Source organism: Trichoplusia ni, chromosome 1 (genome assembly GCF_003590095.1).
Source record: "Trichoplusia ni isolate ovarian cell line Hi5 chromosome 1, tn1, whole genome shotgun sequence".
NCBI lineage: Eukaryota > Metazoa > Arthropoda > Insecta > Lepidoptera > Noctuidae > Trichoplusia > Trichoplusia ni.
The window spans coordinates 759005-831093 of record NC_039478.1 but is presented as its reverse complement, the minus strand read 5'-3'; the positions used below and the strand labels follow the sequence as shown (position 1 = coordinate 831093).

At 37.0% G+C, this 72089-nt stretch overlaps 1 protein-coding gene across 2 annotated transcripts; it reads left to right on the top strand.

Annotated features, from left to right (window-relative positions):
* The first annotated feature begins 12601 nt into the window (after window positions 1–12601).
* Window positions 12602–60326, top strand: LOC113500347 (homeobox protein araucan). 2 transcript variants are annotated; one of them, XM_026881145.1, is made up of 7 exons: window positions 12602–12931; window positions 29790–30158; window positions 45457–45569; window positions 51354–51670; window positions 56230–56821; window positions 56999–57061; window positions 58820–60326. In XM_026881145.1, exons 1-6 carry the CDS (start codon window positions 12872–12874, stop codon window positions 57036–57038), a joined length of 1491 nt encoding a protein of 496 aa, XP_026736946.1. In that variant the 5' UTR covers window positions 12602–12871; the 3' UTR covers window positions 57039–57061; window positions 58820–60326. The 2 variants fall into 2 exon arrangements, with proteins under 2 accessions (XP_026736946.1, XP_026737010.1); XM_026881209.1 differs by lacking the exon at window positions 56999–57061 and having other exon boundaries at window positions 12603–12931.
* The last annotated feature ends 11763 nt before the right edge of the window (window positions 60327–72089 follow it).

The window sequence follows — 72089 nt, the reverse complement described above, 5'->3', positions numbered from 1 at the left end:
CTTTCGTTTGTCGAGTTTATTTATAGTGCCCGAATTGATGTAGGTACTTACCTAGTTACAGGCCTACTTGTACGCTAACTGTGTTGTCTTTGCAGTTGGTCTGAGGTATTAATTTAGCGAACAGCGACAGTTGCGTAACGCTAAACATACCTGGGAAGAACCTATGTAAACACGAACTAGATTGCTTCCGAAATCTGTTACCTACTTCCAAAATCTGTTTGCTTATCCACACCCCGGTACGCCGCGCCGTCGTATTAAACAAATACAAGACTAATAAACCTCAGTTTACCGGGTGTCGTATCAAACGGGACCTTTGTTTAGTGGGTTTGTAGATGCCTAATGAATCGCAAATGGCGTTTGTAAAGGATAGACGCTTTGTCATTTAGACGTTGTTTGTTACTATTTCATTATCACGTCTTGATGTATACCTGTATGGGTATTACATTAAAGCTAGCCTATTGGTTATAGGTCGTCCTGCTAAATCACATAGAACTGACCGATATCGGACACGGCTCCTACAAACTCTTGTAAGCAAAGTAAATTCAAAAATATTCATTATTTCATTAAATACAGATACTAAACTTATTTTCATCTTAAAATTCTTAATAGAAAAAGATGCTCTTACTACTAATTTTGATGTTTGCTATTATTGTTGATATAGGCATCTTATGCATGACCTAGTTATAGTTAATCTTGGTAATGTTAAAGGATTATATAACAATCGATATGACTAGGAACTGATACTTACATGACACTTAACATTCGTGTACTATATCATGTCTAAGTATGCTTGATTTGCCGCCAGACCACTGAATGTGAAATTGTACAAATCAATTAAGCAATACGGTAATGTTCTATTCAATACATAGAATATTATCGACTAAGTTACTATGTACCTTTAATTATAAAACCCTATGTCCCCTTTTATGACCAATATTAAGGACGAAACCTCAAAGTACAAACAAGAAACATATATAATTATATACCGATTTCCAGTAAAGTGATAATTGTCAAAATGAGCATTTCAACGAAAGCTCTCCTTTACGAATACACAAACAGTCGTAATTGTAGTGTAAAGCTTAGTATCGATGGGTTAATAACGCGATATCCAGAATACATGACACAGGACAGGTACAAGCAGACAATCAACGCCACGTGCAGATTTTCCCATAGGATCTCGTGACATGTAAATGCATTTCTGGGGAGTTCGTCTTGGAAAGCTCTTAGCGTTTCACAAACATATCTATACGCGACGTATATCGCTATGTGAAACTTGCATGCAGAGTTCTATTTCAGTTTAAAATTCCTTTTCAATTCGTACGATATGAACCCGTGTTTTTTTTGCTCGCTCCCGAACCGATTCAAGTTTTTGTTTGTTTAGGCCTTAGCCTATTGTATTTTTGTTGAAATGATTGATTGCTATAAGATTTGTTTTAAGTTATAGTGTGAAATGCGTTTTGATTATGGATATTATCGTTATGCGGAATTCGCGGTCGTTGAATCGAACTGAATTAGCGGAATTAGATGTTAATACAGTGATAATAACCAGGTATGTCAAAATCTATCTTGTTGATGAAAGCTTTTTCAGGGGATGGGAGGATTGATGGTTTTTTATTGAGTAACATTTACCACTTGGTAAATCTACCTTTAAACTACTTGCAACAAGAAGATATTGTTAAATCATTTGCTATCCACCTATTCGCCTACTGCCTAAACGACACATCTAAGCAATTACCAGCTCTATCTTAGTAAAATTTGGAATAGATTCTCTCCTCCAAGACGTACCGACGGTACCTTCGAGAATTGTATGTATGCAGATTCCCAAATACTCTGGGCTCAATATAGTTCCGCTAATCTGATCGTGGTTTGGTTAGTTCTATTTTAGAGGATTCGTAGTTTGATAGTAATTATAACAATCAGAACAACACTAATAGAACGAAAAGCTGGACGATTGTTCTACTATAAAGTGACAAAACTGTTAATTGAGGTAAAATACTTTTCAGCAATAGCGAAAAAATATCTATTTATCTTTATATCAATAATTTCCTCTGGTACGTAGTCCACCAATTAATCGGCTAAGTAATAGCTAAAAACTAGAAGCAAAACTACGTTAAGTTCTTGACTCGACAAACCACGCAAAATTTTCGAATGACTTTCACCGTTGGGTAAAATAAAAAAAGAGGTGTGTCAATGAAAACGTCTGTAAACACGCTGACACGTGTACAACAGATACAAACTCAAGTGGTTGATAAGATGTTTCCGCCATATCCGGACTTTTAACGCATTTTTTAGACCCTTAAGTGCCTCAAACCGCCTCAAACTGATTAGCTCTCCAGCCCTTACCCGAATCAAGTAGCTTGCAGATGTTTGTTTGTTTATTTATTCTTGCGAAAAGGACAAAAAACCCTTCAGGCCACGTTAAGTGTCTGTTTAATTAAATATAAAATTAAGGTTCTTCTTGTATACTAAATAGGCATGCCTTTCCAGGTGTCATCGCTCCGAATGTTATTTTAAATCATTTTATTTCTAGTAATTTTTCGTAATAAAATTCTGCTCATGCACTTTATTACCTGCTGGTTGGCAGCTGGCAGATATTACTCATGTATGGTGTAAAAGCTAACACGATACATCGAGTTAAAGAATTGATTGATGCGATGTTTTTCGACCAAAAACTTAATTATAGACCGCATTCCATTATTTGGCAATATATCTACTTCAGATATGAGTGTACAAACAAAGCGCTGCTGATAATTGTTTTTGTATTCCAAACAACTCATAACTCAATGCGATCACTGATGTATTTAGTAAAGATCTTCATGAATTTATCGTGCGAGACATCATAAAAAGTAATTTACGAGTATTTGACTATACATCCCTATTGCTCATCTATTTCTGATCCAGTAGCTATCTAAATTTTTATGAATAATAACCCTGAACGTTTTTCTCCAAAATTATATGTCTTGAATAAATAATAACTATAAAGAAATGTGATTATCTGATTATAAACAAATGTAGGTCGAATTCTCGCTGTAAACGTAGTGTGCGCAGTGATTAATGACGGCAAGCTTTTTAACGACGAAAAAATAGTGTTTTGTTTTAAGATAATGAGCGTTAAGTTGATAAATAATTAATGGGTTTGGGCTCAAGATGTAACGGCCAGCACACTGTTTTTGATAAATTAATAAGGAGAGTTGATTGCAATTTTGTTAGAATTTAATAAGTGACGGAGAATTTTGACACTGGTTCGCTTTACTTACATCTTTTTTGAGCATAGTTTCTGTTCTAATATAGCAAAATTTTCATATAAGTAGCCTAATCTGTCCAACAGACATAGACTTAGTTAGCCACTATTAATGAAATTAAATAATTTATTTTGCAAATAGGATAGACGTTATCACTTTAACATGTCATGTTTTTAAACTTGAGTCGGCATTTCCTAGCTGACTACCCTGCGAAGATACGTCGAAACAAACTCAGAGGTCATCTTTTAAAGTCCAGATTATTATAAGTAATTGATCAAATGTTACATAATTATCTAAAAACGCTTATTTCATTGGTTAGGTAACACAATAGGTATTGCATAAAGCAGCTTACACAAAAAATATAATATATTCAATCATGACATATTTTAATTCCAAGGTCTGTCAAGGCCTTTTTTTCTATTGCTTATATCTTTTGAAATGTCAATTTATAAAAATAGTAAAGACTGTGTTAGTATTTGTAATTGTGTCCACAAAACTGTTTTTTTTCCGTTGCCAACAATCAATATTTTGAGAAGGTTGAAATGAAAATACATTTTCCATTGCCGGAAAAAGTACAGTTAGGATAATACGAAAATAGATACAGATTTGTAGATTGATGTATTATAAATAATGGATGTTGACTAATTAGATAGTCTGTTAAACCATCCTAATGATAGCGATATAAAACGGAAAAATATATAGAACACATTTACGTTGTAAATTTTTCTTGATTTTTTCGCATTTTTTTCGTAATTTTCCGTTGTTCTAGCTAGCACAAATATTGTACCTATGTAGGTATTATAAAATAAATCTGTGCCCACTTCATTGTGAGTGTGGGGAGGTAGTTTCCCAGTTAAGACCCTGTCTGACAGCCTGCCACTGTTTGTCATTCTGTGGCGCATTCAGCGGTTGCGGTGTGAATATTGACGGGCCCACTGTAAATTGACGCAAACAATCGTTCTTTTTTAAACATCTGTGTATTTAGGAAGCGTTTTTTTTTTTGTTAAAACTGTATTATCTCAAGCCTACAAGTTACACATTTACAATTCAGTGGCATGCGAGTGTTCACAATTACTAAAAAAGTTAAACTCTGTTATCAATATTGTACAATCAAAGGCAGATTGTATTTGCAGTAAAAAAAAATAGTTGAATTTGGATATTTCCAAAAAACATCATTGTGTTTTGTATGTAAAAAGTAGAACTCTCCAAAATCTAATATCAAATACCGACAAACGACAACGGCTATTATCAACAAAAATGGCGTCGGTGTGCGTCGGACCACGCACTGGGAAGACACGATAAACGGTCGGTGGGCAATTCAGCTCGTGCCTATTCTACAGGCGAATTCAATTAACTGTACAAGGCACGGGAGTAATAAATTCTCTAAACAATCAGAATTCGAGCCCTGGTAATATGTCCGTCCGGTTGCATACGCATTGCGGCCGTGGATATGTTTAATCAACGAATAAACACGATGTACCAGCGACGGTTCCGAGCCGACACATGTATCTATGTGCGCGCACCCTTTTTTCTGACCGGCCGTAAAAAGGTTTATGTGCCCATTGTTGCTGGAAAGATTACTTTTTGGCATTTATTCAGGGAGAGTTAATTAATGCGAATTACAAATGGCTGGTTATAGCTTCTGTACTTTTTTTTGTTCAAAATGCCTATTCCCTGCTGTAGAACCGTAGTAGGCAGGGGTCGTTATTAATATTTACTGCGTTTTTTGTTCTATCTGTACGTATTTTGTTGTTTTTCGCGCAGTTTAAAACTCATAAATCCGTGGATCCAATCTATTTTTTTCACGTTTAATACTTGCAATTATTTAATAGAACAGCGATCATTATTCCGCAAAAACAAGCGTAAGTAAATGAACGCAATAAATAAACAAACCTACCATGGTATACGCAACTAGGAAGTTTATAAACGCCCGTTACAACGGGGTGTTGTGTTCATTGCGGGGGGTGGGACCTAAAGCGCATCTCCACAAAAACAAAATACATCTCTTAACAAACGTTACACGCTAGCAATACATTACCACTACACAGAACCCTTTATCCATATCTCGGCTGGTACATATACCTAATCAAAATGTAACAATAGGATTACTCACGTAAGCGGATTAATGCCGCTCTCCTAATTTATATCCGCGACTAGAACACCGACGAATTTCCTTGCTATTCTAACAAGACTTATGTGTTTTTTAGTTTAGTGTTTGTTGATGTTGTCGTGTATAGTTGTAGGCGTAGTAGACGATATTAACACGACGGCGGTGCGGCGGGCGGCGGGCAGCGGCAGAGCGCGTGGCGGGCCATTGTTCGTGCGTGGCGGGTCGCGAACCGCAGCCTCTCGTCTCCTTCGTTAACAGCGAATCGATCCGCGGAAAAACCTCTTTAGCTGTTAATTCAGGCTTAATTAACGTTTGTACGAGTCGCAGTCGAGACGCCGCCGCCGCGACAAGCGTATCGCTCCACCGATTCCGTTATCTGATCCATCGTAAAAATTAATTACGTACACATGTTCATAAATATCTAAACTGTTAGCATTTACGGCCAACGTTCGCCTCGCCGGTTCACGCGAACGCTCACGCACCTACTGTTGCGTCCGCGTAATTAGTGAGCCGGGGCAAAAACTAAACATGTCAACCACTACTTTATTTAGTGTTACTTTTTGTATTACTTCCTGCCGTGAGAGTGAGACGCCTGGGCGCTCTCCGATATTCTAAAAATGCAAAATTGGCTCAAATTGCTTGTTATTAACGATGACAGATGTCTTGGCGCCGGCCCTGCGGGTGTGTCAGTTTTAAATACGACCTTGTATCCTTGCTTTAGGGCCGTGTTTGTAACAAAGTAGAGTCCTAAATCTCGAGTCGACTGATCGGATGTGTTGATACTAGAGCTATGGATATGCAATTAGTGACACAAACTTTGTTTTTTGTTAACAGCAAGGAAAGGTGAGATGTTGAGATATCAAACGATGTAATAGCAATATGAATTGGACATTTTTCTCGATAAATATTAGGATTACCTTTTCGATTTAAGAATTAAGTGGATAAATGAATGATAGATATAAGTTGATTGAGTAAGAGTCGTTCAGACTTTAGTAAATCTTGTTCTTATTAGAATGTTTTAAACGTAAACTGTAATGAAAGTAAAGAGCAAGTCGGACTTGCGACACTGAGGGTTCCGAACAGGTAGGCTAAAGATAAAATCGGTTCACATCAGCTGGGAGCCAAATAGATTTGTACCCACTCTCAAAATTATTTGTTACCCAACAAATGTATGACCGGAACAGCCGTTGCCTTAAATCTTTATTTTTAATGTTTATCGTTACAGCTTAAACAGAAATACGTCACCAGTTAAAAGTTCAACTGCAGCTATCACGATTCTTGAGATATAGCCTGGAGGAAGACGGACGGGCAGGCAGTGGAGTAGTACCTCAGTAATATGGGTCATTTTTTAAAGGCAGAAAGCTAAAAGGACGTACGTCATACATATGATTATTCTTCTAGAGTTGCAAAACATCTTTCACCCTACTTGACTAAACGTTACAATATTATTATCTATTGAGTTATTACCTGCGCAAACAACAAGCTGGACAATAAAGGCAAGCATGGGAAACATAAATTACTCGAAAGGGAAATAAAATAGTAAACGAGGCTAATAAACAAGTCATTTAATGAATAACGCTGTATTATACTTGTCTTAACCGCTTTACTAGAATAAAAACCCACACAAAAAATGTCAGTGATATACAAATTTCCGAATTTCTCTGCCGGAGAATCAAACTTTATTCCACTATTGTGCCTGAGGCATCTCGCGTAAAAAGGTCTGCGTCATTCGGGATAAAAGGGATAAATATTCAACCCCTGTATCAAATTTCGTCTAAATCGTATGCGATCAGCAGCCGCCGAACTTCAAAATATAAAAAAAAATACAATTTCTTCAAATAATATTGAATTGGAATGCGATCAGTGAATACTTTACTGTTCACGAAATACAAGCGTTTAGTATGTCAAATAATTCGTAGTCGAATATTTTTTGAAGTAAGTAAAATGTAAAGATGTAAAAATTCGGACCAATGGCTCGACGAATCGTGACAGTCCTTTAGAAGATTGACGTGGTCATGAACACTGTTGGCACCTTGCCACTTGAACAAATATACTCTGTTAGTTATACAACCTACATATTTTACTCTATTATATAACCATGAAGTGAATTTACTTGTTAAAGTTACTTATCGAGCATATAGACACTGAATCCTCTAGTTTTTAGCAGCATTTTTTATTTTTAGTATCTCTTGATAAAAAGGTGCTTCACTCAAACAGGTACCGTTCATCGTAATTATATAAACCGACGCCATGATATCTTAGGAAAAGGTTAGATAGGTAAGAAAAAGCATTATTTATAGCATTTTTTCTAAAATTTTAGTGCAGAAATATTGCTGCTAGCAAAAACGTTTGAAAAAAAAATCCGGAATAAAACATACATAGAGTTGTACCGATTTGGTGCAAAACAACAGCAGTTTCAGTCTGCATGCAGGTTATGTTTTAGCTTTAGAAAATAGCTTTCTATTTATGTTACTGTGATTTCAGCCGCAAATGTGGTCACGTTATCTGTCAAAACATGCTTGGTCTATAGGAATGGATCCATGAATAGTTCAGCTGCCCTTCACTGTTTTCGAACTGATTTCAATGAGTTACATTTGATGCTCATTATAACTATCTCTATTATCTCTTCTCTAATGTATGAAATTCCCGTGTAACGATGTTAGTTACCGTACTCCTCCGAAACGGCTTTACCGATTTTACTAAATTTTATATGCGTATTCAGTCTGAGAATCTACATATTTTTCATACCCCTAAGTACTAAGGGCTGCTCACAGTAAAAAAAATATTTTATTTTTTGGACAAAATTTATAATGTGGCATTACGTTTGCTGGCTAGTCTTCTAGTAACTAATAAAAAAATGCATGGACGATAAAAAGCAAGTGAAAATCATAGTAATGAATGAAATTAATCTTCTTGCTAAATTATAGTTTATTAAGAAGATGCGAATTTATGTATGTTGTTAGACAGATCACATATGGACCCAGATCTCCAAATACATTTCGTCATCATTATGCTTTTTTTTAACGTTTAATTGGTATATTGATCATCACTTCAAAATTTAATGGGATTTAAAATTGAAATCTCACTATAAACATGCTCCTGACTATATCAAGCGTACAAAATTAACAGTGTCAGTGGTGTCTTAGAAAGAATAAGAAACTATATAATAGCTTTAAAAATGTCACACTGGTATGGTGCCTGAATTGGAATCGAACCTGAATCTCTCGCAAACAAAAACATAGAACCACAAGCCATAAATAAATCGCTATTATTCACTTGTTAAAAAAAAAACTGATAGTATTTTGTTGGTATCTTTACCAGACGTAGAGTCATGTGATCTGTGATGTCAATATTAGAATGTTTAGATTTTTGATAATCCTAAACACTCAAATATTCCATTAATTAAATTCTACGTATGAATGTACTCAGATTTTATACATTAATAAATATTGATTTACTCACGCCGGCTGAGTATTCCTTCCTAAGAAATTAAATCATAGAGAGTTTTTTTATTCATACTGAATTGCTGTGTTATGTGGACCCATTAGGTATAATTATGAAATAAATTTTATATTCGTATCTATTGCAAGCAACCATTTCGCACAGTAAAAATGAATAAACCTGCCAGTTCATAGTACTTAAAACATTAAATTTAGACATTTCAATTAATATTGCCCCATTAATTATACGTAATTAACAATAATTAACATAGCATTAATAATTTGAAAATTAAAAACCTGTGTGTTCTTCTTATTATGTGTTTATTACAAATTGGTAGTTAATTCAGTCAAAAGGAAATTAATTCAGGTAACTGTTATTAATGAAAATGTGGTAAACTTTTCGATTAAAGATTTTTTCTCTCAGTTTTAACATTCCGGTCATTGTTAATATTATATAGTGTGTTATATTTAGTGTTTAATAACAAAGCAGGGAGGTTTTCTTTAACTAGTTAAAGGTCCAAAATCTCTTCTTTGAATATTGTAGAGCGCCGTCGGTTCGTAACGATAAGAGTCTCTATATCAGCATTTATGTCAAAATTCAAGTCTTGTTTAAATTACGAACTGTTGACCAAATTTATACTTTATACACCTGAAAAAATACAGATTTATATTCCTTAATTAACTCCATTTTTATATATTCTGAGTTTACAAAATAACTTTAAATCATTACTAGTTTTGCATAGCGTAGGCTCTATTCATTTCCATTTGCTAAACAACTGAATACAAAATGGACTCACTCCGCCGCCGCCTTTACTTGTATTATTTCCAGCTGTCACAAGTTTTTGCGATCGCATTTTAATTTAATCGACAAACATATTTTTTAAACGTTTTTGATACATTATCTGCGACCGATAACTATGAAAGACCCCGCCGGGATAACTGTGCTAACAAGAACTTTAAAGTTGAATTTACGATAGCACAGTTCGCGAACATTGAACGAACCCATCTGCTATTCAATCAACCGTAAGCAGGGTACTTTATTAATTTGTTTATTTATTTAACCTATAAATGGATTATTTATTTTTTAATCTTCTGTTTATGTTGTAATTTCATCTTTAGAAAAGCCCTTGAAAATTAGATTATCTATTTGAATTAGAAAATATGTTCGTTTTGGTGATCTCATAACTGGGAGGCAGTGAGAAAAAGACTGTTTAAATATTTTTAATTTATAAAATGAAATGCTGCGGGTCCTATTGTTCTTCACTTAAAACTTGTTGTTGAATTGAAGGTTTCAAACTTAAAAGAGCTCTTGTTTTAAGTTTCCTGAAGCGCATTACTTAGAACACTGTCGTCTAAATGTACTTAAATAAAATAAAAGTAAATAAATTGTGTCTATGAGGATAAGAGCTGAATTGCGTTATTTATTTAACCATAACCCAATTATCGAAGAACTTTATAGGCCATTGAACGTCACTAAGTTTTTCGACCAGGTAAAGTGAAACCGGCTGGCCGGTTGCATAGCTAGTAATTTATAAATTAGAAGTAAATACGTATGGAGGACTGACACTAATAGCTAACAAGCCATACCATATTAAAGTAGTTTTTATATTTCTCGGTTACTAATTAAACATTTAATTATCCTGGCTCATGAAGTTTATGTTTAATCGTTTAGACATTACTTTATGCCCAAGTATTGGTAATTTAAATGGTCAACAGTGTAATTTGCGGCGCTACCATATAAAATGCGTATTCTATGTTTTAATTTCTGGAATAAATACTCGGTGGTTAATTTGCAGATTATGTTGAGTCGTCTGTGTATCTAGATAGACGTCTGTGCATTCTTTAACGTTATTAAAAACCAACTTCCTTATTATTTAATGATAATAGTATGAGAAACGACTTGTGTTGTTTGCTGGTATGAGGTATTTATTTGCTTATTAGATTAAGCACTTGCATATGTCTATATTTTCTTAATCATTATTACTTGATTCCGTCGCAATATTAATAAACAAAAATAAATTCCTTTTTTAATACCTTTTACTATCCAAAGAAGAAAGAAAAATTGTCGGTAAAGCTATTGATACCTAAATTTGGATTTGATATACGTATAAACACATAATTTTCATAACATTCCATTTAAATAAATGACTGTAAATGAAAATTATTATACCTATCGAATATTTACCTAAGGTTAAAGCCATATTATGGAATTGTAGGCTATATTATAAAAAATATTTAAAAACTCGAGCAACTTATTTATGTAGCTTTCGCCAGGTGTAACTATAATGCACTCGGTAATTATAACGCTGGAACCAAGTCACGAAACTAACGAATTTAAACATAAAATTAAAAAAATTCCGAACTTTAAACTTACCTTAATTTCTAGCATACCTTATCTATTCAAAATCGTACGAGTTTTTAGAAATTAAACTTTTTATTCGTTTATTATACGTTTTTTTTTACAATTAAATATAGATCCTACAATAACATAAATTTTATCATTGTTGTCATTTTTTTTTTGTATATCTGAAAACTTCAATTCTGTGGAATAATAATGTTTACTATAATGTTTTCAATACTTACTAAAAATTATATCTACAAAAATTAGATTTTCAGAATACCTACTACGTCTATATCTGCAAAAAAAACCACTATATTAACTAAAATATCAGTTTATTACTATAAATTAAGCCAAAAGACGAAAATGCAATAAAAAGTTTGTAGAAATAAGGTTTGTTAAGATGAGTTTGATATCGGTTAGCTAATACGGGTCCCGGAGTAGAATAGCGCCACCTGTGTAGCGACCTCTAAATCACTTCAGAAATGTCTCCGCTCCGCACTTACTGTATTTCAGTTAGTACCGTCACTTTCCGTAGTCGTAGTCCCCCACATAAATATATTATATCCATAGCTGCCATGTTTTGACGTTTTTGTGCTTATTTTTAATGCTCTACATTAAGTTAAAAGAGTCGTATACTATTTGTTCAATTAAATATTAGAGTAAACTAGTCAATCTAGTCGCAAGTAATTTGTTAAAAAAACCAATTCATGTACGTCACTTAGGTACAGTTATTTAATTCTATTCTTAAATCTTAATTTCTAAGAGTATTCGTCAAGACTGATGTATTTCTTTAAATACCAAATCTACATAATGAAACCTATTTGACTGTTATAGTTCATCTTAAAGGTAAACTTAAAGTTAAGGATTTTGAATAAATCAGGGCCAAGCTGAAATAAAACAAAGACTCTATAAGTTCAAGTAGTTTCAAGATGCTTATACTTATATTATTACATGTTTATCTTGTTTCCAAACTCATGCGATAATATCGTCTTCAATTATTCGTATCCATCTTATTTGCTTGGAGCAACGAGGACAACACAAAGCGACTCTACCCAATATCGTCGCAGGTGGTAGTCTATAAAGTCGATTCTTAACTCTACGTCGCGTTGTTCGTAAATCTGACGAGGTGAAACAACTTGTCCTCGGCCGAGCCATTTTTTGCCACTAAAGATTTGTTTGCCCGCGGTACAGGGCTGGCGGACTGTCTCGACGGAAACCCATAAACATGATCAAGTCGGACCGACTCTGCCGCTTTTTTCCAGCGCCCCACCCGGACGTGGGCGGCCGAGAACGCGTAGGCGGGGACTCGCGCTGGAGGGGATAGCGCACGCCAATCTCACGTCGCGTATCCGTATGGTGTTTCGAAAAGGACAGAAAATTGAGGACGCGGTTGGCGGTCGATATGCGGTGCCGCCCTCGAGGCGGAGTCTAATTGGCCGTCTCCTACGGCGGAGGGGCGTCAGGCGTCGTACGCGCGCCAGTCGGTGTTTAACCTCGAACGCGTAAGGAAGGTACAGGCCGGTCGCACACGAGCACAGGCCCGGCATGCGAAGCGCGCGCGCACCGGCCCGCTGACGCGCAGGAATGGCAGCGCGCCGCGCAGTCGCCGCGCACACAACCAACTGTGATACAATTAATTAACTTAATTTCTTACTAGCAGTAGTAGAAATATTTTTAGGAAACTAATACGTCCGTGCTATAGACTTCGAGAGACAGTGTTTAGTGTGAAGCCGCCCATATGATCGTCCCGATGGCAGCGTATGCGCAATTTGGCTATTCATACCCGCCCGCCTCGCAGGTTAGTAAACAACCTAACATACTTAATAGTTGTCGTACTTCGTGCATATCCTTATTGTAGACCCCTGTGGCTTGGTCCTTTGTCCTAGTACTTGGTACCTACACCTGTCACATACATTCTTTGTGCAATGCCTTTTCATTTTATGGATTAAATTTTATCAATTTTATAGAAATTTCAGTTTGCTTGCCGCACTGGTAAACATGTATTAAAAGTATTTTCTAAAACAGTATTGCACAACAAGAACAATGTGATAACGGGTCTTTCTGTTAGCGTAGATAAAATACATAGCCTGTTAATAATTGATCGAAAATGGTTTGTAGATACATATATACAGTTAATATTATTTATTGTTTGGAACCGCGGAAGTAAGTTTTCGGTGAAGTTTTAAACCAATTAGGTCCCTTGTCAATATGTCATCAATGTATAACATTAGATAGCTGTAAAACAACACTGATGAATGATAAAATATGTGTAGATTATACAGATTAGTTATAAATCTACAATGTCTTAAGTATAAATATGTTGATGCCTACCCTATACCGTGGAAAATGATTTAGCTGCCACAACGACATTCCTTTAAAATTAGATCTTCATTATTTAAGTAGGTACTCAAGTGTTAAACAGAGAAAATTCATCTACATAAATAAGTTCATAGTTTTTCCAATAATTACAGGTAATAAAGTTTAGGCCTACTCGTGGAACGCGATATTGATTGATAAATAAATACACTTACGAACGAATAAGTGAACTGTAAAATATTTGCCTTTCAATATGCCTATTAATAGAGATAGTGAAATAGATTATAAACCCATTTACCATTTATTGTTAGTACAGTACCTTATACTTACACCTATCCCTGTAAACTAATATGTAGGTATATTAATTTATACTTGATTTACTACTTTGTCTGTACGCAAATTTTCAGAAATTATTTATTTACACTTTTATACATTACATTAAATGTACAATGGCGGACTTAATGCCTGAGGCATTCTCTACCAGTCAACCATATTAATACGCAAAAGTTAAAAATAGTATTCTAATGACGTTGTTTCATTGTTCCAATTTTAATCAAATGCATGTCCTCACGCATTTAATCTAGTTATGAATATCTTAAACAAAACATATGTAACACATAACATATATATTTATTTTGTTAACGGCTACTGAAAACAATCAATTTATCTGGTACAATCGATACTTGAGACCACTTACTTAATACCAAGTTAAATGTGAAACTTAACACTACGCGACCTTACTTAAATGAACTAATAGCCGGTTATTTAGAGAGTCGATATTACTATTTGTTAATACGTCTTTATGTCTTAATCTCATTGATCTACTTAGTACGTTTTTGTAGAGTTTGAAATATTGCTTAGGTCTCTACATCTACACTTTTTGATGGCAAGATGATTAGGTACGGTAATAAACTACATGTATAATTGAAAATAATGATTTAGAAGACAGTAGTCACTGTAGAGTACTCCAATCTAAAGAAATCCTTTCCTCATCGTAAAATCCTTTTAAACTTAAATTGTGTAGTTAATTCACTACGCGTAATCTTTATGTATGATTAACATATATAATACAATTAATATATTTAAATTGTGATTTGTATTTATATGTTTCGTAAGTGTTAGGTATTCATGCTCTTTATTTTACTTGGCATTGAAAGTAAATACCTACTTTGTAGAAAAAAAAAACCAAATGAATTCTGCATAAATGTAGAAGAGTATTGATCATTGAATTCACAATTTTATTTAGTTGTTCCACTAGATGGGTGTTAATTAGACACTTGAGAAATTATGTAGAGTTTTGCATGCTGTAGTTGTATATAGTAGTTGTTGTCTTAAAAGTAGTAAATGTTTTGAGTGAATACAAATATCAAAGAGCAGATGATTTCGATATAATTTGTTGCAGATTTCATGGAATCCTTAGGTACTTTCGAGTGTCGGCTGTATCCTTAATCCAGTCTCTACAAAATGATTTTTTTCGACAGTAACACAACACTGTGACAAACAAAGTGACAAATAAAACAATTTACATATTTATTTATGTATGATTGAATTAACTAAAATAAAAAATTTAACATTTTATTAGCTTTTTAAATATGCATTTTGATAAATATCTCGTTTTATATTAACAACGTGTTTAATATGTATATTAGCGATAAAATTCTAATAAATAGATAATATAAAATGTATCAATATGTATACATATATTCATAGTGAACTGCATTGTATTTATTATAATATTTTAAAAGATAGATAGAGATCTAAATTGATCATCATATTCAAGGTGCCAAAAATATAGAGCTAGAATTGTGCTTAGCAGACTATTAGAATACTACCTACATAAATTTTGTGCGAATTCATATTATTTTAAAAAAACAACGCACGTATCATGTTAAAAGGAGGTAGATAATCTGCCAGTAAATTTCGAAAAATTATAGCATTAATAAAAATATGACACTAAAAATTCATTTGATGTAGATCGCCTGACATATAGGTGCCTATTTAAACGCTCAACTATCGCATGAACGAAAAATTTAAAACAGTCCCGCAACAGATAATTGGTCGTCATATTAATATAGTGCTTCATTAATATTACCAGCCAATAAATAACACACGTTCCGTTATTATCTCCTGACATTTTCATCACCTGTTGACGAGGCCGCGCCGTCGGCCCGTCGCCTGCAACTACGAGCAACGCGTAGGCGCAATTAAACGTCTACTTAAAAAGAATATTATCTCTTAAATTAAACTGAGTACGTGTTGATAGTGCACAAATTTCTAAAGCCACTGTAATGAAAAACGTTTATGTTAGGACGTGGTCGCATTACGTAGAGATACGCCTAAAGCTAACTGTTTTGATAGAGTCAAATTGCAGTAAGTGAAAAAATGGATAGAGTCGTGTTCGCAGTTGCCGGCTAAAAGGCTTACGGCGAGCCAGTGGATTTTATTAAGGGTTAGCGTCACAACTGAGCACTTCCGACTGTTGAACTTTAATGATTATTCTATTGAGCAAAACTTCTCTAATAGGTCGTTTATGTTTCTAACAAGAGGTTAATTATAGAAAGATTCGAATACATATCTTATAAGAAATATTATTTACGGTGTAAACCCGTTACAATGCGATTACGCTGACAGGCGATCAAGAGTTGGGAAGATTCTGGAGTATGATCTCTTACTAATGCCGTTCCATTGAATTAAGCTGCTCAACATGCCTTGTATTGGCATGTCCATGACTATGTCAAGTGCGATCTGCACCACACTTTAATATAAATACATATTAAACTAAAATTGCCCTTTGACTTATTTGTCAACAAAGTCAAGAAATTTTAACCTGAAACTATATCAAAAGTATTACGACTCAAATATGTTCTCTTTGATCCGATGAGCACAAATGAAATATGTAGGCATGATTAATTATTTTTAAATCTGAAAGTCACCAGCTTTGATGCAGCACATTTTCAAGGTATGCAAAGTGTTAAGTAATATTAACATTGTTCTAATAAGAATAACCAAACAAAGTTATTGGTCAAAAGTGGGATACATTTATCTAATAAGACTTCGAATACAATATTATTTTGTCTTCGTCTGTCCTGTCTTCCTTAACGTACGTTTATACTGCTTTAGTTATTACGTTTTATACTTTAGTTCCTAGCTACGCCTAAATCACGTCACAATCTGTACTCAAGATTACAAAACCTATTGTACTGATAAGGTAAAATACATAATGCGAACATATCTGTAGCGGCAACAATAAAAGAAGAAATGCTAATCTTTTATCTGAGGCTTACATTAATAATCTGTATATACGAAAATGTAAAAAATAACTTATCAATTATTAGTAATGCAGGTATTAGTGTAACAAACGATTGTTATCAATACTGAAAAATGCCTTTTAGTGCTCAAATGACTGGAATAATAATTAGCGCACCGGGCGAGGTTTTGCTTATCGATAATAACATACATGTATATTTATTATATTTCTTAAAGCACAGAGGCTTTAAAACTAAAAGATATTTTAATACGAGATATTAAAAATAGAAGGAAATAATCGTGTAGAAATATGAAAGAGTAGATTGCAAAAACAAGCGCCTTATCACTGAAGTAATCTTTTAATCCCCGGAATTGGATTGATATGTGTTCGTATATCGACAGATTTAGGACGCCGAAACACATGTTTCTTTAACTAAAAGACCTTGAGTATGCGCTGAGGTTCTTTGATGTACCGTTGGGTATGTTGTAGTTAGAGGCATTGGGTACTGGCAATGGAACCAGTGTTGTAGAGATAGCTTGCTCAGAGTTGGCATGTAGGTACGGTTTACTACCAAACATTGTCACAATGTCCAGATGTAGTGACTGTTCTAAAACGAGGAGAATAATGAAAAAAATAGTTTTTGAAAATATTCAAAATCAGTTGAATTCAAAATAAGGTTAAGAGATTTATAATTAAGATAAAATAAAATTATTATTAATATATTTTTTGTAATTGAAAACTTTTAAACATAACGCCATACCCTAGATATATTTAATTCGAAGTCGTTCCAAGGTTGTTCATAAATGTTTTAGTGATTACTTACATCGACCTATATCCACATTTTCACACGTTATAATTATGTTATCTTATATTAATGCATGTTAACAGATACTAACACATAACCTGTATTTCTTAGTGTAGATCGCTTACGAGATAGTTGATATCTATAAAACATACAATTACTCAAGAAAATTATGTATCATGAATGGTATTAATTTGCCTTTTCTCCGGTTTTAAACTTATCTCAGAGACTTTACTTACATCTATACTTAATGTTCATTAAGATTTGATTCGATAGCTTTTACACTAATTACCTACATATTATTTTAAATGAATATTGTTCTTAAAGCAAGAATAAGATTGTTATCTAATGCGACAAGACTGACGGTAATAGAAAATGGTAAATATTAAACTGATAATTAATTACAACAATCCCAAAAAGGTGGTGACTTCGATCGCCCATATAGATAGGATTAAAAGCTATGCAAGCATCTGTTCCATTGTTTACTCGACTATCGACTTTCAGTATATTGACACACCGCCTACATTAGCGTGAAGTTTAAAAGTTATTTTATCGAATATGATTGTGGAGCAAATGTTTTGTTGTGTGTACCTTCTGTGGATTTATACCGCTATATCGAGACGTTACTCTTTGACACTCGCATGAACAAACCAGGTCCGGTATGAAACCTACTTGTTTAGACGGTAGTTCCGTACGTTTTTTTATTGTAACGTATGTAACACACCACTATAATTCTTTTTTATAATTAGCTTATTTTTAGAGTTCCTTGTAACTTTGGTAGGCAGTGAAATAGCTGTTAATAAAATCTCAGACCCATAAGTCATTGTAAGGCATTGTAAGATTAATATACAGGAACCAAATTGACTTAAAGAAACAAAAAACGTCTCAACAATAAAAAAGCCCCAATTGTAAATAGATGACTCGGTGACAGATGAATGGCCGGACGGGTTGATAAACGAGTAATCCCATACGAGGTTTCGTTGTTACCTTTACGGGACTCCAAATAATATCAAGATGGCGCCTCTGTGAACAAATAAGATCTGATAATGTTTTAGGAGCAGGTAAACTTGACCCTTGCTTTAAAATTTGGGTTTATATTCCTCGCACATTTAAAAAGAATATCCCCCTAATAAAATTACAATTTTAAGTGTTACGTATTTAGCGCTATGGCAACGATTTATATGTTCTCGGAGCTAAAGACTCGATTGACGATGAATTAAAAAAGTACTTTAATCCGTTTATCGCCGTGAGCGATCGGTGCGCCGGTCAGCTGTTCCACGCGTTTCCCTATTGCGATCAAGTGATAGCCCCTCCACACGTCAAAGTAGATTTTCTTTGTTGTTTTCTAATTTGTTGACTAATCTAGTAACATGTGCGTTCATGTGTAGTTGTCTATTTTTGTACATCATAAGAATATGAGCTGCCAAGAATGCTCCGAAGCCATACGAGTTCACAAAAGAGAAACAAGGTAATGCCAATGTAACGGTGTAGGTAGTTTGTCGTCAATACAGACTTTAGATTTGTTCTTTGTTTACAATAAGTCGTATTACCTAAGCTAACGAGGATTTTTACTAAACTTTGTAAACGTAATGTTTAAATAATATTATAGCTAATGTCACGCAATTTAAGTCACAAATTATTTCACTTATTTTTACTCTAACATTTATTTTATATAGTCGACTTAAGAGACACATCTACATAGAATTACTTACCAATACAAATGAGACTTGATTTAATTTAAAAACAGTTAATTCACTATGAATTAAAAGCGGATTTGTTCGCAGGTATAAATCTCCAAAGGACCAGTTTGTGTCGCTCGTCACGAGAACAGAAAGGCACATGTGCAATCCCCACAACAATTTTCCGTCTAATTGACCGAATGCAATTGAGCATTCAAGTTGATTCGATAGCAGTTAATAGTTAATAGCCTTCTGATACGGGTCCCTTACTAGAAAATCAAACAAACTTGAAAGAAAATTGCATTGGGTAACCTGCCGTTTGTAAACACTTCGGCTTTTTAAAACACGCACGGGTTTCTACATTAGTTTTTTCCTTTTTAAGATCCCTCCTTTTTAATTAAATTTGTGCTGTTTCATTTGTTTAAATCAAAATAAACTTTGGAACTCGTGTGCTACGGGACGGTTGAACTAAATAAACCTTGTTTGATAAACTATTGGTGGATGTCACAGAGCTTTGTTATCCAAAGTTTCTGTGAACCTAAACGAAACTAGGTTTTGCGTGACCGGCCCATTCTTAGATGTTAAAATCAACATCAGTTACTTTGCCGACATTTCAGCAACAAATCATACCTTAATAAAGTTATTGAGAAAGTAAACATTGTTTTTATTGTCGTTTATTTTTAGTTTCTTGTGTTTTATTTGTTTACCTGCGTAAGGGGAACGTAGTTATTTCTTATATTCTGAATTACCTCAAAATGTGTCTTTTTTTTTACACCGTACCGATACCGCTTGCAGAAAGATGTTACTAACTGAAACAACCAAAAAAGGCAGAGATCTTATTGTGCATATTTATGATCTCTTAGTATCTATCATCGCGCAACTTAACACTTTAGTCATCGATAGTTTTTTTTTTAACTTTAAATTATTTTTAAAAGTTCTTATGATCGAAATGACAAGAACATTGTGTCCTGTTAGGCGTGCTGAGAGCGTTTTCGATACAATGATAAAAACAGAATCACGCGTTTTATCATTAGTACGTATCATGAGTCCGGCCGAGATATGGATACGCAAATACGCATATAGACCTGTTAAAATGTTTCGTTTGTTTTTGACATGGCGACTTTGACTAGAGCTCATCCAAACTTGGATCATTTTAATTACTTTACATATTTTTTTTCTTTAAAAAACCAAACGCACATCGAGCGTTTTTTATTCTCAAATACGCCTAAAGAGTTCAAGTTGTTTTATATTTCGTAGTTTTTCATTTGTTTGTATGAAATGCATTATCCAGTTAAAATAAAACCAGTAATAGATGTTCGTCCAAGACCTTCGGTGTTGTATTTATAAATGTAGAGCCAGTTTTCCGATATCCTCTCGCACTTCACACTTGGTACGAATATTAAGAAATATTCAAGTTCTGAGTCCATCTTCAACTTTTTGCTCTCCGTCCATGTCTAGTAGTTCTTGATGCATGCTCTTTTATGGACATTAATTTGACACCTTGTATTATGTATTATGCAAGCAAATCCCCATTTAGTTCGGTTAATAAGCATTATGTCCCATATAGCTAACCAAAACAGCTCTTCACTTTTTTGCAATGAATGCGGTATTGAATTATTTATGTGTAATTACTGCACAGTTCATACATGGAGTTATACAACATGAGCTACATATTTTTTACTATTCATACCTACCTACTTTAAATGCAGATGGAACAAATTGCTAATTGTTTCAGACAGTCCTTGCATATTATTCATCTTTTTCCTCAGTAATTAATCATGTTATGGGCTATTTATATATGAGTTATCGCAATTTAGGGCATGTTTCGCTCTTATAAAATTGTTTGACCAACAGTTGAATTTCTCAATATGTTTTATGGTGTAGTAAGTACACTTGCTTATTTACTGATCCCCTTTTTCTGAGGGTAAAGTCTTCCATCACGGGAGTAATGCTATATAATTTACCGGTTATAACCGGTTTATATAAAGATAGATTGTAACCGACAACGTTTTTTTATAAACTATTTTAGTGTCAACTTTGCCAATATCTGAGTCACACACGTGGTAGGTAGATCCCCTTTTGGGATGCCATCAGAAGTAACATAATAAGTATCTAGTAGGGAACATACGCGGACCGCTTGCGGTGAAATCATAATCATTAATTCGCCGTAATTTTGTGCGAACGCCAACATTGTGCGTAAAGTGGATCCATTTATTTGAAAATCCGGTGGGAGGTCACGGCAAAAGTCCACAATAAAAGCCGGGTCCGGTAGCACAGTTTAATTGAGTCCTCCGACCTCATAATCCGCGCCTCCCGCCCCGCCCCGCCCGCTAAATGTTATTTATAAGTGAAACTCCAAACAGCCGCCGGCTGCCGCACCTACACCGTGTATAAATTTTAGCCTATTGCACCCCATACTGGCGGCCAGCTACTGGCGTGTTTCAGCAACGCGTCATTACTTTTACTGTTTTTCTTCGCGCTCGCTCTAAGCTGGTAATTAATTTGCAGCGATTATTGCTATTGCCTTTACGCTTGTTATTAAACTTGTCGATAATTTAAGATGGAACACGAATCTCAAATTGCGGCGTCGCGGCCGATTGCCCTTTCGCATACGCTTAGATTGTGTTTTGTCGGGAATAATTACTCGACGCGTTTTCATTCGATTTGTTAGCGATGTACAGTGCGCACAACGAACACCCGCGACTTCATATCCGCGTGAGTACTCAACTTTGTTTATAATTAACTATACGTATATCTTCTGGTACAAATCGTACCTAATTTATCAAATTAGGCACAACATTTTAAAATTCAATTATAATTTAAAATGCATTTTTTATTTTCTTTTAACAAAAATAAAAACATTGGTATCCGCATAATAATATTTTTTTGATTAGGCTTTTAGTGGCTAAGAAGCCTTTAAGACTTTATTGTTGTCTTGTAAAGTTCAAGTCGTACATAAATTGGTATTTGTATTATTGTTTCATTAGTTTTTGTTTTTGTGCAACGTTCTCAGTGGGCGTGTTTCTTAGAATGTGAATGCTTTTGGGGTGTTATTGCAATTTTATAAGTTTGGTGGACAATTCAACGAAGTGCCTTCCTAGCAGATGACATTTTTATCCGTTACTTTAAGTTGTAAAGTAACATTAACATACTTTTACGCTCTGCCGGCTTCGAACGTTGCAGAATTAATGCCCAATGGACGGCGATCGAACATGTGGCGAGTCCAATGCTCGCATGGTAAGAGCCATAAATGAAGTACCCGGTGAGCATTAACTACTGGGAATTTGGCCATCGGAATTATCGACGCAATCCGCTTGACGATAATTGAATGGAAGCGCGTTAAATAACCATTAATTGTTGTCGCGAGCGCGATTGATATTTATCGGCGGTGAGATCTGTGGGCCCCAAGGTGCGGCCGGTGCATCTCTAATGGCGGCGCGCACACGTCCGCGCGTGTGTCACACTCGACGCGTCATTTCGTCGTGTTTCGACCGCCACGCACGACGCAAACCCGTTTTTCGTGACAACGTGCGTCACGCACACACCTTATTTCAATTTTAGTACAAGAATCAAGCTGTTTTATAGTACCCTAGCCGTATCATTGTTTTCGCGAACGCTTATATTCCGACTTAGAATACCTTGCTCGACGCCTAGTATGACACTAGACATTAATACCCACATGACATATTGTATATTACAATGTAGACATTATACGACACTATGCTTCGCACAGCGCACCGAGCTCTGGTACATAATAATATTATGTCAGTGCAGTGTAATGTACACTCGACGACACATTATCGTGATGTAGAAAGGTGTTTGTGCCTTAAAATAAAGGGGCATTTCTGAGGGACTATTACTTACAGAGTTTGCTCAACTTGTAGGTGCTTCAGGATCGTGGAGTTGCAATATGAATTTGTAGCTGCTCTATTTTGAAGGCAACGTAAACTTAGCGCTCGACTGTACTTAGGTAGACGGACGCTCAGTGTGAGACAATTTTTCCGCCGCACCGCCGCAAAGCGCCACATAATATTTCCAAGGAATGGCGCTTTAAGATTTATGTTTATGATACGCATAATAGTGGCGTCAATTGAAAGCTGGCGGCGGAGGAGGCGACCCCTTTTGTGTTCCGTCTCGATGCGTGGATGTTTTGTGATGTCTCCACCCATTACCGAGATATTTAAATAGCGTTTAAGGGCTATTATGAGTGACCATTCAGAAAAAAATATACTTCGAAACGAAATGCTACTGCGTTAACGCTTTACGAGTAACATTATATAGCTACTTATACAATAATGTTTATGTGCAAGTACATTCGATAATTATAGTTTTAGGGGCGTTTTGTATAAGAGGGCGAAAAAATTCTATGCCGGCAGTGACATGAGAAAATTTCTTATTTAATGGTCGGAGCTGGCCGTTTGTTCAGGTGGAGTATGCACGCATGAAGTGCGCTCCCGCGCATCCCGCGACTGCCCCGCACGCCTTCGCTCATATTAAAATCGGACTCCCGTTCGTCAAGCGTCTCAAAAGAAACAAGAGTGGCGTTTACAGCCCAATCATTATAATGATCGGTTATCGATTTGCTGTATGGCGAGTTTTTCTAAAGGACCAAAATTTAGTGCGTCCGATTACGCGCCGCTGCTCCGCCCGCCGGCTATTCCGTAATCTATTCCTACCGTCGTCACGATATCGTCGACTTATCTTCGTCGTTCACTCTTATAATTTTGGAAAATTCATATAATAACATCTGATAACAATCAAATTATTATAATGTCCTCTTTAACATATCCCGTTGGTCGGAGCGAAATTGGAACGAGAGACGGACCTTCGGGCCGAGATAATGCCTTTGCTAATGTAATGGAAATTATGAGATAATCTTTATGCCTTTTAACCGTGCTTTTAAAATAAACACATTACTTTAACTTTAGCGTTGGTTGGGCGAGTTTATGGCGGCGCATTCCGTGTGAACCACACTTTATATTCAAATGCACAGTCCGCACAGGTAGCTAATGATTTTCAATTAAAATAATTTGAAAATGATGTAGGTAGCTTTTATAAGCCATTATTAATGTCCATGAAACTCGAACGGTATACTGACCATGAAGGTGGTCAGATGTAATAAGATTGTACCTATTTACAGCGATTATCTCGAAGCGAACAGTAGCGCGGTACACAAGAACACGATTCGTAGGAACGTTGAAAGTGTGAAAGGGACGATTTAGATTGTCCGGTGTAATCTTGGCCTTACTTCACTCACTTTTTAAAACAGCATCTTGCACTTAGTTACCATTTTACTATAGCATCTAACATTTTTATTACGCCGTGTAATAACTAACGCATCCATAACATGTAACGGTAGAGCACTATTAGCTATGCACTATGGCCGTTTAAAGCATATTTATAGATAGTATTTAACATTTTGTTATCAAAATTTAATTTAAGAATAGGAGTATTTTTAATATGCTAATAATAAAGAGTAATCAAATACTTTATTGGCCGTTTAGTAAATGAATTCTTATAAGAGGATTAATTACAGGCAAAATTATTATTTTTTATTTATTATTATTATTTTTCCGGTAGAGTGTTTATGATGTTTGGTTTTTCTTTGGCAAAAGTAGGTCCTATTGAAACCAGAAAAGCGTCCGAAAAAAACTAAAGTGCAAAAAAAAATTGTACCGTTACTTAAAAAACAACTCTACACACCTATTACCACGCTAATGAATTCAATTTTTGACTCGCGGGAGATTATACAAACATTCAAAGGTGGATCACATAAATGAACTCTAGGCGGGGATCGAATTCGTGACATGTTACGCGGGTGCAGTCAGTTAAGTTTAAGTAAATTTTCGTGTAATTTAATAATGTAATATATTCGTTTACGTTAACAGGATTATTACGCAAAAAAACTGCTTCCTAAACAAAGGCTTGTACTAGGCAAGTAATAACTAGTAGGTACCTAATATGTTTGGTTTCGTATAACAAAACTCATGACAACACCACAACAAAATCAAAAGTCTACGGACCCAGATAGATATCCAAAATGCTGCAATTTGCTTGAAATATTGTCTGTAGCCATCATCAATATGTAAAGAGGCTGGCAACGAATCGCTATGAAGGACAAGCGGTCTGCACGGACACTGTAAATCCACCCTCGTCCGAATCTCATCAAATATTGACAGCAGACTGAAAGCTTCCCATCGGTTATATATATACACACGTATATACTCTAGTCCCACATAGGTAGATGACGAGGCGCATACATAATGAGACCACGCCTTATTTCAATTATATTCGGGTGTACGAAATCAATGAATACGATTAGAATGACCGTTTCAATTTGGGATCAAGTTGTGCTAAAATAAACAGAGTGTAGGGGTCAGACGGGCTACAAATGTATTAAGCGTGTTTAGATGTTTCTGAGTTTTCGTCTAAAGAGGTTTTGATTTAATAGTAGAACTTTCATTTGTGTTATAACGGTTGCGGTGGAGCTTATAGTTTGATGCGTAAAGAATTGTTTGTTGTTACTGAATTAGAATGAAATTTAAAAGTACTACCTTAAAACATTTTTGCGTTACGTCCTTTTTATAATTACTGATGAAATTAACTTATTCAAGATGGCAATAAGTTAACCTCTACCAATTCAACATAGCTCTGTTATTATAATTTCTAACATTTAAATACGACTGAGAAAGAAATCCCTCTAATCTCTTCATTTTGTTAGGTTAAATAAACACATTTAAATTATACACATCAACTTTGTTCAGGTAGGTACCTATATTTTAAGCTACCTTGAAAATGCCTACCTATGTAATTATGTTTTTAAAATGCTATGATTGAATAACACCAAATATGATGTAACTGTAAAAATAGTTTATTATGTTTCTAACAGATGTTTTGGTTGTCGAGAAAAAAAATGTTGACCGATCACATTATTGAGGTATAGTAGAGAATATAAAAATAGCCTTCAACTATTCAGTTGAAGGGTATTTTCACTAAAACGTGATTGATATTTGCGGGACTTCAGTCAGTAAGGTTAGTGTTAACGTAAATCCGTATATTATGGTAATTTCTAGGAGCGCCGAAATTTATAAATAAACTTGAAGACTGCTATTGCAATTTTGCGTGAACAGATCCCATAAAACTGGCAATGACGAAAATCAATATAAAATTTAAATTTACATTAATAGACGACAAGCGCAGTATTCCCTGTAGCGTTTCAAACGTCGATAAAATCGAATTTAAACAATAAACTTGAATTAATCCGGAAAATCAATAATTTTTCACAACATTACCGTGCCTACGCATGTAGCAGACTCAATAAATTATATAAGTTGTACCGTACATTAATTCTAATCACGAACTTCCAATGCTGGAATACCTAGGTACTAAAACTTTTTTTTTACTGAGATATGAGCTCTGAGAAATTGTGTGCGGAGCCTATTAAGCTTATAAAAATTCTCAGCGTTTAGTTCTCGAAGTTTCCGACAGTGCACGCGAGCCCTGACGAGCTTGCCATGGGGACTTGAAACTAGTTCGCAATTGGTATAGCCTGATGCACGCAAAAGTTGACGGGCCTTGTGTCATATCCCGTGTCATCCGCTTTTAAGAAAATATTTTATAGATAGGCAAGAAGGTCCTTAAACTTATTTTTTTCTAGATTTTCGCATGATATCTCAAGTGAAATTGGAAGCTTTATCTAAATTTTGGTGCTTAGACACTTATGACTTGATCATATACATTATACATGATGACACAATAACTGACAACTGTTTTTATGTTTCTTGCTACACATCAGTATAGGTACAGTAGAGCAAAAGCTACACACACAAGCTGAACAAGGTGTTGCAAAAAAGTTAGGATTCCCTATTGTTGTACCAGCACTTTGCCATAATGCTACGTAATTGTTTTCCAGCATGTAAGTAGTGCAAAGTGAAAAGATAACCGCTGTCAAAGCGAGCTATATTAACAACTGTCTACGCTGCTTTAACCCCCCTCTTGAAAACATCTGATATCACCCACATAAAACATTAATCCGAAACCCCTCTCTTTGCTCAACACTCTTCATTTGACAGATTGGACTAAATTACTGAAGCTTTTTTATTTAATTTAAGGGTAATAGCAATCGTAGGAGTATTCCTCTTTGAGAGTTTGTTTGTTTTGTCTCGCCGAGATCACTCTCCGTCCAAGTAGTTTTTATTGGAACTTTTGTTGACCGAAGCAGTCAAGCGTCGGCGGAGCGCTGCCCCCTTTGTACACAGTGACATAATATTGCTTATATTTGATTTGATCAGCCCTCCGGTCGACCAGGAAGCCCCGTTATTACTCTTGCCCTCGCCTTTTTATTAGCTTATAAACGCTCGTTACTATTCTTAACAAGTGTCTAATTTATGGTTGGATTTAATTAGTACACTACGTTGAATGTACGTTAATGAAAATGTCAAATGGTTTATCGTTGTCTTAACTATACATTTTATACCTTTGGCAATTGCAGCTAATACGTTATCATTATAGATAGCTACTCTAGCCTAACCTTCTATTCAATATTATATTCTATTTTTAATGGTCTGTTTAAACATGAAGTTTTTTCCAGTAAAATAATTGTAGACCTATATCAGATATTTATTATAATAATACATTCTAGCAAATACTAACATTTAATAGCGCACACATAGTCTGTTTCACACCAATAGTCGTATGACTAATAGCTATGTAGTTCATGGTAGAGCCGACAGCAGTACAATAATATACATATCTAGATGGTTTATTTAATGTTCCGCGTATGTACCTACGTATCTATAGAGTAATATTGCTCATAGACAATCACGGTACTATATGCCGCGATTATCGAGCGGCGTGCGATTGATATCGAAATCACAATTTCATACCTAAATATCGTTGTTATCCGTAATGACATAGTGTGTACGTGTGTTATCTTGGACTATTACTAATTACACGTATGCACGCAAGCAGTGATAGCGCTGTTTATACAAATATGGCGGCCCAATAAGCGGCTCGCTCTTAGTAATTGTAGCTCGGATTAATCGCGACGTGCTCGCGCGAACAACTGTTGACTCCAATTTCACTTGTTCACAGGACGAGTTTTTTTTCCTCTTTTCACACTTCGAATATTACATTATACGTCCACTTAATTATTCTCACTTTATGTTTAACAAAAGTTTCTTCAAAATGTCAACTGGTACTAAAAGATTAATTCATCTAATTGCAGACATATTTGAACACGAATATCAAAGTCAACATGGCTAAGTAACGAGCCCTTCGAAGGCATGATCATCATCGCGTTGATCAGTCGAAGCTTTCAGTTTGTATCCCTCGCTTCCCATGTAAAATTGAAGGTCAACAAAGCTACAAGACTTGTCTCTTTGAAGATCTCGCTCTGTTTAAAGAAAACAAGTTGGTGCACTCAAACGGAGCGTCATAGGTGAAGTGGGGTCCAGTGTGTGCACAGTATCTTATGCTATTATTTCTAAGTCAACCCGGACCCGATGTTTAACCAAATCTGTTTACGTCCCGGTTCCCTTTAGTCTTTCACCGCCTAAACTACACTCATATTTATTGAATAAAGAAATTCATATTTGCTATATCAAGGAGGCTGAAGTGCCTTGTTCCTACCCATTCTTTCATATCTTTTCAATAGACGCAAACTGTGTTTATGTCCTGGACATGTAACAGCACTCTTGCATATTTCCAGTTTAAAGTTCTGGATAAATAATATTGAAATATAACACTTGTCGGATATAATTAAGGCTTTTATTGTGGGACACAAATTATTAACTCTTTAATAATTGAATAAGGGTGATTAGCCCCTAGTGTAAACCAAACCCAACCAATCTGGGTAAATGAAATAGTAGTTTTAAATAACACTCATTATAAGGAGGTTGTAATTTGAGCGATCTAGGCACAGCTCCCCATCATCGCATTATAATAAAAGACGGCAAATGGAATAGAGGAAGTAAACGAGGCTCGTCTATTTATAATATCAACACAAAATTACTGTGAGTTAAACAAGACGTTACGATTAACAAATTGTGCCGATCACGTCGTTACTTTGATCAGCGGAGCGCTAACTCGGCTCTTCATAATATGTTTACTAATTATTTCCACGAAGTAATTCGAGAGTATCTCAGGCGACGGGACGATGGGCGCGTCACCGAGATGCTTAGATTAAGCGGATGCCCCAGATATTATCTTACCGCTCTGCCCTAGAAATGGAATTAATTTGCATTCGTTTAAAAATAAACGTACCTACAAGAAAGCGCTCCACTCGTTAGGTGTGCTCTCAAATGGAGCGAGTAACTATCTTTTTAACTGTTAATTAGTTTGTGGTTGTCATTGAGCTTCACAAATCAAATGGCCGTTTTAATAAATGGTTTTGTATACATTTTAAGAGTTATCTGTTTTAAACTTATCCTTTTATTCATTATACTTATTAGGTGGCAAACTTTGTACGCGTTAGGGTGCAAAGTAGGTACCCGGCAATATTTATACGCCCTTTTTTAAAATCTGTTATTTTACTTAATAATGCAGTATCAGTTACAATTAGGTCCTTGAGATGAGTATGAGATATGCTAAGCAGTGATGTTTGTTGCGGCAGTTGCTCGTGGGCAGCAGCGGGGCGGGCACCGGCGGCGCGGCCACCTCGCCGGACGGCGGCTCCAGCTCGGCGCCGCCGCTGTCGCCGGGCGGCTCGGCCGTGGCGGGCGGCGCGCTGTCGCCCGGCGCCGGCAGCCACGCCAGCACGCCGGCCGCCTCCTGCTGCGACACGCCGCGCCCCATCATCACGGACCCGGTCTCCGGCCAGACCGTGTGCTCCTGCCAGTACGACGGAGCCAGGCTCGCCCTCACCTCCTACCCCCGCCTGTCCAGCGCCGCTGTCGGCGTCTACGGGACACCCTACCCGTCTACAGATCAAAACCCTTACCCTAGTATCGGCGTGGACAGTTCAGCTTTCTATTCACCGCTGGTACGTATTTTTATATTTTTTTATTAAAACCTAGAACGTCATTCATGTTATTCTAGTAAATGAACGCTAACTAAAATTTACCATGACGATCTAAGTTTAAAATTTATCACAATATTGAATCTTTGAGTTAAATATTTAGAACGCGGAACAAGTATTAAGATTCAATATTGAATGTTATTTTATCTAACGAACAAATTGGCGTCGATGTTTATCTTGGCTAATTGAGAAATATATAAAAGGTGTTCCTCGCGATAATATTGCGACAAGCGTCCGAATCGGACGTATCAGTTATGATACAGTTTATTTCATAGTCACCATTAGCCGAGCCAAACTGTTTACCTCCTAAAACAGAATGAACAGACTGCAAATTGGTACGAATAGGTCGTTTGCCGTTTGCCCGTATACGAAGCAAGGTTTATCGCTCTCGACTGCGATACAACGTGTTTGGCTTTTCTGGCGTGGCGTGCGAGCCACCGGCGAACCGGTCCGGGCGCGCTGGGCCAGAAAACCACCGACACCTCGCGGACCCCGCCGCCGCCGCCACCGCTGCCACCGCCCGAAACACGAAACATTCATATTTAAACGCGAAAATACATTCAAAAAGCGACCCTCATTATTATACCAATTACCTACATCATATCACAACTCAGTTCCGAATGATACGTTTACGTTGTTTGAAATGACACGAAATTTTTCGTTCTGTGTTTTCCTTTAAAATTATGACAGTTGGCGTATGCTTTTTTCATAAATTGCAATAAGTATCCAATTTGTGGTCAGGCGAAGTATGGTTGGAACTGCTGCTCGGTTAACACCTTGTCTGAGTAAAGGGGACAAATGGGCGGTCGGTTTATGCGGCACCCATAAACCTTATAAGGTCCTATAGTCGCCAAAGAATCGAATGTACCCGAGCTACCGCATGCTTTAGACAGGCTTACTAGCGCAAGGCTTTCGATGTAATCACTATACGTTAAGCTTTAATTTGTTAGCACTGTTTTATTTCTTCGAGCTAACTCCCTTTTATTCTATTTTCACGACTTAAACAATTCCCGTGAAACACATGTGAAATCCATAAAGCTCAGACAATCCTGTGAAACGAAAGATTATCCGTATTTTTCGTTTTTCAAGAGGAAGTTTTGAGGGCTTAATCGCACTCTGCTGAAACATTCATAACGGAAGTCTTCGCTGAATATATGAGTGACGCTTGCTACGATTATGACATTAGATGTGTCTTTTGAGTGTTTTTCGTCACGGCTATTCACTTAACATCGGTGTATTTTGTTTTTAACATCCTAAACTGTTAACTTATTTGAACCATTTTATGACTATTAGACTTCTTCGATTTTATCAATGATGCATCTAATAATAATAGCAATTTCGAATGCAATTAGTGAAATTAGATCATTGGAGTTGATATTTTTTTAAAGTTAGTAATGTATCTACTTCTCATTTTTAACTATCATCAATTTGGTTTTCTTCAACCCTGAGAGTTTCAAGTTCACCAATGACTTTTCCGTGGCCATGGCCATCAATTGTAGCAACAAGCTTCCAAAATAAAAATTCTGCTTAAGATATAAACTTGTAAACAAAAGGTAGAGTTCGTTCAACTCATAATTATAATATAATGTGGCAACTTTGTTGTTGTTGGTAATTGTGGATGCATCCTAAACCGCCGGCAGTGAGATCTCTATCTGTCATTTATTTAACGAAGCTGGTACGTACCTACGCTCTGTGACCCTGCATGTTTAATAACAGGTGTTTAAATGTATGTATACTGTCATTGTGTGTCCCTGTTCATACCTAACTCACGACAAGCCCGGCCGGTTCCGTGCAAGCGACGATTTAGCGAACAATGACGACGCTCCACCGCAAATACACTTGTGTCTGTTTCTGGCTATGTAAGTCTTCACCGACCCACAGACCAAACACAACCTTAAACGTTACCCTAGAGGGTGTATTATTCTTTGGTTTCCCTATAAACCGTTGCGGGGGAAAATATTCAACTGCCATTTTTGTACACGAGCAACTCCGGTGGCGGCGTCTGTTCGACTTGCGACTTACAATACAAGCAGCGCCATCTATTGTATGCGTTTGATAATCAATAAAAGGGGTTTGTTTGTTTAACCACTTTTAATGACATTACTTTTGAGACATCGTGTACAATTTTATATAGTATAGAATTAATACCGCGTTAAAACTTATATGTTTTCGTTAGTTTATTACGACGTGTATACTAAAAGAAATGAAAATCGTTTAAGCTTGATCTAATTAAAAGGATTTTTTTAATTCTAAAATCATTCTTTGATTTATGTTACATCTTAAAATTAATTTTAATATAAAATATTGAAATAGATAATCTTCTTTAATACTAAAATAACCTACCTTTGCGCGCGCCTTTGTTTCACGCGTGCTTAATACCTACGGCAAAATAAATAAAGCGGTCTGCTATTTATTTTTATGTTAACGCAAATAATTAAATGAGTCAGAGAGCATTCTTTGAAGATAAAGGCATAAATACATCATAAAACGAGATAAAAACGTTAATTAATATTTAACAAACTGATGGCGAATCATGGAGGGATGTCATAAAATCTCTCATCAGTCGTCTGAAGCATGTGCACTAGCATGTGTCCTGCTACGTATACGTTTATCACTCGTTTATTGCAAACGGAAACCTCCAGCAAACCCTTCTACCATATATCGTTATGGCCTATTGATAGACATATGACGCGCCGGCCCAAATTAACGACTAACAACACCGCATCATATCTCACACATCAAAAACGAACATTCAACATTCGCGCCTCACTTCCAAACACATTTTCTTTAAACAATTAAATTAAAAACAAGCTTCACTTACTCGGAATAACGACAAACGCGCCTACCGATTACAAAAACGTAACAAAACGCCAATTTAAATACATCACTAATCTTAAGTCAAAGAGAATAAGTTTAGAAAAAGCGACCAGAAATTCAATTAAAGGAGAGCATCGAAGTAAGATGCAAGATGCGCGGTCTCTGCGTGCGACTGAGAAAGAAAAAATAAATAAAAGTCAAGAGAAATCAGGCGAATTGAGAATAGCCATTAAGGTGTTAATGAGGGTCTTATTAAGCCGTCTCCTCCCTGTGGGTGGTCTGCCTGTAGTGCTCGCTTTGTTCATTAATCACTGCAGATTAAATTTCGACTTAATTATCAAATGTGTATCACGAGCAACAATGGACGATGAAGTTTTGATAATGCTGTCTTTTTGTTCTCAAGTTAGGTAAGTCACAGTTTGTGACACATAAATGAATCAAACAAAAATAAGAAATCATCGTTTGTAGTGTAGATACCTAAGTATTATTATCAAGTAGTAACAATAAATATGTCAACATTAGCTCGATTATAACAGTTTTTATAGTCAGTTATTAATTAATTTACAACTATTATTATCCCAGCATGTTCTCGTACGCTGATCGCTACGCAGGCTTACGATCGCACTATAGTGCACAGTAAAACTTAGATTGTTTTCAAGCTTAAAAGAGAGAATGGGAAGGTAGAAGTAGTGTTCTACTGTGGAGTATTTTCGGAATTAGTTGTGTCGGTTGAATGTCATGCGGAACAATAAAGCGCGCCTGAAAACGGCCACTTAATCGGAATGTGGGCGATTATTTCGAATGTCCATCGTTCGAATTGAGTTTTCACATTCAATTTCCGAATCCTGTTTATTGGTGCATTTGAGGAAAACGTTATTCCTATTGGTTCTTGTGATGCCTACAGTAAGTGTTTGTTTGTTATTTGATTTCCGTCTCGGCGCCAATCGAACAAAGTGCGAACACTTGGATTGCATTTCAACTGCGAACCAACTGTTTAATACAGATTTGATACAGTTTTCATTTCTATACTTTATTAATATATAAAGCTGAAGAGTTTGTTTGTTTGTTTGAACGTGCTAATCTCAGGCGCTACTGGTCTAAATCGAAAAATTATATTTGTGTTGAATAGACCATTCATCGAGGAAGGTTTTAGGCTATAAACCATTACGCTGCGACTAATAGCGTAAATACAATGGAAAATGTGAAAATAAACAGGGCAGGCATAAATCACAACTTATATCTTCTACCCACGGGGACGAAGTCGCGGGCAACAGCTAGTCTTAGGTAAATTATGCACAACTTGTCCTTACCTACGTCATTTATTTAGGCACTGATGACACAAGTTTTCTCACCTACAGCGATATTTTAAACGGCAATTTTCATTACTCAAACTCTGTTCAAGTTCATGTCAATTTTCTCTTTTTTATATCCTAATTGTCGAATTCTAACATTTTTAAGTTTATTCGGGCAAGAATTAATTATTATGTTCCATAAAAATACCTGCTGCGACCAAAACTAATAAAACTATGCACCTGTCGTTTCCCTAACTAAAATACAATTTTGACATTGCGCCATTAAGTAATGTGAAATCCCTATCTCTCATAGATAACCTATAGGTTGGTTATTAATTATAAGCTTAGGTCTTCTTACCTGAGTTTCTGTTTGTCCTTTTAGCTAGGTAATGCTAAACTTTTAGTTTTTAATTGGTAACGAATGTAGAATTTTTGATAGTTTACATAAATACGAAACGAATATTGGTATATCATAAATATCTTAGTGGACGTCTATTACCACCATTACTCTTTCACCAATTAATTAATCACAAGCGACCTTGCTTCTGAGTAATGACCACACTTCATTTTATTTTCTTTTTAATTAGCTTTAATGGGAAAGGGCATGTGTTCTAAATACAATTTAAATTGTACTGTAACACATTGTAATAAGGCCCGAAATAATTCGAAGGTAGATAGCCGAACATGTGTGATTATGTAAACATGTGTGCGTTGTATTTGTACACAAGTAGGAGTATTCTGTAAATGGATAAGCTATCTTTAGATTGGGAGGTGTACTTAGATAGATAATGTGTACCATAATGGCTGTTTTATTTTGATAGAAGAGCCGTACCTACGCAGGCATTTTTATCGCGAATATACTTTCCTGTTTGCAGTGTAGCAGATGAGAATTTCAATTTGTTTTTATTAAAAAGAAAGGGGTATCACTGAGAGGTTGAAAACGTGACACGTCAATTTGCTCTCAGTTTTCGTACGAATATATTGTTTAAATTTTAATGTAAGCACAAAATATGAGATTAATGATAATAGTCTGATTTTATTTAAAACATTCACTAAATCGTGCTTAAGAAGCTGTAAATGAATGAAAAATTTAGTTTTCATTCATTTTCAAGTGTTGGATTTTTAGTTTCATTTGTAAACCTAATAGGTAAAATATAAAATAAATACTGTTTTGATGTACACAAAGAAATGAAAGAGTCATACAAAATATTCTTGCTTAGTGATATGTAGGTACTAATTGAAAAATATTCGTATCCAAAAAATTATATAGTGTCCCTCGCTCTTTTACCCAAAATATCCTAAGTTAGTTATCGGTTATCAACCAAAAATATAGTTTTCACTTACTAAACACCACCAATTGAGGTCATACCTTTACATGGAAAATTGACAATAAAGACATGAAACATAATTTTAATTTCTGATCAGTTTTCATAATAACGTGTAGTAATTTTTTGTTGTGTTGTATAGTATCTACAAATTGCAACAAACGAGGGTTGGTGAAAGGCTTTTGGAAGTTCAAAATCACTTTTCTTTTAAGAAGATTATGCTAGGTTTACTCGATGTTCAAAGAATTTAAACGTCTTAAAAATACGAGTAGATTTAATAAATATGGGTTGGCAGACGTTTTGTGTACTAGGCTGATAGGCAACAAAAATGTTAATGGTTTGTAAAAATTTTAACGGTACCGTTTAACAAAATTTTTGTTCATAATATTACAATTTACAATAACTCATGAGCGGCTGTACTCGTAAATTACGAACAAAAACAGTTAGTGTCAACTTTAATAACTGCAGCGACATGTCCTACGAGTAAATTAGAAATGTTAAATTTTTCTTTTCCTGCAAATATAAGCATCGTACATGTATGCAGGTGCGATATGTAACATGTGTCACTTTTTGTATACACAATAACAACGTGTCTGTATAAGTGTTACAGTATATAATATCAACCGCCATTGCTTTAATGATGCAATAGAGAGCCGGCGAAACGTGGGTGGGCTTATCAATAGGTATATCGACTATTTGACATAAATGCGTTATACTTAGATTACCTATGTGACAACCGATAAAATGTTGTAAAGCGCCGCCTTGCAGTGATTGACACCGCGCATGTTTACACTGCGATATCCTGACGTAGATACACCTTCTGTATCGGCCGCCTTATCTAGCAGACACATAAGCGTTTTAACGATACCGTACAAACGAAAGATGGTCGAATCGGCGTCTAAAAATACTGTAATGTTCAAATGTGTTCCGATAAGAGTGACAACACCGGGTCGCGCCACTCGGCCCGTTTAAAATGATTCACAAACAATGACCGTTAGTTAACCCCGCAACCCTCGTCTCACCTCAAACGCGTTAATTGCTCCGCAAATATACTCATCTTCGCACTAAGCGTTTACTTGCCGACTTTAATGACTGGTCAAACAGAGCGAGCGCGCGGTTGCGCGGTCAGCCGCGCTGTGGCTCCACCGCTAATAAATCTTCGGATTTTCCCCGATTTCCCGGCGTCCCGCGGCGGCCGGCGCCCTACGTCCACTCTCGTGCCACTCTTATAAATTACCTACACGCTTTTGCTATAAATCACACAATGGTCGGGCTAAATGCATTTACTATTGTTTGAATACACCTCGAACACCACTATCGTGACCGATGTCCGTGTGTGTTGATGCATATTTCATTCGGCGATCATTTTCGGTTTGCGTTAGTTGTTTCGTACCTACACGAGGCAGACGTTAGTCAGCATTCTTGGTCGGCACGGGAAATTTGTTACTTCTCTTTGTTTGCTCCGGAACTGATGGATATTATGACCGTTCCGTTTGGAGGCGCTCGCGATTAATCTTAAGAGAAAAGTTTGGCTGGCCGTTTGATCTAAGGAAACAGTCTAATGCGCGATAATTGAAAGTTTTACGAGGAACGGACGAGGGTAGGATAAGCTTAAAAATTAACGATAATATTGTATGTGCCGTTTACTAAGCGATCTGTGACCACTTAACAATATAAAGGTGCTTATTTCGACCGTTATCTCGACCGGAAGCAAAAAAAAAACGTGATTCAGGCGTAATTTTTGTCCGCTGGCCGTCCGACGCGCTAAGCATTAGTCGAATAAAAAACAAGGTGTCGATTAAACTTGAGATAGCTTTTAACTACGTAATTATTTAATTTTAAGTTTGTTTTAGGATGACGTGGTTTGTGTTGTGGAAATCATTTGCATAATAAGAAAGTTTATAAAGGCAAATTATACATGACGTTTATTTAAAATATAGATCTAACAACAATAATTATGTAAATTCAGTTCCAATGCTGCCATAGAAATTTTAATTTATTATTTTTACGAACGACTCATGGCAGGCTTGACAACAGCAACGTTTAATTTACAAGTAAGTAGGTTATAAGTTTTGTAAAAAAAATACTAAATAATACAAAATTCAGATGTCACTCCACGCAATGCGATTACATTGTAATTCCACAATACGTTTTTGACACTTCATTTCTTTTGTAATAGTTTTGCAACACAACAAAGCAAAGGCAAAATTTAATGCCGCTTAAAATATTGTGACACAAACGTGTATCCTACTTTGTGATCGATTTAGGACCACCGAAGTAGTAGGGGCACTAATTCAAAACGGAATAAATGATACGTCACCGACAACAATGGCTCAATGAAGACATCTCGTCGTGCAAGCGAAGTTCTACGATAGGTACATTGTATATTCAGCGGAAAATAATCGCAGAGAAGCGCTTTACAGTTGGTAAATTTCGAGTGAGTTTTTTGCGAGTTATTGTAGCGATTCGGACAGATGTCACGGGCAGGGATTCCGCGACAACAAAAGCGCCCCGGGGGCGCATTGTCCTCTCCTCCCCGACCTCCCCGCATCGACCATTAACGCTGACACCTCTAACATTTATTTCTATATCAAAATAATACTGTATAATTTATTCAATTATTTATAGTTATATTCAGTGTATAATAGTTATTGCTCTAAATGGTTTTTAATGTCCTTATTTTAAAAGTAATTTATACGTGCAGTCAGGCTTTTACAGCTGCGTTTCACCCTCCAATGACGGCTATTAGCAAGACATCAGATAAATACGATAAACTCGAAGCTCCGGAAACTCTTATGAGCTGTCGTAGTCTGCGTTTCATTTTAATTTAATGCTTACGCGGCTTATTATTGAATTTGATGTTTTTCGCTTTTAATTTTCTCATCTCTATTAAGTAATTTAGAATCAACTGCGGGTAATAAACATTAGCATTGTATTTATAATTGTTTAGAGAATAATTAAACATGGTTAGCTTAGTTTTATCAGCTGAATAATTGAGGCGTTGTTACCGAGTGTAAGTTTTGTGTTTGCGGCTATACGAGCCCCGTAATGGAGACAGTTTTAGTGGAGTTAGAAGTTGAGGCAGACGAGGATTAAGAGTGAGGTGAGGCCTTGGGCCGCTTCGCCGCGGAGGGTACGCCGCGGACCGCAGCCGCCGCGGCTGCTCCTCTCGCCGAATCAATCACAGGGACTCAATAATTGAACGCCCTCGGCGGCTCCACACCGAGGCTCCCCCGACCTAATTACCTCTCTCGCCCTCCACACGCGCACGGCTCATTAAGAACCGTCTGTTGTTTGTTCTCCTAATTAAAGTGGAGCTTTATCGGTCTCGGGGCCCCGTCTAATTGATATCATTGCGAGCGTTTACGATCATTGAATTACGCCGGCCGCGATCGGTTACCGTCGGGTTCGGCAGTTAAACGTGACCGCACATTGTCTGTGTCTGAGCTCCAATTGACTTGTTTAATCCCGGTTTATTGTTTATTTATGGTACGCTGTTAAAGTGGAGTCGCGCCATTTCTTCATAATCAATTTGCATAGGTGTATCGGTCTATGCACAAAAATTAACGATAGCTCTTAATACGCCATCAGTCAAATAAAAGAATAAGAAATCTTACTCAATCGTTGAAGGTACTCATTAATAAGCTTGCGAACTTCCACCAATAAGGTTTTAATAACGGCGTACAACTCAATTCCAAATTACGACCGTTCACTCAATTTTCAATAATAAAGTGTTGTAAAAAGAAATGTTTCTGATTAAGAACACAATATCATGCATAATAAAATAATATTAACTCGATACCAAAAGAAATAACTTTCAGCTCTCGAAGTGGAAAATAACCAATTTCGTTTAAATCACAATCTAGCAATTCTTTGATACCCGTGAAATTGCCGTAACGAAATAAATGTTAAATAAAACGTAAAATAAAATTATTGTGCCTCCACAAACAAATAATTGGAACGGGAACGTACCTAAAACGGCCGCGCCCGTCGCCGCTCGTTTTATGGCTTATTTGGGGGAAAGCTTTATTGAAGTTAGCTAGGTTGTCTGCGCGCCGCGACTCCCGCCCTTAGCGCGCGGCGCCCACGGCTCACAGTGCGCTGTCGCAAGCCCTTGCGTCACTGGCGTGCGCCATGAAATGACTTTTTCGTTTGTATTCGCTCTTTATCCACTTAGAGTCATTCTTTTTTCCACTCGCTACAATTCACTTTTAGATTCTGCTAGTAGTGTTTCCTACCGGTATTATTTTATAGCATGAATAATTTTATTTCTTTTTTGTAGTTACGGTCTAAGGACTAGGGTATATTAAACCATCGATGATATATTGGATCTCCGATTCGTAAGCTGGCGTTATGTTTTGCTTAGACGCACGTAGGACTTGCTGTGCTGCAAGACGTATTATAATAGAGTTTATGATGCAGAAAATGTTATCGCCGTACACGATACCGAAGTAAAATCAGGCCTTTAACTGGCGCACAGTAGCCAGAAAGCTGAGTCGCGGGATGATGGAGTGTCGTCGATTTGGCAAGGCGGCGGGTCGGCGCGGCGCCTCGGGCGGAGCCGGGGCGCGCGCTAGCTCAATAAGCGGCTGCAACCACCGATGGGGTACGAATTTATGAACCGTCAAATAACTTATCACCAGTTTAATGCAATGAAATAAACGAGCCTTATTTATGAACCGCACAGATCAGTCGAACGTGAACTTTGTCTTTTTTGTTTCTAGGGTCGCGGCCGTAGTTGGATCTTATTTATGGATCTAGCGGCGCGTGTGAATAACGTTAATAGTGGGGCCGGCCCCTTTTCGCTACTGTTTATATTTATTTGGGGTTGGTGTAATGAGTCTATCTGGCGCGCTGACTCGCGGAGTCTGTGAAGAATTGATTAAAATGTTGTTAGACTCAGTCTTACGGAAAAGGGGAATGAATTGTTGCGGATAAGATTTTTCGAGAGTTAATAAATGAGTTTTATCACCCCAGTTAAATAAACACATTCGAGATTTGCAAACTGAAACGTTAATACAAAAGGGAGCGCGTATTTACGTTTGCAGTGTACAGCTGTTTCAAGTGTTTCGTATATTCTGTAAAGGGCAAGATTGCTAACAAAACACGACCACTGATTTCTCAAAAATCATTCGATGACAATTTCCAGACATATTAGTTTACAAATATACAAATTACAACAAAATCTTCACTATTTTAGAACTACCAAATTCCGAAAGTTGAATGTAATATTGAAATAACAGCGTAAGCTCTACAGTAATACAAAAGTAATGTAATTTGAATCTAAATCCTTTATCACTCCCTTGTTAACTATAAACAAAAAAAAAGTTCATAAATCGTTAACACGACTCGGATATGCATAGTCGTATAAGTAATAATAGCATAATCATTAATGTTCGGGCAGGCACGTGCGTTCTCGAGTTTCGGCGCTAATGTTGGGGGCGAGACAATCATCAGTCATAGTTAGCAAGCGACCTCCGAGGGAACCGCGCTGCCCTGTCACCGCCAGGAAAAGCAATTTTTATCACGGTCCCACAAAAGAGTTGCGGTCGCGAATTTGTCACTGGATTATTTGCTGGGGAACGTCGAAAATGTGTAATGTTTACTTATACAATGATAGATATTAATGATACGGTAATCATTTACAGTTGCTCTCTTGCTCTCTGACTTTCGTAGTGGTTTTCAAGTTCCAATCCTATTGTACAGTGGGCCCTCTGCGGTTTCCAAGGGGATTTAGATGATCCAAGATGAATCATTGTAATAGCTACTGTACTTGGTTATTGTTAATAACAAGTGTAGTGATCAAATCTCAGGGTTTTTGGTTAGTTTCTTGTTGGCTATTTGAATGTCGTTTATCAATTATTTTATTATGTACCCCAACCAGACCAATCGGCAAATCAGATAATATCCTTTGAAGACACCCATTTGAAATGTTTAAATGCTTGTTTAAATTAGTTTTGACAACTTATCATGATAGAGATTGTAATCTCATGATTATCAACACCGACCAATTGAAAACACTAAATTTTCAAAACGAATTTCTTAGAATAGAAACAAGCAAGTCAATGCCATGTCTATCAAGAGATCGATGATCGATTACCGCTTGTTGTTAATTATTATCGAGTTCATTTAACGTATCTGCTTCGATCTCCACAATATCGCACAAGTCTTTATAAAAAACAGAGTTTTTAATCTAAACTTCGATTTAGCTTAAAAGAGTTTGTTATAAGCTCTTCCAGTACCTGTCATTGTTACAAAATCGGCGGAGTTTCAGAAAACAGAAAGCGGTGTCACGTTTTGTGAGGGTGGTAATAGAGTTACATTAGAGGGACTGCCAACAGGAAATAACTGCGTAAAAATAACCGTATACGATCACTTATATCGCATAAACTATTGCGGAATACAGATTCTTTTAGTTTGAACTTATATAAAATGTATTTTTGGATGCCGGTTCGTTGTTTTTTAACTAACGTAATTGACTCTTTTTCTATCAAAATATGTAGGTATCGTAAATTTAAGTTTGATTTGACTTTTCTAAATTCATACATCTTCAAGTTACTTCTCTAACCCAGAGGTTAACATGCTTTGAAAACATACCTACGATAGATTGTAACGCTCTGAAGTATTCATATTTAATTTACGACTTATTTTTTTATTGTAATTCTGTTTTCTGCTGGATCGCTGATTCATTAAATATTTATGCTAGGCATGCGAAATAAGAAATTCAGATTGATAGACTGGAAAATTCTACACTTAGCGCTCATTATTATTTCTCACATTATTAGCGTGTATGTTTAGAATTAATCATTTAAAACGATTATTTACTTTGTAAGCGTGTTCGTTAGTCTATCTAACATCCCGGATTAGATTGTTCCAAAGCCGATTAGCCGAGTATAAATCACATATTGATTCAATAACAATTCACAGGATTCGGTTTTGTCGTATCGAAAAAAATATACCAACACTCGTACCTAACCATTGCTAGTCCTATTAGATAATCCAGTAAAGCAAATTAGTAACTGAACGATACGGTAAAACATTTACTAAACTAAAAGAGGATTAGTCACAGCCAGCCACAGGCTCACAGCGTTTGACTGTAAAAGGATCGTTTGGTTACGAATGTGCTCTACGCATAGTGAGGTTTAAAATATGTTTTATTCGTTTGAATAGACAATAAGGATTTCTCAATTTTTGTGTACCTATTATAAAATTATTTTTATCTTTAAAAAACAACACTTTTAAGCTTTTATGCTTTTTTTATTATTATCAACGTATTCTGTACTACCGTGCTCCAAAACCCATCCTTATACCTCACCTCATTAAAAAAAGATCACATTTATTAGCAACTATAAGTTGAATATACCGATCTAAAACTTATTCAAATGGAGCGTAATATTTTTCACTTATTACCAAATAGCCATCTGTTTGTCTCGACACGATCCGAATGTGACGTTAACGAGAAACGTGACATCCAACATGCAATAAGGATTTGCAAGTCCGTACTATCGTGTCGAACATAAATCGAATGACGTCACCAATGACAATAATTACTAATGCAAACAGGTAACTATGCCGAACAATTTGTCTGCGCAATGAACAAACGAGCTGTTTACTGAGTACAACTATTATGTTCAGTTCTTGGACAATAATTATGCTATTATCTTACAAATACTGGTTACCATTCTAATAAAGAATGTTACGAGACTTGCTTTTTCATACTTTTTTTTCTCTTTAATTGCTAACGTTACTTTTTATCGCTTATTTTACACTCGTGTACATAATTTCGCTTATCTGTTTAAACTTCATGCATTTTTAGTTTTATAACGAACTGTTTTGAATCTTACGGTGCTTTGGCAACTAGATAGTTTTTATGGGTTTTCTAGAAAAGTAGGGATTTGTTTTTTTTTTAACTAGTACAGCGTAAAGTACTAAAAAAAAATGATTCAACCTTTTTAAATTTAACAAATAAAATCAATGACCAGAATGTTCAAGTCTCATAAAGAGATTAGGGAACAGAAAATAAACTTTCTATTGCTCCACGATTCAGTCAAGGCACAGGAACAGCGCTGTTCGCTGTGGTTACCGTTAGAGCGGCGACTTCTGACACCCTTATCGAATAGGCTGTTGAATAAATTACCCTATCTATAGGTGTATGATATCCGGTATGTAATAAGCCAACTATACCTTAGCGTCAGTGTAGAATGGTGACTAAGGTTACTAGACTTATTATTACAATATTATGTCGTTATTTACATACAAAAAGAAACTATTTTCCAAACGTAAGCAGAATGTTTTTTTTCTATAATGCATTAATGATTATAAGCAGGTAAATTTTTTACACATTAAAATTGATGGTTATTATTAAAATTAGAAAAAAAATTTCAAGAATTAAGATATAATTATGAAAAATATATTTTAAGAGCAAACTTATTTAAAATAGAAAATCCAACCTTTGGAAGTAAGTTTACATGTCAAATAGATAAAAAGCCATTTTCTCCTTGGGGTAGTAAATAAAGTGCCATTTGTCATCGGGCGTCTGTCACAGTGACGTAGTGACGAATGTTCTAAAACTACCTTCGCGGCTTCGGTGCGTTTTGTTACAAAGAAAAATGTTCCGTAACGTCACTTTTTCTACTTTTAGAAAAATACGACTTCATAGTGCAAGATTATATTACATTTCGTATACACAACTGAGACTGAGAATGCTAGTTTCTTAAAAAATACAAAAAACGCAAACAAGTCTTGTCTAACCTCAGATTAGACTATTTTTTCCACAGTCCTATCGCAGAACGAAAACAAATTACAAAACACAACGACTCACACTTTTCCTACTTAAAATAGGGGGACAAATAAGCTTGCTCTTTTTATTCAGTTATCGCGTCACAACCAGTGGCATACGTATCATAATGCTTTTCATTTTATTATCAGAGATGCGACTTAGGGTGAGACAAGGGACCGAGTCCCGAGGCGCGCTCGAATCGTTCACACTTTTAATTTAGTTGCTCCTAATGTATGCGAATAACTGAGTAAAGAGGGTAGCATCCCCGCGCACTACCTCACTGTTAAACAACTATCACGCGTGGGGTGCGTTAGGCCTTAATAGTTTTCCCCTCTGCTTCCATACATTATGCAAATACGCCAGTGATATGTCAGCCAGTACACTTGGGACTTTTATTGTTGTTCGTGAGTTTATTCCCTTCTATTAAGTTAACTTTAATTAAATTCAAGCCGACGTATTTGTTAGGCCGATTGACTGAAAGGTATTAAGTGTCGAGATTTATCCGCTTACATGTGGGCTTAGCGATGCAGAGTGCTAGCGTTAATGGTTAACGAATTTAATATCGTTGGGCTATGACATGAACGTTCACGGGTACAATGAGTCTTAAGAAAGACCTTAACATACCTTTAGGTTGAGTACGTTTACTCGTGATTATTTACAATAACTTATCGTATCTTACGAGATTGCTCTTGCCTAAATACTTTTCTCTAAAAACTAGTCGTAAAAGCAAATATTTAATACTATTCAAACGAGAGAGGATGTTTAATTATCTAAAGCTATTTTGACTGAAAATGATTTGACGTTCAATATAATTATATTTATAACAGACCATGAATCTTAAGATTTGACGGGCGATTCTTCAATTCCTCATCTATTTGTATCAATGTTCAGTTTTATTATCTCGGCGCATTAACGCGTCCATCATGTTCAATCTGTCGTGTGAGTTAATTATAAATGAGTGTGTTGAAATAAACTGTATCAATAGTGATGTATAAACAAGATCATTTGGCCAGCGGCATGTTTGTTTATTGTGTCGTGCGGTATTTCAGAGCAACCCTTACGCGCTCAAGGAGGGCGGCGGCGAGATGTCTGCGTGGACGTCGGCCGGCCTTCAACCCTCCGGCGGCTACTACCCTTACGACCCCACACTCGCAGCCTACGGGTAAGTCCCCAGGGTCCAGGAGACCCCAGAGGTCCACAGCGCCCGCGCCACTTTAGATAAAGCCCACGCCGCGCCGCACCCGGATTAACATAATACCTCCCTATCGAGACTTATCTCTCTAATAGATTGCAATGCGAAAGGCTCGTGTTTGTATTTGGCGACTCGCTTTGACTTTAATAAATATTCTCGTGTTGTGCATATGTACCCCCTGACATGTTTTAGTGTTATTGGATTCGGACGCGTTTTCCTGAGTGACAGTTTAAACAATGGTTCTACTGAATACATTTACATACTTGTAGCAAAACTTTAACGTAATGTCTTCACGATGTTCCCCGTATCGACTCACTCGTTAAGTCGATAAGTTTATTAGTTGTTTGATTAGCTTGTCCCCAATAACGTCTCAATAATATTTGCTCATGAAATCCTCATAAAATATTTGTCATTACGATCTGTCATTGTGTTGAGCTGATTATAAGACCGTTTTGTGTAACAACCGTTGGTTTCAAATAACACATTTGGACATTGTCAAATCACATGTCATTATTAACGTGTTGACATTTTATACGCGGTCGTTAAAAGCCAGTGACTATTGGCTGTCATACGACTCAGAAAGGTTTTGTTAAATATAGATTGTGGTGCGGGATGCCACTTAACAGTTTATACAATTAGTGATAATCAGGTTCCCTTAACATATTCAGTAAACATGCCCATTAAATACTTAACACGTATGTTGTTTACGGAATAACGGAATGCGGATTGTAATTATTCTCTCCCTGTAAATGTTATAATAGAAATCTGATACCACGCATCTTTCGCATCAACGTCATCGTCGGTTTACTGCGCAATTTGCAGCTTGTTTTGCCTGAAGACTATAAGTGTAGTGTAAATGTGACACCTTAAATAAAACTGAGTAATAATTTAAAAACAATTATAAAAAATACAAGTGCACCGATAAAGGCATACACAGTACACACGTAGTAGTGCGCTAGGCAGTGCGTGTCGGCCGCAAGGGACAAATGACCGAGTAACCACTCCCGGTTGTTCGCCGTCCCGCTTCGACACGTACACACCGACGCCTGTGAGAGAGACAGATGACGCCACATACATTCGCGCTAGTGCTTGATTAATTCACAGTTTTTCTTTGAAACGCGATCACACGACGCGTTGCGTTGACGTTTTCGGCAAACTTATCAACCCGTCAGACTTGTCGACGAGCAAGGGTGGCCTCGTATTCCATTTTATTTATATCGCTTTGACTACATGAAATACTTCAATAAATCGGCAGCGTCGTCATAAGAGTGTCATAACAATGTATTATGCGGACGCATCAATTAAATATAAGTTTCACGGCGCACTTGAAATTTATCCGTCCATGAATCACATTGAAACTGCCTGAAAATAAAAACAAATCATGATACATCAAAGCGGAGTTATGCTGACAATTCGGCTGCGCTCGACTTAATATATAGCGGGCGGTGCGTTATAATCTAAAAATAATTAGAGGCGACATTAGTTTTTATGCGTAAAAAAGACGCGACGTTACGGTGTCGTGGCGGGACGAGCACGGAAATACACCGTGATATATAGCGGCCCGATGTTCCGACACAATTGTTCTACTCCGACGCACGCATAGGATGATCACTTTCAGGCCGCCTTGCTGGAACACCCTAAACAAATTTATTCAATACTCAACACCTACAGCCAGTAATGGTGTTAAACAAAATATTTATACAACACACTGGTCCCAAGTTCCTAAATAATTCATTTATTTGCAAGTGTAATTAGAAACAGTTGCCAACGAAATTGTTGTGTATTCATTTCAAAAGAAAAACTTCATAAGAGCCTCATAAAACGTTCCGAGGGTCGCAATAAGTTAGGCGGACCGAATAAATAGCCTCACAAAGAAACAACTACGGTGAAAAGCGTACATAAGCAACAAAACTTGGCCGCGAGTGTAGGCGCACTCGAGTTAAGTACCGTTGGTGTATTATTTGGAACAGCCTGTAATCTGCCACGCCCGCCGCGCGCCGAAATGAAAAATTACTCAGCTATTTTTAACAAAAGTCTCGAGCACAGAAAACGTACAAAAATTAGAGAAAAGAGACGAGGGAGCACTTGTACCGCACCATTGAGATCAAAATGCGCAGGAAATTACCGCGCCCGGAGCACGGAGCTCCGAGGGAATTATTTGTGTGCCAACGATTTGGGTTGTTACTTTTTTAAATAAGCCAAGTAAGGGCGCTTGTTAACGAGATACGATGCTCAAGCGACATTTATTACCGTTTAGCACACTTTTGTTTAGCTATTTTTGGAGACTATCATGATTATTGATCGTTTTTTCGTAAAAGATACTTTCTTTTGAAATAAAAGGTAGAATAAATTACAATGTAGCAACTACGTTAAAAAATAACTAAATTGTGTCTCGTCAGAACTTTCCTTGTACTTAAATACCGACAAACACAATAAATGTTCAGACCTACAAATAGGTAGACGAGTCTAATGCAATGTGAACATAAAATAATAAATCGTGCAATAGAACTAGCTTCAAATAATTATAAAAATATAGTTATATGTTTTATGTGCAGGTGCAATTCATAAGAATTTCTCATTACGCCGCCGTCAAACATAAGCTAGAATTGTTAATTATTTTGTCGCTGTCAAAACCTACAAAAACCGTAAGTTATCGGAAGACAATTACCGTTGCGTGTATTGATCATAATTAATACGTCATATAGAGCGTTCCAATCAGGTGTAAGTTAATAAATGTATCAGATAATTGTAAGGTGCGGGGCTCGACAGGAGGAAGCCGGCGTAATTAACTAATTACCACAGAATAAAAATATGATTGACACTCTCACATCCGTTATGAAATATTCTTGCTATGGACATAGTATTGACGGCTTACATATTCATCAAAACTTATTAAAACATTGAAGTTTAAGTATAACATAGTGTTAAGTACTAATTTGCACACAAAATAATATCTAATGCATATTTTTTTTTAATATTTATATTATTTATCAAGAACAACAGGTATAAATATGTTAAAAAAGAATAGTATTTCCTGATCTTTAGATAACTTCTAAAAATTGAAATAGGTAATTAACCTTTTTCAGACAGTATTGAGTAGCTATATTTTTTAAGCCATGCCGTTTTTAAAAATCATCGAAAATTTATTGATTATTTCAAATGAAATAAAATGAAACCCGTCCTTGACTCATTTGACAATCAAAAAGTCAACTCTTTTATTACACGTGTTTTGTCGGTATTATCAATAAACTTTAAGTATATCGATCCATCTACATTGTATTACTAATTAGATATCTGTTGTACCAAGTTGTACAATTTGCCTTAATTCCTATTGTAGTATAATTATGACGAAGTAGGTATGTAGGTATAGATAAAAGGCAACAAGATAGGTAATTATGTTGAACACATCATGTTACATGCAACAAGTAACGTATAACATACTCGTTGCGTTTTAGCAGAATTCATTTTCGATTTTTTTGTTCAAGAATAACATGTAAAAGTTAACGAAAATCGAAATAGCAAGTACAAAGGTAGATTAGGCCACTTGCTGTCAAAATGAGCGCAACAAACAGTTCCTAAAACGCGTATTCGAGTAGCACTTGAGTTACGAATCCTAATTCTAATACGAGTCAAGCCTCCCCTACCACGGGGGGTATTACTTATGTACATTCGTACATAGATGTACGGTTTACGGGGGAGGGCACGTAGAGCCCGCAATTCCCCCAAGCGGGTAGATCGTAAACCTTCGATACCGCGAATTGAATACTCGGCAAGCGCAAATATGTAGCAACGGTTGTAAGCGCCCGCCCAACACAGCGCCTCGTCGGCCCGGGGTGACCTACCATACACACATTATTCTATTGGAAGTTTTGGTACTATCTCTAAGCAAAGTTTTTCATAAATAACTTTATGATATCAAAGATGTATGGTATTTCGAAGTTTGTTACATATTCTGGACTTAAAAATGTAGAGCTTAAAATTACAGATCAAAGTGATTCATAGTTTTCAACCAAAAGTTACATACATGTAAATATTCTTAAAAGTCAACACACAGGAAACGTCTTAGAGAATTAATCCACACATTTGTTCAGAGCACGAATATGGAACATTATTCAAACCTCGACCATCGGTTTAATGTTTGCGTCCCCAAATTAACAAAGATACAAAGTATTTCCGCCCATGAAAGTATTAACATTCTCGGAGCCGAGTGCATGTGTTCTCACAGGGCGGGCGCGCGGAGTAAGTGGACTGTCTAAATTAATTAACAAAGCTTAAAGGATTCTACCCTTGCAGCAGCTTCAGTGCTGTAAACCGAACTGGGACTTGTAGAATCAATAAAACCAAAAGCAATAAAGCGCTGTTTTTCCTAACCCACGCTGTCGTCACTAACCGCCGTAGATTTCTGAAGAGCTTATTCGTGTTCAAACTAATGCGGTTTGGTTTCAGAGGCTTTGTGAAGACGCGCGTTTGACACTTGTATTAATAAAACGGGATTCAAGTTTTATACGAAAATACATACGATACGTACATATACGGCGATTTCCATAAATTGATCCGAAAAGTTTTTAAAGTCGCATCGGTGTAGTTTAAATAAAAGCACCGGCGGTCGGCGCGCGAGGACTGTGTCGCCGGCCGGCGGTCGTTCGGCGACTAGCACCGGTGATGTCCGGTGGGCAAGATGGCGTCGCGATCGATTGGTGGTGAGTACGCCCACGCTGCCCACGCCTGCGCTGCACCGCCTTGCAATTGCATCCGAGATGCAACGGCCCGCCTTCTACTTCGATGACTTTCGTTCAAGAACAAGGTCTTCACGACGCGATCATAAACAGCTAAAAATAAAACTAGTTACGTTTGGTTCGGCTTATATGTTATCCACAAGTGCTCAAACTTAACAAGTTTCATGAAATTTGTATTGTGACGCATCACGTCTATCAAACAAGCTAAATCAATTCGAGCAATATTGCAAACAAAAGAACAAACGCTGTCAATTTTGCAAATCTTATTCGCGTCATGCATAACACGTAGGCAAAAATCACAACAAAGTTTTCGATAGTAGACCTTAAGCGCGGTGCTCAACATCTCAATTTGCTTGAATATCAGGCGCCACGGGACCATTTTTAACTATTTTCACGCGCGAAACCTATTTATTGGGCCCCTCAGACCGCGCCTTTGTCATGTCGGCAAGAAAATCGAAGTCAGGTACGAATGCTGGCAGCGCCGGGGGGAAGCCACAATTACGTTCAGAATGCGGATGCAAATGGGACCGTAGGCCCTAAAAAGTGTACAGAATGTCGCTCTGTGCCACGATAGCTTTATTTTTGCTGCCGTTACGAGAAATCTATTGCCTCAAATAAAATGCCTATCTGCTACGAATTTAAAAGCCACTTTATTGCTCGCTGTAAACGATCCGACGCATGGACGATGTAACTAACTGAAATATACGTGTTGTACTGAAACTTCTCGTTATGTTATAGATTTATTTGTTCAAATGTATTACACGAACGTTGTTTATCGTTTTGGTATACGTAATTGAGGTAGGTATTGTTACAAAGAAAAACTTGCATATCATAACCTAATTTATAACATCATAAATGGTAATAAAAGTAAAGTATGGAACTGTCACTCACGAACACGTTACCTTAGTCCATTTCCCAGTGTCTTCTCCAGGGTTACTGCGAAAGTTTTATAGCTCTGCTAAGGTCGGAAGCGTATTACCCACTAGGCATATGTAAGTATAAACATGTTTGTCGACAGATACGGAGCTGGGTACGATTTAGCCGCCAGAAGAAAAAATGCGACTCGGGAGTCAACGGCGACATTGAAGGCATGGCTGAACGAACACAAGAAGAACCCGTACCCCACGAAGGGCGAGAAGATCATGTTGGCGATCATCACGAAGATGACGCTGACGCAGGTGTCGACGTGGTTCGCGAACGCGCGTCGCCGCCTCAAGAAGGAGAACAAGATGACGTGGGAGCCGAAGAATAAGACAGATGATGATGACGACACGATGCTATCCGACGAGGAGAAGGACAAGGACGACCAGGAGGAGAAAATTAAAACTCACAAAGGTTCGTAGAGTTTGATATAACACAACATCCAATAGTCAATTGAATTATTATACAGTTCCGTCTTAACGCAGTTGACTGTTGGTTGTTGTATTAAAATCCCAAACTTTTCCTGTCTCTCTGTATGTTGAAATATTGTTTTTCTATTTCCGTTTGCCCTGCGAAATGTTGTTTTGTCGTGTATAATGTATTGTGTTGTGTTTCTTGACGATAAGCACCTGCGATTGTATAATTTACCTATAATTCACTAATTACCCTTGAACTGTGAGTAGTGCGTGTATTTCATGTACAAATTGTGCCGGTGTTGTTAACCGTTTAAAATTGCTTTAATTTTGTCGGTGTATAAATCGCTGAGTGAATTGGCATAACGCGTCTGCGGGCCAGAGGGTGTGCGAGCTCGAGAGGAGGCGAGGGGTCGGAGGGGCGTGCGGCCAGGGGGAGGTCTCAGGCGTGTAACTGTGCGTAACCGCTCCTCGCTACCGGATTTCCTATTCGTAGTAAAGTGGGCGGCGCCCGGGCCCAAATTTCATATAACGCGTCTTCCGTTCGTCGCTACAACGGGCCGATGCTCGGAGGTCGCGTTCAGCTTGTCTGACGATCTGCCCTACTTCATGTTCTTGCCAAAGGATTTGTCGAGTTCGTGGATCGTTTCTTTTATGAGGATATTTCGCTGGAACGTAAGTAAGTAAGGTTTTGGGGATTTATAATGTATACCTACCGATCGGTTGAAAGGCTCTCCTGTTCTGATGTTTGTTTAGATGTTGAACTTCATTCGGTGTTTTTGACTTAGAGATATAGGCCTATATTACTAAGTTAAAAATATCAAATGGAGATCTAGTATACAAGGTACGAGCACCATAGGTTGGTATATCTACAGATATTAATGGTATAAAAACAACAAAACATGAAGCTTGCACTTGTAAAAATAGCGTGAGTGCAATAATAAAATCCAGATACGTATTGGACACGGTGCGTGAGAACTGGCTGGGCGGCAGTTAGCGGCGCTTGTCAACAACATAAATTATAAGTAGGCATTGTTACAATAAAGATGGCTTCCAACACGAGTGTTTTCATAGCGAAGTTCGCGTCGCTAATGGAGGTGCGAGGGCGTCACGCATAACGCCAGCATACGCTCGAGTAATGAAGCCCACTATTGTTGCGACATAAGTGTACTTAATTCGCGGTGTATAACGCGGAGTGAATGGACCACTCGCTGCCGCAGCGCACTATTCATAAAAATGTTAAGATGTATGACAGAAGTGTGCGCGGATCTGAAACTGATGGAACTAATCGTGAATTGTAGTTTGTTGACAATATATTACATCAAGTTGTGAAGTGTTTTGAAATGAAATCAAGAATTAGAGGGTTTAATATTACAAATTCTAAACATTGCTAATTCGTTCAATTCAATATAATTCCTAATACTTCAAGTACGTACTTAAAAATATGCATTAATCAACATATAAAAGATTAAGTTCACAAAAAGCACTCAAACATTTTTGACTGTTTTACTTTTAAACTTAACAAATTTATGGGGACGATGAAGGAACTTTTAGGAGTATAAAAAAACAACGCTCTTGTTTACTGTCAGCGTAACGTCTAGTCATCAACGCAATCTGAGCAACCCCGTGGGTTGCGACAAAAAAAGCGCAAGACGCTGTGCATTGTCTGCAGGATTACAGACACGCGCCCCCGCGGCGACTTTCACGCGACGCCGCGTACGGCGCTATGCTAGGGTGCCCCCTTATAACATTACATATTTTCTCTCCTACGATTAAAATAATCTGACTGATGTGTAAAATAAAAGTTGGAAATAATAAAATATTATTTTATTTAAATTTATCGACATAAAAAAATGTACCGACAATTAATTATGTGCTTAAAGTCTTAATGGTATGTTCATTCTAATAAAAGTAATGAATAACATAGTTACGAACTTAAAACTCGATTCCATTCGTAAAAGAAGGTTTCTCCAATTAACGTCGGCGATCCAATAAAATAGTAAAATGCCGTTTATCTACCGCCGAATCCCAAGAGTCGCGTGAGTGACGGCGCATTCAAAAACGCATCATAAATATGTAAAACCTGCGTGACCACAAAGTAAAGTTTCGTGATCGTGAGAATGAATCTCTAATCAAAAAGCGGGCATCACAAGATTAACACTTAACTAAACAACTTTCCGATTTAACTAATCCTAAAGCCAGATCGCAAACAAACCATAATATTTCTCACTAACGTGCATAACCATTCTTTTACAAAAACGTCAATGTTAGCGACATGTAATATATCATTTTAAGTCACGGCAAACAAAGCCAATATAAAAGCTTTCACACGCGATCCCTAGACCGTCGTCGGCAAACAAACACACAGAACTATCCGGAGCTAAGCCACTCATGAATAAAAGCTTCATTTTCGGACCCCACCAATAAATGTTAATTTTTGTCGTGAGCGCACGCATTGCAAACAAAATATTAATCCGACGCGCGTTAATGGAAAACGAGTAGAAGTAACAAACAAGTGAGCGACGGCATCGGCAGGGCGCGCCGCACGCCGCCGCGCCGCGCGCCGGGGAGGACCGCGACCAACAATAAATTGCACTGACCTCAGCTGTTGAGTGCAGGGCTGCAGCGGGGTGCAGCCACTTAGCGCCAGCCACTCTTACACACTTCCAGTGATACACGACATACTTCTACTACCATTATTCACATATATCATACATGTCGTTTGCATAAAATATCAAGGATTGTATTTGGAAAAAGAACTTCAACGCAAGTTTCCCAGAAGAGTAATTCAATATTGAAACAAACAAATCCTAGACGAATTATTACACCCTAAACAAGGGGTTTTCTTAAGTGGATACATGGGGTGTGAAGGGCTGTACGGCGCCTAGAGCGGCCAAGACGGGGTCTTATTAAGTCTTACTTGCCCTCAATGTAGCTAAAGCATACTGAAGGGTAAACGACTCAGTGTTAAGTGACTATAGTGTAGGAGTTCCACTTTGCAATCGAGGTAATCTCACAATAGTGACAATACAATCTCAACACTTACGACATCTCAAATAGTTTTACCATTAAGATTAAGTTTTTCAAGTGAATCTTCTGTCTCGCTCATAGGCTTTTGACTAGTATCCTAGTGTATCGACATATACAAACAAGACACGAACAGTAAATATAAGTGGCGGATTTCCTTCAGTACATTAATTAAAGAACACCTTGTTTATGGTTCTGTTATTTAATTAAAACCTCTAACACATTTCCATGAACGTAATCCCGAGTTTAAGAGCGCAGTTAATTATTTAAGATATTATTTACTTACTATTTCCACCTGTTGATTAGTCAAATATCATAGGAATCGTAATACTTATACTCAGATATTTTAATTGAATAGGTAGTATAATGACTAAACCGTATCCTTTAAAATTTCCTTAAACTTCTTAATTTGTTCAGAATTACCTGATGGATACATTAAACGTATTGTTAAAATAAAACATTACTACATCCATTGCTCGCTTATCTCCCGCCGTTGTGGGCCTTTATTAGATTAATACAATGAAAATTAAAACAATTTGCCGGATAAATATCTTCGCGCGGAGTATCAGTGGCATCCCTATTTATCCCTAGTGAAGGGCAACGCGGATAACCCCTCTTAAAAGCTAGGAGCAGTCAGCATTAAATGGAATAAAGAGAATGAAGTCGAGCGGTCGCGTCACCCCGCGAGCCCCGCTCCCCCCCCCTGCCAGGGCCCTCCGCGCGCTCGCGGGGCCTCTGAATTTCATTAGTGGCCCGAACCCGCCTCCGCGCTTGCCGAAAGCCACTTTACAACAGAAAATGGCATTATGATAATACTTAGAGCCTTATAAAATTCGCTGAATAAACATTTTTGTGTAATTGTACAATAACATAAAATTTTCAAGCAAGAATGATTTTCGGATTAATTTTATTACACTTTTATAATCATAATCCTTTTGAGACCCCTAAGAATATAAAATTCTTTAGAACCTAAAAGGAAAGGTGAAGTAAATAATATACGGGTATGTTGAGGACAAAGACATAAGGATTAATCATAAATCATGAAAAGGTTAAGAAAAGCAAAAAGCGGGGTTGACCGTTAATTGTGTCGCGCGCACATTCCGTGGCAGAGAATGCGGTGCCGCGGGGCGCGCCGGGAAATGCGAAATAAATGCTCGCCTTAATACGAAAGGGATCGGCGGCAGCGCCCGCGGCGGGGGAGTCGCGCCCCAAAGTGGTATTTTCACTTCGCTAATCGGATAACCACTTAACGAATGGGTCACTGCACGCCTAACGTATTTTCACACGACTTTTCTAAAGGGAGCCGGGAGATCTGCGTCTTACTAGCTAAAACTTACGTTCCACTTGTAACGGTCACGTCGAGGATTCAATCCGCAACTTATCGATTTTTGGGAGCATTTAAGCCCTCTTTATTGTTGTTGAGTTAGTTACGGTCTCGGCTATTGCGACTAATCTGATTGCAATAACGTGCACTTACGCGTTTATTGCCAGTCGGACATAAAATGTGATCAATGAATATGATAATCTTTTCAGATGAGGAGCGAAAAGGGGACGACATGCTGCAGGGTATGCACCATCAGATGCTGGGCTACGGAATCAAAGAAGAGACAAAACGGGGTTCTTCCGACTGCGGTGTGCCGATACCAGCATCAAAACCGAAGATATGGTCTCTAGCAGATACTGCGGCATGCAAAACACCGCCACCCGCGGCTCAACCGTGGCCTCAGCACGCTTACGGGCCACCGGAACGGGCTGCACCATCTGACGGAGGTTCGAACGGCTTCGCGCTGCCAGCCACGGCCGCAGCCAGTCCAGCTAGTGGCTCATACGGGCGATACGGAGGCTTTGCCGGGGGGCAATATGGCGGGCAGCACCCTTGCGTGCACCCGGCGTCTTTCCCCGATGTGCAAACTGACACACCGCCACAAACTCCTCCCAACATGAAGGTGCCTAGTGTCGCCAATCCGCTGGGCAGCGGTGGTGGTTCCGGCTACTGCTTTCCGCGGCACCAGCAATCGCCACAGCGCGATCCCTACCACAACCCTCACCATGCTGCCAACAGTCACCAGCCCAATCAACCACACCACAACGAGGGATCTGCGGCGTTCAAGCCCTTTTATAAAAGGTTAATATAAGTTTTTATCCATGTAGGTGCACTTTCGAAATAGATGCAGCATAACTGTTAAAACGAAGTAATATAATCCCTATCGCGCGCTCTTTTGTCGGTATAGTATAGGCTTAGGCTTACTCGTGTCAGTTGTTGCTAACGTCACGTGAAAAGAGTGAATGTTTCCTATTCCAGCTCGCTCCAACATCCCCACGGTTTCGTGTCACCAGTCTGAAAGTGGACCGCGCACAACTAGCGGTGAGTTACTGATTGATTCCGATTGTCGCGTTTGGGTAAAATCGCAACGAGCTCATGTAAATGCGAGTCGCGCACGTAATGGACGATCGTGGTGCAGATATCGGAGTCCCATAAACTCAGTTGCGGTTTAGTAGCGGAGCCTCGCGCCGGGGTGTCATGTCAGTAATTGAAAACAATGGAGTTGAGTCAAGGCGGAAGGGCGACGCGCGACTCGAGGGCGTCGAGATTGCAATCTTGTGTCATTTGTCATTGTCAGAGCGAAGCGTTCCTTACGCCTACACTCTACCGCTGACCTGCCCAAATTAGCTCCTTCTACGAGAACGTAAACTCATAGTGCGCAGGCTCTCATCGACATTTTACATACTTTACGATTTCGTTGTAATACTACCTTCATAAGCAGAATCCCATATAGAATCGAATCGTATAATACGAACACAGGTTTGATTCAGTTTTAGAGGCAGTTGTCGTGTGAAGACAGTGTGGGCTATTTCCCGTGTCACATATTTCTAAGAGTCGTCAAAGGTTTTCTAAGAAGAAGTAGCGGCATCCGCGTCTCATTACAATAAATCGCGTCGCCATCGTCGCCGCACAGGACGGCACCGCCAAGAATTTTGTTTTAGCCAAACGCTCACAAATTCACTTCTATAAACCTTTTGTATTATTTTTGTTTTCACGCCTTTTTGTCCCTCGAATTCCTTGACGCGAAAATAACTCCTTATCGCGGCATTCCTTTAAAGTAGCCCCAAAAAAAACGGATTCAAATCGACAGTTTTTGTTTTCGCCTTAAATAACATTCCTACATCGTTTTAAGTTTAACAAAATTTTGCTAAGTGATATCGCTAAACATCAGAGTGCGATCCCACTTTAAATTGCTTTGTGGAAACATAATGAAGCTTTTATATTTCCGTAAGATCGTGACGATTCAAGGAAGTACTTACCTGGTTGTAGCTTTGGTAAAAGGAACAGAGGAGATGACCGCTCCCAGCTCTAGTTCCATTCACAACGACTAATTTAAATAACACGGCGGGATCGTCGGAAAGACAAAATCGTTAACATACGTTTGTACAATGAGTATTGTTCGTTGTGGAGGGTGCCTGGTGGCGGCGACGACGTGGCGGCGCGGAGCGGGCGCACGGCAGCCGGGCGGTCCAGCGCGCGCCGATAACGCGCGTACCGCGAGCGTGCGTGGGCGCGGAATCTCAATGGATCCTCTTCATTCACAACACTACCTCCGCATTAAAAGCTGCTTTAGTTTTTTTCGACGCCCTAATCTTTCCTCTTATCTCTCGATCCTGACTCGGGTCCTTCTCCGTTTCATTCAGTCGCAGGTCGCTCGGACAACCTGTTTGACTTCTTTTTTCATTGACGCCGTACAAACTTTAGATGACCGCGGCCGAGGTCGAATTTTTATTTCTTTCACATTTCGGTTTTCCGGTCCGAGCGATTCGTTAATAAATTCTCAGATAATGAGACTGAACGTTTCGTCACCTCATCTCGATTGGTTTAGATTTTTTCTTTTTCGGTTTATATGTGTGAACGCGGCGGCGGGCTCGCACCGTCGACGCCGCGATAGAATCGGAACAGCTATCAGAATGGACCTTCTTTTTTGTTAATTTAAATACCGCTATTCTTTTTAGGGATATTTTTATTGTTTCAAAATAAATCGAAATGATCGGCCGTTAAGAATGAGACCCGAATGAATTTTATTGAATGTAAGCGAGGGAACATAAAATGTAATCTGGTTGTCGTTTGTTGCAGGTAAAGCATGTGAAACCTGGGTCGCTGCACTACCCGCCAACTACTAGGGACAGTCAGATTATCACAGTGGCACAGTGTTTCAGTTCTCCCTTAAGATCAACGACACAACTATACCTTAGTTAAATGGCCTCGGGCTGGTTATACAACTAGGTCTATAGACCCCTTTGTAAAATTTATTAATTTGGTACATACATTTATTTGTATATCACATAGTGTAATTCCTGAACTATATGCACAGATTATAACGATGTATGACGTGTTTCGTTAAGTACTTACTTAGCTTATGTTGGATGTGGTCACGTCAAAGGTTGTTACTAAGTACCTACTTATCGAATGAAACATTGTATGAAATCAACGTTGCTCAGTATTTTTATAGAGTTAAGAATATTATGGAAATAATATCCAAATTATTTATAGATACACGGAAAGCGCAATTATGTGTAATAAAAATTTAAACTAGCCTGTATAGGTTTTAGTGAATTATTGTAAATTAATTGACAAATTCCATGACTGGGATGTTTGGCATAAAATAAGGAATCTTATAATATGTTTTCGCTATGTTCTTCCAAACTTATGTTTATGATTTGAATTACTTATGGAGCAATAAGTTATCCGTTAGTACAGGTGCCAGACTTAACTTTGATTAGATTTAAGTGTAATTGTACATTGAGATAGTGGAGGACAAGAGGTCGTTAGGTTTGGTATCGCGCCCTACTACGCAGACTATTGTTTAATTTTGTTGATAACTAGATGAATAGTCGATAAACAATCGTCGATTTGGTTATTGTTGTTGTCCTTGTATATATTAAAATGTTTTGTAGATTTTCTATTTTAGTTTGTCAAGATGTGTACAAAGTAATTAGTATGATTTCACCACGCTCGATGATGTCGACGGTTATTTCGATGATGAACCTTATAAATATTGTTTAAAAGTATTATTAGTATACATGTACATAAAATATTCTGAATATTTTTATTAATAATTCGGTCGCAGCCATTTTTCAGATACAACGTTTTGATTATATACATTATAGAGAAAAACAATGTCAGATTTTAGTCATGTGGGTAATTTAAGGATTAAATGAATAATGCTATTAGATACGAAATCCAAGGAGGTTAATACCTGCCTTACCTAACTGGTGTTAAGGGTTTTGTAGCCATAAGGATGTACTAAGCAAAGGTGGTTAATAGCTGGCTATAGGTGTGGAATTGATGGATATATTGTTTTATTTTTGTTAATAAATGCTATGTGATGACATCAGACATTTTGATACAATGTCCAGCCTCTTCATGTTAGGTGGTGTACGATCTTCGATGTCAACGCACAGCATTTATTAAGCGGAGCTGTGAATATCTGAGACATGTTTCGAAAGACTTTGTAACAAACGCATACATACATACATCGATCGGTAATATAAGGTTATTTATTAAGCATTTTACATAGAATTAAAACTTAATTTCCCACATTAAGAAAATACGTTCTGTTTCTCCGGTCACAATACTAAAAGCAATAGTTTGAGGCTTGTTCATATAAAAGTTCATCTAACTTTAAAATCATAGATGAAGAAAATTTCAATGTGACCAAATCGAATACATTCGCTTAATATTAAATGTTCTATATAGATATTTATAGAATATATACCTATTAATTATTATTATTATCAGTAAAATTATGTAACGATTGTAATTAAATCTTTATTTGAACGGTGTCAGTTTTATTTCTCGACTTATTCCATTATCCTTTGTTATGTTTATTGGCATGTAGATATGCATGGTCAACTGATCCCTTCCTTATCATAAATCCTTAATCTATAGGCATGGATCAAAATATTGCCGCGGGTACCCGTTACCAACATATAAAACAGGTCCACAAAAAGGTACGGGCTATCTAACTGAGCATTTTAAAACGTTAACTAAGTAAATTATTAGCTTCGTTTCATTAAAATGCGACTTGGGACAAACCTTTTTCCATTTGCTTACAATTAATTCTTAATCAGCGGAAACAGCTATTGATACCCTACCCTTTGCTAAGCGCTTAATCAGAACTAAGTTAAAAGAAATCCACTTTAAATGGTTTGATCTTGATCGTACCTACGTACCTATAAACAAAATGGGAAAAAAGTCTATAATGAGCCGCTAAAAGTCGTCGAGCACTTGCCGAGGGGTCCCTCCCTTTCTCTCAACACTTAAACAATGCTTAAAAGCTAATAACAAGAACTTTTTTTCAACCTTCTAAGATAAAATTATTGGTTTTGTTTCCAGTTTGCCGAGATTATATTAATTAAAAAGCTTTTTTAATCGAACTTGCTTTAGGTACAACAAATTTGATATATACATTCACGTCCCTATATAAATGCTAACAATAGCGTGGAATGAATAGAGAAAATAATAATGTATCTATGGTTAGTTTTATGAACCTTCACGTTCAGTATGAATGTATTACATAGACAGCATTATCTTAATTGAAACAACAGATTCTGTACAATTCATTAAGATTTAAGGTATTATTAATAAAGCGACAAAACAAGCTAATTATACAAATGTTAGAGGTTAAAATAAGCAATAAACGAATGTGGAGTTTTGATTTATAAAGATTTAGATAACATTCGTCGGATTTTTAATTAGTTCATGGATACTTAAATAATCAAGTATTGACACAGGTTTTAGGATAAATATTTCCAGATGCTGTATACCTGGTTTATCGCTGGTCCTATCAAGAGAAACGCAATCCTGAATTATGCAAGCAAAGTTTAAAATGTCCACTTACAACTATATTGAGAAACACAATCATATTTGAAAGAGCATAGATTTCAAAAGTCAATGTTAGAGCTTAGTTCGAATTTGATCTAAGAACTAAGTACTTGAGTTACTTTATCACAAAATAAACAAACCGAATAACATACAGAGAATCCCACAGAATATGGATCATAAAACGTTGATACTCATTAAGCGACAAACAAAACGCAACGATTGCTTTACTTAATCAAATCCGTTGCTATAACAATTGAATCTGCAATAAAACCTCCATTGCTAATAAAATGGTCATAAACATTGACAACACAAATAGCAGCTAATAACCCATGGAGCCAATCAAATTGTACGACTGTCACACCAATATATTTTATACGTACCTTTATAGAAATCGAAGCTTGCAGATGATTGCCGCAATAAAATTGTTTGCTGTTCCTGCTTTAATTAATTGGAGTTTAGATCATACCACATGATCGTCGTATAGAACTTATATTATTATATCAATATTTTACATGCAGGAGCTAATAACATTCGAAAGATTTAAAGTCACAAGGCTTGTACCTAACACTAGCTTTAAATTTGTGTTTTAGTAAAGAGTAAAATGCTAATTCTTGCTGAAGGATAAAATGTTAATCATACTCATTTGATTAGTTGGTCTTATTGGAGGCAAAGATTTGAAGTAATGGAAATAATAAGCAAGTCAACAAGTTGGAGCGCTGTTTAGGGGAAGTCGATAGACGGCTCATAACTCTCCCCTTTACGAGTCGGACACGTAAACAATATAAATGTATAGAAATAGGCATTTGAAGCTCAATCACGCCACCAACCTGATAAACAGTTCAAACTATGACATTTTTGGCAAATTTTTAACAATTTTAATTAGTGTTTTTTAATTTCTACTAGCGCACATATTTGCCATCACATTGATTACGGCAGAACTATTAGCTTTTAGGTTTAATTCATGCAAACTACAGTTCTGTAACCAGGAAGTAGGGTTATCGTTTATCGAGCTTCCAGCATTGAGCGACAGATGGCACACCTGGTCCTACCGCGCTTTACCTCGATAGAACATGAAGCTCTACCGCTGTTTTATGTGAAGCTAAGTTACGTTCTGTGCTTTACTTGCTCACAATTAATCAAACATTATTTAATCCTGTATTTTTAATTACTTAGATAATTTTGCAATAAAACTTAATGAACAAATTTTGATCTTGTTTTGCTCTTGTTTTTTTTCGTATTGGAGTCAACGCAGTCTAATTATGATACTTAGTATTTTTTACATTTACACTTCAATACTGTCGAGAAAAACTAACAAAATGTTTCAAAACGTTCCAATAGGTTTATTGATAAAATTGCAATTTGAATTTAGCATTTCAATTTCATTATAAAATCCTTTGTTCCTGGTCCCGGTCAAAATGTACGAGTAAATGGATAAGTATTTAAAGATGGAGTTTATGTTTTTTTAACGAAGGAGGTTCATCACGAATATTATGTAGGTGCTTTACAGCTATGATTATCCTTCTTGTAAATCATACCAATGCCTTAGAACACTTTTATCCTAAACTGCGCTTAGATTAGGTTGTCCTTATAAATATTTAAGTCTCGTCTTCGGTTAACCCCGTGAGGTTCGTGGTCCAGTTAGCGGTTCCGGGCAGGAGCGCAGCGCCGAGGCCGCGGCGTCGTCCGCGCCCGCCCCGCTCACAGTAATTCAAATAAATATTTAGATTTCCAACGTCGTTTACTGCTTTGTGAATGTTATTCCGCTATTGTTCGCCGGGAATGGCTCTTATTGCGAACGCTGCTCAAGTTAGCTTTTTTTAAACTTGTAAAATTTATTAGGTGTACAAATGGAATTGGAGAACAATAAAACAAACCTTATAGGTACGCCCTCACGTGCGTTTAGTGTTTTAATGTTATGAGTGCTCATTATGACATCCGCAATCACAGTCGTAAACAATGTAAAGTACAGGTGGCTCGTTCCACCTGCCCCACGTCCAAAGTGTCGAATCTAATCACTTCAGATTTGGTTGCGAAGGGGCAAATTTATTCATAACCTCACATTTATCACCGCGGGCCGCTCCGAATAGTTTTTCGCATGTATGAGAAAATTGCCGAGGCGAAATTCTATCACGCGTCTTGAAGAGGGCGCGAGCCGTTAGAATTTTGTGCACCTTGCCGAAACCAATAAATCAAACTATTGCGTAATACTGCCCCTATATGCATGGATATCTTTGTGGACCTACACTTTTATTTATTGCACCAATAAACAGATTTTTATGAACGATTTATGAGACTTGGAGTTGTTTGGCTTGTTTAGAATTTTATCTTGATTTTCTTGCCGAAATTTGTTCAAACAGAAGTTGAACGACCCACGGATACATTTTTACTTGGCAAATAAAATCTAGATGTCGATTGGCGATGGTCATTATAAATTTTAATCACCCACTTTTGGAGTATTATCGATCAATTTGTTAATTTAACGTTTATGTGCATGTACGATGCTGTTTCGCAGATTAATAAGCACACTTTGACAGAAAACTAACATAAATAAATGACGGTTGTTTGCGAACCGAGATATATCTAATTATTTATTGTGACATAATGTGTTAGACGTCATGTTATTAACTAAAATAGCCATCAATAAATCTCTATGACTTCGATAAATAGGTTTGGCCGAGGGTTCACGCCGATAACAAACTAGTGGCTACCAGATGTGTGCCGGGCGCGTATCGAGGCATCGATCGCTCCCTACGTCCGAGATGTGATCGCCGGCATTCCACCATCCCGACATCGGAGATAACTGAAAACATTACGTTTAATAATTTATCTACAGCAATTCGTCTGCGCTCGGCTCCCTGTGTCTTGTACCCGATGCGCTAGCCTCTCGGTACGTCGCTACACTCAGCCAGTAGATATTACCCTTACCAATATTAATACTGTTACAGATAAGCCCGGTAATGTTACTTAAATTTACTGCAGATACTCAACTGATTAAAAAGGATAATTTTCTCATATCTGTTAAAAGGTACCTATCAACTTAAATAGAGTTGCTCTACAGTCAACGACTGCAAATAAAAACAAAATCTACAACATTATCGGTCTGACGTAGCGGCTAATATTCCTACACAATATGGCAAGTAACTTAATATCGTTCAAAATTTAAGGCATAGGTAGGACATACTTTGACAGATTTTCCTAAAAACGAATTGAACTCGCAAACTGTGTTCATGAAATGATTTGAATCAAGGAATTAGGGAAATAGGAGCCGAAAGATTTACTTCATTAATATTTCTATTGGGATCAAATGCCTAACTTGAAAATACTTTCACGGCGCAGTCGACGCATAATCCAAAGGAAAATCAATGAGGCATTCCTACACGGCGGTCGAAGATTCGCGATTGAGAGGAACTTTGGAGTTTAAATGAGTTCACCTTCAGGCGTGATTGTGCGGCGATGTACTCACGTACGTATGCAGATTACTCTTTACGAGGGGTATTCGCTGTCAAATTATTATCATTTCGAAATAGGTGGGGATAAAACTTGTGCTAAAGTATAAAAGTGAAGAAAAACTACGACGTTTTATGTAACTTTTGATACCGAATCTCAAAATGATAATCAAATCGAGAACAGTAAACCAAATGACGTTTTGTATTAGCGCCATTATAACTCAAAAGTTATAAGCAAATGATATAACAAAAACACACGCCGATTTAATTTTCACATTAACAAAAGCGGACACGACGATATAAAACAACATAAATCGGACCCCGCCGCGTGAACTGCGGACTTGGCTTCACTTATGCGCCGAGAACATGAGCAAATACTTTATTGCGCTCATCGAAACATCCCTGGGAACACGTTGCGCGATCGATGAGTTACGGTACAGCGTGCCTGTCAATTTCGCGGTATAAAATTCCTCTTCGGACACGACAAAGGCAGCTGTCATCGTGTAGCTTGAAGGGTCGCCGCATCCCTCGAGGCTAAGCCCCCGCCGTCCGGCGGAGACACGCACGTCGTCCGAAACTCGCCTAATCCGCACCTACTCCACACATAAACCCACCTAATTGTTAATAAAAGGAGGAATTCGGAAGCGTGCGGTTACATCACTCGGATGGACTCTCTAATTGATTTTTACTGCCCTTTTAATTTAATGCGAGTTTATGGGGTTAATCGGCGCTAAATATTGTTTAGCGCTAATTATGTGCAGCCTGCTTTTGCGATCGTTAAGGGTGTCTGCGGGGGAGGCAATTTTGTTGAAGGCTTTGTTTGCCTTGCTATCGAGAATCTGAACAACGTTGTCTTTGTTTGAACTAGGAAATTACTCGCAAAACGTGAAAACTATGAAGTTTCAATAATTCAATGTTTTCTTTGATATAGTTGGTTTAGAGACAACAGTAAATCAATTTTTTTTTTTCACACGTATTCATGCATATGGGTGACTTACCCAAGATTATAACATTACCACAACAAAGTGAGATCATAATATATAATAGTTGTCAGAAACTAATGCTCCTGAATAAATGTTTTAATTTTTGACGTCTTGTCCTGAGACAAGTAATTAAGTAGTACATTTAGATAAATAAATCCATTTTTTTAATAATAGAATTAAAACGAATACTAATAAATTGTTTATTAGTGTCGATGACAATATTTCACGTCATGACTTTAAATCTGTTTACTTAAAGCCTATACAAGGCTAGTTACGTAAGCAATAAACAACAAAAAGACAGTGTACGCTGTTCACCAGCGGGGTGACATATAGAAAAATTCCAACGTTTTATTCTATTTCGAACTCATCTTAATAACTCGGACAATATTTTTTGTGAAACGTCTTATTTTCTAGTGAATAAGAATTTGTTGGGACTCCTTGAACGTGTACAACATAATGTTATTATAATTTATGTCATACTAAGCAGGTGAAGATATACGAGCGGGTCATTCATTTTATTAAACATGTTTGCTAAGTCGATTTTGTTATTTTTTTGTCGCTCGTTCGTGGGCATCTATCACGCAGCGTGCGGGCGCGGAGCTTGCTCAGCTCTTTATTACAGCACCAATGATTTCCGGAGGTCGGGCTGGTCGCTCATGGCTCCACGCTGGACGAACTCCTCGCACATCAACACTCACTTCTCCTTTCTCCTGGTGACGTCTGATGTCTGCAGGATGCTGTTTTTACTTAAAAGCAGATGAACACTCATTTTCTTTTTCTTTTTCACCAAATGGCAAAGGCATTTGTTCCATCCAGCTCTACGATTGTGTTAGCATGTGTGATAGTCATTTGGTGTTCAAGTAGTCTTGTTTTTATAATAATTATCTAATAAGTTGGCGTTAGTGAAGAAGAACATTCATACCATACCAGCTATGATCATCCTCAAAATATCAGTGTTTTTCTTCAGAGTGTCATTATTTTTCTCATTTTAATTGAGGTTTAAACACATAAAACTCTCGAAACTTTTTCATAGACAAAAATATTTATATTTAAGAAGTAAAAAACATGCATACTATTAATAACTTGAATGACGAACTTTTTAGGTTATTATTAAATTAGTCTCTAACTGTTTTTCTCCCAATCAATATAGGATGAATTCCGAAGCAAAAACTTAATTGGTTCTTCCTAAACCAGAATCAGTGTATTCTCTCGCTGCTCCACTTTTTTCACTTTATCTTAGTTCTGTTAATCCTTTAACTTAGCTAAGATGGTTTGTGGTAACCTTACCAATGTTTGTTAAATTAATCATTTCGTATTTAAAAGTAATAACAAAATCTTTCACAATTTGTAAGACGATAAAACGAGTTGGTAAAGATTCAATTCTCAACGAAAATCCGTATTGAATAAGAGACAGTGCTAGCGCAAACAACGAAGAAGGCAACAAAAGCATTGATTCTACTCACAAAGATATATTTTGTGATATTATAAGAGAAACATTTGCGCAAAATGCGAACATCGGGACCATCCATTATGCGACGTCGCCGGCAGACCGACCACCTCTCGCAAAAGCACTTTGTATTAAGTCAACAAATCCAAAAACCATTCAAAGGACATTTGTTTCCATGAATAATAATATGTAAATACATTATTATATACACGCCTGGAGAGTTCTCGTGACTACTTCGCGATACAGTGGTGAACTAAACTGTACAATTAAACTAGATTGCTGTATCGACTTCGTGTTCGAGTGTGGTTTTTCCGAGCTATTGTGTTGATTTAGTCATTTGTGATACTTAGTAGAGACAAGAACAATTATGTTTGGTATTCGTTAGTGGTTTGATTACTGGTTGTTTTAATTATTATGAGTAAGTCGGAAGTTTCTTTAATGCGATGTGTATTTTTTTCTTTTATAATTTTACTTCTTTGTTGTTTTAAGTTGTGTTTGTGTTTAACATGTAAAGATTTTGTATTTACAAAAATAAAACAGTTATTCAACAAATGACTAAATTAAGTTAGTTTCAGAAACATAAAGGTTTCTTCTCTTTCATATGTTGGAGAGATGCGAAAGTTTGTAACAAGTTCGTAGGACTTCAATCACGTAAATAATTTGGAGTGTAGCTGGTTGTCAGTGTAGCGTACAAGAACGCGAGGAGCGACCCGTAAGTTTTACAGATTTTAATTTTCCTTTTGTCTTTATGGATCACGAAATGTTTTGTGTAGTGGTGCCCCGGGAGGCCCGCCGGGACCCCCCGCCGCGGCTTCCTTCCTACATCGCCTCACTACAAAAACGCTTGTTATAAAAATGCACGAGGAACAAAAACGCTTACGTCGGGTGACAAGTGGGCTTTGTTTATAATATTTGTTGATTTGTTCAACTTGTTTATGAATGTCTATAGCACCTGATGACTTGGCTCTTTTGCAGCTTATGACTAAGAACTATGGTTGTTTGTAAACAGACACCTGATACCATTGTGGTAAGTAATTGAGAACACTTTATGGGACCAATGACCTCGACTTATGACAATATGTTTACCTACATGTAAACAACAAACAAACCATCCAAGTTATATTAACAATAAACGACAATTACTTCGATACACAAAAGGTCACGCTTTTGCTTACACCACTTTGTATTGTCATTACACTTTGTCAACATCGACAGCACTATTTCATAAAATAATTTTGTAATTACCCAACACTTGTATACGCCACTTGACATGAGGAAGTGCGGCGCTCAATGTGTGGACGATATTCGCAAATTAACTATGATTTAAAATATAGACATTGTCACAACAAGTGAGTAAACAAGTTGTAAAACACCTACATTCGGCGAGAGCCCGAAACCGGAGAACTTTATTAGCTGACACCTCGGTATAAAACGGCGTCATTATCGAGATATCATACTAATGTAGAATGTTAAATTTATCAAATATACGGTATTTGGATGAAAACATACAAGTTGACAACACGTGTAGTTGCTATCTACGCGGACGGATCGGACGCCCCGGGGCGCGGGCCCGGCTCGCCTGCATTACTCACCGTGACCTAATGGGCGGGGATAAATCATGTGTATAAGTAAAAAAACATACAAAACAAACCCAGAAACGGACCAATGTTGAATAAACAAAATTCATGGAAATGGGGACAAATCTGACAATACCGAGTCCGGTGGTCCGCGGATTCACCGTGTGATCCATTTGCCAATCCCGGAATAATGACGTCATATTACCGGCTGTTTCCCCACATCCATATGTCAAAGACTGGTTCCTACGGTGATAGCTTATCTCGAATACAACATCTGTATTTCAATATTGTGTTTGCTTCTTTCATCGAAGTATAAACGTTCTACTTTTCCAAAATACAATTGTAGATAGGTAAGTACTGCTCTTTTTTCAACACTAGGTATAACAAAATATCTTAAATGTCAAATAAGTAGAACACACAAAATATTGTAAATAATTATGTTGTACTCACCCGCACATAGTAACCGGTCCCCTTCTGACACAATGAGATTTGCAATTGCAATAAGAGATTATTACTCCGAATATTAAATTACATTGTCATTCAGCGCCTATGCAAACCGACGATAAGGAGCTATTGCTTCGACAAAATAAAGATATGAATACCCTCTAATGCGATTAAACGAAAAGTGCAACAAATTAAATTCTCCCACGCGAAACGTCCCTTGTATAAAGAAAGACATAACGTCGGGGCCCAAATAGGAGCAATTCATAAAACTGAGCAAGCCCTTTGATATGAAAATACAGCTAATCCGGGGCACGCGCGCCGAACTCCGGGAGGTGACCTGTGTTTGTTTGTTTGTTCCACGATATCATGTTGTTATTTATTTATCATAACTCGGGACTTTTCAATACTCTCGTCCAAATTTATTAATGCACCGCTCGTAAGCCATTATAAATTATAATTTATCCCGAGATTAATGAATATAAGTGTGTTATAATCATTATGTGGTATTTTTTAAATATATCTCTTGAATTTTAGGAATGCTTGTACGTATTAAGCTTTATTGGTTAAATATTCGGTAACGAATTATGACGATGGCCCTATAAAAGAACTGTCAAGCCAGAGTTGGATTTTGTAATCTGTGAAAAATAATATTCGATTATTTTGACCGTGGCCCTAGCGAGCCACGGTTTTATGGTCCTTCGAGCCGGATGTGTGAAAAAAAACGTGATGGCCTTTGAGTTGTATCAAAGGCTTTTATTATACAAGATTAATGGGAATTCGAATGTCTATGTTTAAGTTCAGCTTTCATAATAAAATGTTAGTATCAACACTCGTTATTGTTTAGTTTATTAGTCTTTTGTGAGTTGAGCAAACCTGTAATATGAATTGCACAAGCTAGAATCAAGGGAAATTATAACGTTCGATATGCACAACAACCGTAATCGGTACACATAATATCACAACAGTGAAAGGGCCGGGCTACTCGTTTAAATGGGTATTATTAAAAGTCATTTCAAACAACAGTACGAGAAATAATAAACACCAAAAATGTGTTTGTTCTTTTTAAATGTTTTGATATAAGTACCAGATGATTGAGCGTTGCGGTCGTTCTGAACGGTTTTATTAATTTTAAATTGATTTTGATTGTAAAAAATCCTTTTTTGTGATCCGATGGAGATCGACAAAGGTTGAATGAAGTTATTATTGCTACCACCGAACATTTTTTACGACTGCTCCTCGGCACGAGTCGTAAAAACTATTTTTGTTTACAATTACTATAATTTGGTATTGTGATTGCGGCTTTACGAAAAATCATTTCTTCGGAACTGCATTTTTAGTACTACCGAGATTGAATTCTTATGTAATTTTAAATGTTTCTTCTTTTATGATAATACTTAATTTTAATAACTTTGTTGATATTTAAACGCCTTTAGGTACTTATATAAAAAAAACATATCAGAATAAAATTTTATGTCCAAATCTGAGAAATGTTTCTATATTTATTGCGCGCTATTAAATACCTCTTGCTTTTGCATAATATCATTAAATTCTTACTTTAGTCAGATGGAAAACAAAACGCAAGATAAGATCAAAAGACATAGCTATATTAAAAGTAATACCTGAAGATCTTGAACCTAACACAACCATCAGACCATATTATGCCCAAAACGGATCTAGGCAAAAGTGTACATGAGATCAAACTAACGAAATCCTTGCGAAGAGCTGAATGACAATCATCATTAATTCCTGTAATGAGAGTTGAAACTACACGAGCCGTTCATGTCAGATCTAGTAAACATGACGTGGGCTCGCTATCTCACCACGATCAATGATGTATCGATATGTGTATTTCATTAAGCACGAACGTTGAACATGTAAAGAAATACTAGATGTGACTTGCATGATGGGTAGTGTTCAGAATAGTATGAAGAAAATTTTCAATCGAATGCAGTTCAAGATTGTTTGCCTTTTAATGGGACAAAATCGTTTTGTATATTCGAGTTTATTGTTCACAGTAATTTGTTGTCTCCAGATAAAGACAAAAATGGTTGTAAAATATCTTTTTAAGGTACTCTACGAGTATGTATTACATCTGGTTACAAGTAATTTGAAGATTTTAAAATCAGTTTCAAATATTCAAGAAGGCTAAAACAGAAAACAGCAACTAAATCTCAAGATGGATGTGTCTCGAGATAGATAGTGTGATGACACTATCTTCTTTTATTAAATAGCTGATTGTGTATTGACCTGGTATTCTGAAAAACAATCGTTCTAATTTAGATTTTTTGGAGTTGCTATTAGCAAGGTAAAATTGAAATGTATCCTATCCTTTGCCAGTAAAACTAAAGTTTCATTTGATTCAATAAGTAATACTCGAATAGCTAAAAGTATTCACAAAAAAAATGTATTTACATTTACTAATTGTTGGTGTAATTCCAAGATTTGTTCTAATTAAATATGGGTCACTGCGCGCCAAAGGTTATCCAACAATAGTTTATCAATTTAAGTATTTATTAAAAACTGATTGTGAAGTGAGTGATGTAATCAAAACTTAAAGAAACCAATTAAAATCATTTAGTGTACCTACACGTGTAGAGTGATAACAACAAGTCAATGTCGTAT

Bases quoted from the DNA above. Each gene is read 5' to 3' on its own strand.
- LOC113500347 (XM_026881145.1), top strand. From the start codon at position 12,872: ATGATCGTCCCGATGGCAGCGTATGCGCAATTTGGCTATTCATACCCG. The intron at 12,932-29,789 runs GTTAGTAAACAA...TTGTTGCGGCAG, and splicing joins CATACCCGCCCGCCTCGCAG to TTGCTCGTGGGCAGCAGCGG. The intron at 30,159-45,456 runs GTACGTATTTTT...GCGGTATTTCAG, and splicing joins CAGCTTTCTATTCACCGCTG to AGCAACCCTTACGCGCTCAA.